Consider the following 53659-nt stretch of genomic DNA (forward strand, 5'->3'; position numbering starts at 1 on the left):
CCCAAGAGATCTTGGACTTTCTCAATCTTCCCAGGGGACACTAGGAACATTACCATGTACCCAAAGTACTCCAGAAATACCATCTTCTACCCATGGGACTACAGAAATTTCACCACCTTCCCAAGATTCTCTAGGACTTCCACTTCTTTCTGTGCAGACTCTGAAACTTTGCCCACTTTCTCCAGAGACAATAGAAACTATGTCATCTACCAAAGAGGTTTGTAAAATTTCAGAATCAATGTCAGGCACTCTAGAATCTTTTCTATCTGTGCTAGGGGCTCTGAGACTTTTGAAATGTAACCAAGGTGCTCTCGGTCCTTCAGTATCAGATCAAGGAAATCTAGGACCATTGGCATCTGTCCATGATACTCTGGAAAACCCCAAAGCAGCCCAAGGGCCTCTAGAACCTATGCCATCTACCCAAGAATCTGTGGGACCTTGCTTTTCAACACAGTTTCTGGGACTGTTCATTTGTTTACCTGGGGAGTTCATTCCTATTCTTTCTCATGAAGACTGCCCAAGGCATTCCCCTTATCCAAAAATAAGCCCCAGACTTTCCAATTCTACCAATAGTGTAATGAGACATGTCCCATTTTCTGAAGGGGATATCAGATATTCTCTTTCAGAACTTGATGGGTTAAGATCTATCCTTTCTGCCAAAGGCAGGTTCACATCTACAGTGTATGCTCCAAAGGACTTAAGTCCTACATCCACTCCTCAGAGGAGGGTTCCACTGCCATCATCAGAATTGAGTTTCAGATCTAGTTCCCTTCCTAAAGATCTCAGATGTTCTACCTCTCCCAAGGTGGCTCCAGGCATTCTAAAGGGAAGGAAACAAAATCGTGACATGTTTCTAAAGAAGCAGGCCTCAAATCTGTCCCATCAGAAGATGAAGGCTTGAAACTTTATCATTCTTACAAAGAGGGGGGAAAAGCTTCCATTTCTGGCCAAGAGGGTAGAAAGCTTCAAACTCAGCCCAAAGAGAGCCTCACCATGTCTCCTTCTGCCAAGGGAGATTGCAGATCCTCATAATCTCGTGAGTAGGACTGCAGAAGTGCTCCAGCTCCCCAAGGCTGATTTCATTCAAATCTACAAAAACCAATTTGGAAAAGGCCCCCTCTGACAAAGAAGATGTCCATACTTCCCATTTAGAACCCAAGGGCTGTAAACAATCCTCTTTGTCAAAAAGTCAGCTCAGAAATTCTTCTTCTGCCAAAAGGAACCAGAAACCAAAGCCTACTCCACAAGAGAACATAGACGCTTTCATCTGTACAGAAGGGAGCTTGGGAACTACTCCCTCTCATGAAGAGAATCTCAGACATTCCACCTCTCCCCATGGGACTTCCAGCCATACTACTTCTACTACTACCAGGACAAAATCCAGAGGTGCCCCTTATACTCAAGAAGTCATCAAAACTTCCCCTGCAGCCCAAGAAAACTTCAACTCATCTACAGATGGTGACAGTCACAATGGGAGTGTCACACCTTCCTCATCACCCAAAAGTGATGATGTCAGATACCCTGTTTCTACCAAGGAAGGTTTGGACATGCTCTTTCTGTGCAAGAGGGACAGAAACGTTCCACTAGTGCCAGAGAGGGGCTCTGGGCTTTGTGTCCTGTCCAATGGGGACTCATATATTCACCAGTTCCTAAAGAGAGTGCTACATCATTCCCTGTTGTCCCAGGGAACTTCAGACATACCCTATCTCAACTAGGGGACCTGAGATCTTCCCTCTCTTACCAAGGGGCAGGCACAGCCTTCCAATATGAATATGGAGCCCCCGTATGTGACCCTTCTGTCCTAGGAGGCCACAGATATTTACATTCAATCTCACACAGTCTTCAAAGAATCCCACTACCAAAACAGAGCTGGAGTTCTAGCCTCTAGCCCCAAGCAAGTATCAGACCTTCTCAATGGGACCAAAGGGACCTCAGGATTTCTGATGGTCACCATGTTCAAGGCAGTCTTAGAATGTTTCAATCTGAAAGAGAGAGCCTCAGGCATGCCCCATCTAACAAGGTGAGCCTCAAACGTGCTCCTTATGACCAAAGGGAATTCAAAGATGTGTCCCCTAAACAAGAGTGGGTAAGAACTTCAACTTTTGCCCTAGGAAGCCCCAGACATCCTGCTTCTGCCCATGGAGGCTTCAGACCTTACATGCCTGCCAAATTGAAGTTCTAAAGATGTTCATCTCAATAAGGGAAAGTGGGCCATACTCTCTCTTACCATGACATCTTCAGATCTACTCATCCACTCGCTGGCCTCATATTTTTTCACTCTGTGCCCCATGTGAACAATGGAAGTTTAGAATGTTTCCTTGTCATCAATCATCTGTCAAACCTTTGACTTCAATTCCTGGCTATGTTAGATGCACATCAAGGCATCAGATAGGCATGTCTGACTATAAACAAGGCAGGTGTTTCCCTTCTGATTAAGAAAAGATCACAGTTTCTATCCAGAACATGCTATACAATCTATTAGCCATTGAGACTAGCATGTGCTCCTTCTGACTAATGTGGTCCTAGACTGACTTCATCTGACCCAGCGGGAGACAGATCAACTCTCTCTGCCTAAGAGGCTCTGAGTGTTTCTTATTCTAATCATCTGACTTCATGACCTCTGTGCAAAAATAAAAGGACCTGATGCCTGAAGTCCCAGAGCTTAAGAGTGTGCAGCAGCACCCTAAACCTAGGATATATGCCTTTAACTTGGTCAGCAGAAATAAAGAAGCCATGCCCTTCATGTTCAGAAGTAGGTAGCTGAATTGGTCAGGAGACCTAGCTGGGAACTGCCTCCTAGCATGTTGGAGATTGATCACACTGCTGCCTGCCCTGCATGACATGGATGTCTAGATTCCCATGAAGATTGGATAAGGAAATGTTAAGGCCTTCCCCAATCCCCAAATTGACTCTTGATGCGCCCCTGCTCCCCATCAGACTCTGACATTTCTACTTTCCCCAACATAACATGAGACTTTCTGCCTCTGAAGAATGGTGTCCTCAAAATTCTGTTAGTCTGTGGGTGCCTCAAATGTTCTCACTCTGTCCAAGTGTTCTCCAAATTGTGTTTCTGACAAAGGGGCCTCAGACTTCTTACTTCTTTATAACCAGAAGCAATTAGTGAATGTCTGAGGCCCCTGCATCCTTAAAGGGAAGGTGTGACAATGTCCCCTGAATACTGGGGAATGATTGAAGCTTTTGATGTTGAGGGGGTAGATCCAAATCCCCTTGAGTTACTGGTGAATGTTGTGAGTTATCTTCATTCTAGACAGATAAGGTTGAGGCAACCTGGGCCATTGTGGAAGATCTGAGAACCCTTGGTTCTGAAGGACAGTTCAGAAGCCCTCTCCGTCCATAGAGCAGTTTGGAAGAACTGCGGTTCTGAAGTGCTAGGTCTGAAGCCTTGAGAATTAGTGGAGTGCATTTGGCTTCCTGGTTCATACTTTTCCCAATGTCTGAAGTGGAGTTCAAATTGTTTCATGGGCTCACAGTGTGGTCAGGCACATCTCTCAATCATGAAGCGAAATGCACTCCACTAATTCTGAAACAGGCTTCACAGCAACCACTGCAGAACCATGGGTCTTCAAACTGCAGTATGTACTGAGGGGGCTTCTGATTTGTCCTTCAGAACCAGGGGAATCCCAGATCTTCCCCAACAGCTCAGGTGGCCTCAATCTTATCTGTCTAAAAACAAGGTAACTCACAACTTTCACTAATAACTCAAGGTTTTGGATCTACCTCCTCAACATTAAAAGCTTCAGCCATTCCCCAGTGTTCAGAGGACATTGACACATTGTTTCTTTGAGAAACAGGCGACCTCAGACATTCACTAATTGACAAATGGGCCTCATACTTACCACTTCAGAACAAGAGTGTCACACACATTTTTAATGCCTGAAGTGTGCCTTAGATATATAACTTGAGAAGCAGGTGGCCCCAGACCTCTTCAATGTCTCAAGAAGGCCACAAATACAACCCCTATAAAAATCAATGCACCACAGAATTTCTGCAAAGTCTCAATGGGGCTTCAGAACTATTCTTCCAGAACCAGGATAATTCATGCCCTCAGCTAATAACTCCATCATGTTGTAGCTGGAGAATTTCTCTCCAGCTCCTGCCAAGTCTCGCCAGTCCCGGAGCCCACTTATAAAATAAACACACATGCCAGGCAGTGGTGGTGCACACCTTTAATCCAAGCACTCGGGAGGCAGAGTCAGGCGGATCTCTGTGAGTTCGAGGCCAGCCTGGGCTACCAAGTGAATTCCAGGAAAGGCACAAAGCTACACAAGAGAAACCCTGTCTCAAAAAACCAAAAAATAAATAAATAAATAATAAATAAATAAATAAATAAATAAATAAATAAATAAAATAAAATAAAATAAACACACACACTCTTACATTATTTAAACTACTTGGCCATTAGCTCAGGCCTATCATTGTCTAGCTCTTACTCTTATATTTAGCCCATTTCTATTAATCTATACTTTGCCACGTGACTTGTGGCTTACCGGTATCTTACATCTTCCTTGTCCTAGCCGTGGCTCCAGGCAGTCTCCCCCTCTGTCTTTCTGTTCCCTCAATTCTCCTCTCTGTTAGTCCCACCTATACTTCCTGTCTGGCTACTGGCCAATCAGTATTTATTTATACAGAGTGATATCCACAGCACATGTCTTAGATATTCCCCCTCAGATGAAACCATCCACTAATTCAGGATCTTACAGGTCACTGGAATATCTTCTGAAGAAGGCCTTAGACTTATTTCCTCCAACCATAGTAGCCCCCGACTACGGTGGTATTTTATTTGTACTGAAATGTGATTTTAATTGTATGTTAATAAATAAAGTTGCCCAGGAGGTCAGAGCTATTAGAGCCATAGCAAGAGCGTGGTGGTGGTGGTGGTGGTGGTGCACAACTTTAATTCCAGCACTTGGTAGGCAGAGCTTGGTAAATCTCTGTGTGTTCAAGGATACAGCCAACATTGGAGACACATGCCTTTAATCTTAATACCATAAAAGAACTGGAGGGCTGTACATACAGGCAGTGATGAGGCAGTCGTGTGTTTGGGTTTACAACCAATGAGAAGGCAGAAAAAAAAGTCTATATAAAGATGAGCAGACAGGAAGTAGCTCTCTTTTAGAGAGGTCTCTTGGCTGAAGAGACTAGCTGCAGGCTAAGGCTTCTTAGCTCTGATCTCTTGGCTTTCTTCTTTGCATTGGTTCTGTGTTTCTTATTTAATAAGATGGTTGGTTACATCTACACCTGACTTTCAAGATATGCAAAAGCAGGGCTGCTGTAACACCCTTCTTTGAACAAGAAAATTGTAGTCTTTTTCTGTCTGTACTGGAGGGGTCTGAGACATACCCCTTTGATGAAGAAAGCTACAGAGCTGGCCCTGTGACTGAAGAGTGTGTCTCAAATATTCACAGTGCTGACAGGTACTTGAGACTGAGACCCTAAAACCAAGAAAACACAGGAGCTTCTCCTTGTGTTTATGGCTGACTCTGGTCTATCAAACAACTAAGAGAGACTAAAACTTCTCTCTCAGACCTGAGTGGCTAGGAAATACACATTTGACCACCAAAGAAACCTCATTTAACTCTAGATTGAAGTCACACTGCAGAAGAATAAATACCTGACCTTGAATCCAAGGACATGTTTTTTCAAGCTGTTCACCAGAAAAAGTGACTGTACTCCATATCCATACCTGTGTAGCTTATCATGTGTTTAAGTAGGGAAACAGACCCAGGGACTGTGACCCACTTGTCAGAAGAACCCTCTGATTGCTGTCAATCCTCAATGAGCCCTGAGATATATAGATTTTCTAGAGTTCACTGAAGATTTGGAAACTAACTAGGGAGTGTCTGGGCCTTCCTTCTCTAGAGAAGGTAAGCAGTGTTGTTCCCCTCTGCCCAACAAGGTCTGGGACTGGTCTCCTTTCCCAAACCTTATTATATTTTGATCTGATAACTTAGGCCTAAAAATTCCCCCTTTGACCCTAATGGCCCTCAGAACATTCCCCTCTGAGCAAGGGCACATGTGATATTTTACCTCTGACCAAGGGGCATTGGTCACTCTGGTTAAAGTTGACAGAAGAAGAGCAAGGAAATCTGGAACCCATGTCACTTCCTTGAGTAAAATCACCTGTCATGGTGTGGAATCATCAGTTCCACCCAATTCTGGTTAGCTGGACACAATTCTTAGGGTCAACCACACTGGGGTTCCTACCCAAGCTGCTAATGTATCCTGGTACTGAAGTTGGTCTCTTGCAGATTCAGTTCCAGATATGGACATCCTAAATGGTGAAGGAGAGTTAGAAGGTGAGGCAATGTTAGCACCTTATGAGGTATGGTAGGCAATTTAAGTTTTGTTCAGAGTTGTATGGGATTTTCATACTCTGACTACATCTCCCCTGTCACATGAGCCTCAGAAACACCTCTATCCCCTAGGGTACTCATCTTTCTCCCTTTAATTAAGGACCCATCTGATCTTCCTCCTGAAACAAAGGGAGACCCACTTTTTCTAGTTTGTTCAAAGGAAACCTAGGCATTCATTTTGTGTGAGGGGGCACATATTTCCTGATATTATGGAGTCGGCCTCAGCAATTCTTGATAAATGGGTCCCAAATTAGTCTTTCAGTCCAAGGTAAACTGAAGGCCCAATACTGATACAGTGGAGAACCTCTGACATGACACCTTTTCAAGGAAGTTGGTTACATTCTTCTTTCCTTGAACAAGAGGACTTTAGACATCACTTCATTTCAAGGGGATGATACAAACTCATATGATTAAGTGAATACAGGCTGGGCCAGTGACATGGAAACTCTCTCAGATGTTCATCTTTTTCTGAAATACACTTCAAATCAACACTCCCTGACAATGGCTTCTTCAGAGAAACCACTTCTATCCACAGAAAACTCAGGTGTATTTCCTCTAACTGAGGTCTCAGTCTATCCCTACTGACATGGGTGGTCAGGCATTCCCAAATGACCAAAGGGATGTCAGATCACTCTGAACTGATACTCTGGGACATGACTGTAAAAATCTGATTCCCAATTAAACATCTTCTACTTTTAAGATTCTCACCAGAATTGGAGCTGTCCCATCTTTTTTGCCCATGCCTGTACTGTAGTTGAAAGGCTGTGGTGGACACAGAGCCAGGGGTTACTGACCAACCTGTAAGAAAAAAATGCTCTGATTGCTGGCAAGCAAGGCTCAGAGTCCAGAACACATGAGTATTCTGTAGTGTGAGGACATTTGGACCTGATAAGAAATTGCCTGCACCTTCACCCAACTCCCAAGGGAACCTGGGAGCTTCATCTTCTGCATGAAGTATTCTAGGACCTTTCTGCTCATTCCTACTAACCTTACCAATCTAAAACTTTCTTCTGTTCATGAATAGGGTCTGACATCTCCCCACATATGGACAAAGGGGTCTCACATTGAACTGATCAGGCATAGGTCTATGAGAGACTCTCTATAAACAAGGGGCACCAGTCCACTTAGTTTGGAGGTCCCATAGAACAAGTTTAGCAATGACAGCAAAGGAACCCATGCCTTTATTCCAGTCAGTAGAAATGGAATGACTTCAAAATCTCTGCCTAGATCTGGACGGCTGAACACAAACTAGAGGAACCACCCTAGCCAGGGACAGTCATTCAGGCCTTTGGAAGAAGACATGAGTTGTTGTGGCCTTGTCTCTTCCAGAATGAACACAAACTATGAAGATACAAAACTCTGAATAAGAGCTGGAAGCTCATGATCAATGCTGGCAACTTTATTCACTGTGTAAGGTACCAGGGATATTCACCTTCAACAGAAGTGTGTATGGTACCTTCACTTTCTGCCCAACAGAGATTCTGTCTTCCTTTTTCAATGGGCCTCAGAAGATTGCTCCTCAGAGGATTGCTCTCTTACATAGGGCTCAGAGCTTCCACTTTTCCAATTATTATTATTATTATTATTATTATTATTATTATTATTATTATTATTAGCTTATGCTTTCTCAATATATGGAATAGGATGCCAGGACTCTCTTAAGAATAAGGTTAGTCTAAACCCCATTTTCCTAATGGGGCCTAAAACATTTATTTTGGGTTACACGGTCCTTATATATTTCCATTCCTACCAAGTGGCTCTGAGCCTTCTTTTCTCATTAAAGGGGTGTCAGACCAAGATTGCACTATACCACTCTGCACAAACAAGAGGCAGAACTTCCTGATCTTCCCAATAGGTTGTGGGCCAATTATATACCTCCATCCAGCAAGAGGATTTCAAACATCCAGTTTCTGTAAAAGGAGATCTGGGAAATCAAACTCAATTGAAAGGGCTCTCAAAACTGTCCCCTGTATCCAAGGGATGTCTCAGACCTCTACCCTCTGCTCTTTGGCGTTTCAGGTCAATCCTTATGTCTAATGAACCATCAGAGCTTCCCTTCTTTCCATGATGATGTCACACATTCCCTTATTAACTAAGATTGCTGTAGAGCTGACCCCTCTGATGGAGATAGACATACAAACACATGTGTGACCAATGAGACCTCACAACTTTCTGCTTTTAGATCATAGGCAGCAGATAGAAAGATGAAATCTGTTTTCAAGCCATCTGCCTCAAAAATTCGTTATCAAAAATGCACTATTCCTGTCTTTTATTCACATATATGATCAGCTTAACACAACCTTGAGGAACTATCAGTGTTTGCATAACCACTTATCCTGTTGGATAACTGTTATGAGATTTACCTTAGACTTTCAAAGATTTCACACATGTTATATATGTTTGTATTTGGGAAAAGTAGTTGGAAACTAGTGAAGTGAAGCCAGGATTTTTTTCCACTACTCAGAACAGCCTGGGACCTTCCCCTTCTGACCATGGGTGAGCTGCATATTCCTATTCTATCAAATATGGCTGAGGGCTTCCTCCCTGTGAACAAAGATGTTCAGGATTTCTCCTTTGCAGAAGGTGGTCTCATGACTTCCCATTCCCTAGAAGAGGTTCTCAGAACTCCACTGTTCCCACAGGACCTCATACACTCCTTGTTTATTAAAGTTGTCATGAGATCTACCCTGCGTCATACTGAGCCTCCATCCTTCCCCCCATCCCCATTAACAATGTGGTCTTAGACCTTAGCCACCAGTTCAAGGGGGATAGGAACCACTGTCTTTGACCCAAGGAAACTTATGCATTCCTTTTATTCCCAAGGAGGCATTAAACATGCTCTTTTGAATAATACTGCATCATAGCTTGTATTATTATTTTACAAATCCTCAAGCATCCCCGTAAGTCTCTTAAGTACCTCCAACATATACTACTACAAATAAGAGATTTAAACCTTTCACTTTTGACCTTGGTGCCTAGGGAAATGCATTGCTCCACGCTGGTTTGAGGGTCCAGTTCCTAAGTGTATATTTAGAGACTGGATCCTATGCTATGCTCTTCAATCCATCACTAGAAATCAAGTGGCTCCATCATTGCTGCTGAGATATGGACTATGAAGACAAACTGAAAGAAGAGGCAACCAAGCCAGGGACAGCCATCCAGGCTCTTTGAAGAAGGTGCTGGTTGCTGCCTGAACTCTCTGAGACTCAACAGAAGATTTGGAAATTCTAAAGTAGAGCTGGAAGCTGAAGTACAGTGATGGGACCTTCCTTCATCGAATAAGTTATCAGGGACATTCACCTTCAACAGAACTGTGCATGGGTTTTCCCCTCTCTCTCCAAGCATTTTCCAGTTCATACCTTTGCCCAACCAGGTGTCAAAGTTTTCTCTCTCTGACAAGGGGTCCAGTGCTTCCTCTCTTCTCAAGTTACCTCATTCCTTTTACTTAGTTGAAGAGAATGTCAAACCTCCTTCCTAGGACAAAGCCTACTGTAGAGCTTCCCCCATTTGCCCAAGGTGGTCTCACGTACTCATTTTGTGGAAAAGAGCCTCAAACTTTCAGTTTTTTTGCAAGTAGGCCTAAGTCATTTCCCTCTGACTAAAGAGGGCTCAGACCAAGTATTTCTTACATCACTCCCTCTGTACAAGTGAGAATAAGATCTGCCCACATGCAGTTCAGTGTAGTACAAAAGAGGACTGTGATTATCTCCTTTCAACCACAAAGACTACAGAGATCCCATTTTTGCCTATGAGTGTCTGGCCTAAGCACAATGATGAATGAGACCTCAGAATTGACTCCCATGGCCAAGGGGCTCTCATTCCTTCACTCTATACTCAGTGGAGCTTCAGATCTAGCCACTGACCTTTGGAAGCCCTAGACAATTCCCTGCCTTCAAAATACACCCTACATGCGACCGTTGAACTCATATTAACTTAGTGCCAATCCCTGTAACCAAGATTGCTAGTCAAACATATTTGTCACCAATGGGACCTCACAAGATTCTAGGTTTAGATCAGAGGGCAAAATATATAAAGCTGAAATTAATAGTCATTCCATCTGTCCAGAAGATGGTTGTTAGAAATGCAGTATTCCCATCTTTCATTGATGGATAAGCACAGATCAATGCAACCTCAAGGAAGCATCAAAGTCCAGACAATCATGCATCCTGTTGGACGAGAGTTGTAATTGCTTCTTGTACTCTTCCCAACAGTCAATGTATTATATGGATCATGGAATCTGGGAAGAACAGTTGGAAGCACATGATGCAGAACCACACCATTGTCCCACCACCCAAGGTGAACTAGTCCTTTCCATTCTGCACAATGGAGTGATTGGATCTTGCTATTTGGTTAAACATGGCCAAATATTTTCTGTCTAAGCAAGAAAATTCAGAATAACCTCAGAAGTTTCCCCTCTAAATATGGACTCCTCAAACTGTCCTTATTCTCAAGGCATCACACATCATACCCTTTTGATGAAGGGTTATCAGAACTTTCCTTTGGACAAAGTGGTTGTCAGGCCTTTCTGCTATTACAAGTAATACTTCAGAACTTCCCTCTCTGTCCAAGGAAAGTCATAACAATGGTTGTCTTTTATTATAGCAATTTCTAAATTTCCATTTTGCTTCATGGGACCAGGATCAAAGGGTCCTCAGAGCATCACCCAAGTGCATATGTGCCTCCAAATTATCCTTGTAATGGAGGGCCTTAGATCTTTTCCCTCTAACCATGGCCACTAGGGAAATACATGTGTGACCCAAGGGAATTCACTTTGCTCTGCTTTGAGTTGACATAGCCTGAAACTTAGGTCATCTGTCCTTCATTCTAGTCACTGAAGTGAAGAGGTTTCATCTTTCATGTACACACAAATGTAATTGATGATAAGAGGACTTAGAGACTGAGGTTGCCAATCATGACCAATAAATAATGCTCAGATTGCTACCAGGCCTTCCAAAGTGTACCTGAAGATGTGAATCTTCTAAAATGTGATGGAGTCCTTCCTCCATTGCACAAGGTAGGCTGGGACACTCCCTACTCCCACCATGGTTTGTGACTTTGCTACTCTACCAACATCTGCTAATCTTCCACTCCTAAACACCACCAATTTCTGCACATTAGACATCAAATGTACACTCTGTAACCAAGAGGGCCTGATATCTAACCTGCATGCCTGAGGGGGCCAGAGAGCACATCTACAATCCCAAGGCCCCAAGGCTTTCCACTTCCAGGGAAAAAAGGCCCTCAAAATTTTCTCTCTCTGACCAAGGATTCAATCATTCCCTCTGAGAAGAAGAAGGGCTTAAACCTTCCACTTCTACTTAAATGTCTCACCTCTAACACCTCATCTGAAAGGGACATTAGAACTAGTCCTTTTGTTTCAGTGGCCCCAAAGTTCTCACCCTCTTTCCAAGAAGTCTGAAAATGTCTTTCTTTCATAGAGGGGATTCATATCCTCTCCCTCCCACAGACACCCCACTTCTACTCATAAAGACTTAGTCTTTCCCCCTGTGTCTAGGGGGAAAAGAAATTTCCTCCCAATCTGCAAATTGGCTTGAGAATGTCCTCATTTTCCAATGGAGGATTCAGGCTCACCACCTCTTGTAAGAGGTCCATAGATCTTGTTCTATTGACTGTGTATGCCTGCTATATTCCCAGCCATCTAGGATTACATCCAGCTTTCTCCCTGCTATGTACAATCTAAGACATGACCACTTTGAACAAAGGAGCCTTGGGCTTATCTCATCTGACCAAAGGCTTCTTAGACTGAGGATAACCATCCAACCTGCTGGAATACAATACAATGATTGTTTCCTGGCATTCCACACAGCCCACAAAAGATACGGACAGTCTAAATACTGAAGAGTTGGAAGCTGACAAGGCAGTTCTGGACATTCATCTGCTCAACAGGGTATTTACATTATGCCCAATGGGAAATGTTCTTTCCTATTTCATTGACGTAGCCAGAGATTTTACTCCTTTGAAAAATAGCAATAGACCTTCACCTTTGCACAAAATGTCTCAGAAGTTCCACTTATGACTAGGGTGCACCTACATTTCCCTTTATTCCCATGGAGTCTGCCATGCTGCTTCTTTGATGGAGGACATAATAGTCCTTCTATTTCTGTCCAAAGTGCCAATGTCCTTCTCCACTCTTACATACAGATATTTAGACATTCCCTTCAATAAAGAGTGCCTCAGTTTTGGCTTCTTTGTCGAAAACCATATGTTCATAAATGTGTGGATTAATATCAGGGTCTTTAATTCAATTCCATTGGTCCACATGTCAGTTTTTATGCCAGTACCAAGTTGTTTTTATTACTATAGCTCTATAGTAGAGCTTGAGGTCAGGGATCATGATGCCTCCAGGATTCTTTTAGCTATTCTAGTTGTTTTTGTTTTTCCATATAAAGTTAAGTATTGTTCTTTCCAAGTCTGTGAAGAACTGTGTTGGGGGCACCCAGGTAGAGGGATCGGGGTCTGTCCCTGGTGCATGGGTAGGCTTCCGGGAATCCGGTGCCTGTGGTGTGATGCCTTGCACAGCCTTGGTGCAGGGAGAAGGGGCTTAGACCTGCCTAGGCTCAGTGTATGAGGCTCTGATGACTCCCCATGGGAGACCTTGATTTGGGAGATGTGAGGATGCGGGGTGACTTGGGAGAGAGGGCTTGAGGGAAGGTGGAGGGAGGAGGGGGGATCTGTGGGTGGTATGTGGAGTGAGTAGAAAATTTCTTAATAAAGAAAAATGAAAAAATGATCTGCTTGAAATCAAGGAAATCCCACATATTCTCCATCTGCCCAGTGGATTTCATACCTACAACTTCTAAGTTACATTGCCTGGAAAGTACTGTTCTGACCAAAGTGACCTCAGAGCACTCTGGACTGAGGTCCCAGAACACAAAAGCAGCAAGATGATGGTAACTCAGACTACTGTCTTCATTCTGGTCCTTAGAGAAGTTCTGTCCTACATGCAGAGGAATGTGTGGATGGACATAAACTAGACGAAGACACAGAGTCAGAAACTACTGCCATGCAGCCTCTTGGAAGACTTCTAAGAGTGCTGACATTCCTGACATGGACATTGAGAAGATGTGTAATCTAGAGTGTGATTTCAAGTTTGGTGCTGATGAAGGAGTGAGTGCGTAGAACTTCTTATAATTCTCAAGGTATCAATCAACCAGAGAGGATAGGCAGGGCTGGCAGGCAGAAAGAATAAATAGAAGGAGAAATCTAGAAGAGAGAAAGAAGTAGCCATAGAAGGAGGAGGATTCCAGGGGCCAGCCACCCAGCTACACAGCAAGCCATGGAGTATGAGGAAGATTTACAGAAGTAAGAGAACAGGAAAAACCCAGAGACAAAAGTAGATGGGATAATTTAAGAAAAGCTGACAAGAAACAAGACAAGCTAAGATTGGGCATTCATAATTAAGGATATACTTCTGTGTGTGATTTATTTGGGAGTTGGATGATAATCCCTCTCAAAAGAGCAAAAACAAACAACAGAAGAGTTTCCAGAAATAAGTACCTGAAAATAGCCAGAAACAAAGGAAATCGCAGTTACTAATCAAATGGACATTGAACAAGAAATTCAGTGTTTTGTATATGTTTCTGTAGTTTGAATATCCAGTCTTTATGCCTTTTTTTAGTTAAACTGTTCTTTTTTAAATTTATTTTTATTAATTAATTTTTCCAGCCTGATTAGTTTCACCTCCTTCCCTCCTCTCCTCCCAGTCACTCACCCCAACCTTCCCTCTTTCCCCCATCCACTCCTCCTTTATCTTCAGAAAAGGGCAGGCCTCCCAAATTGTGGCACAAAACTATGCTCAGTGTGAGTATAAGAAGTAAGGACACCATGATTTAGTGTTTATAATTACATCTATCTGTCTCTGCCATCTATCATGTATGTATGTGTGTATGTATATGTGTGTATATGTGTATGCTTCTAATCTATCTATCTATCTATCTGTCTGTCTGTCTGTCTGTCTGTCTGTCCGTCCATCCTTCCATGTGTCCACGTGTCTGTTCGTCTATCTATCTATCTATCTATCTATCTATCTATCTATCTATCTATCTATCTATCTATCTATCTTCTAGTGTGTTGGTGCAGTGTGCATGTGCCATGACATACATGGAAGTGAGAAGTACATGTTGTATAGTCTTGTTATTCTTCTACCATGTGAATCTTGGGGTTCTAACACAGTTTATCTGGAACAGCTGCAATTACCACTGAGCCAAATCACCAATCCTAATGCTGTGTTTAAAAGGTTACTTAAAGGATTATTTAAACTCTTATTGTCAAGTGTACATGACATCAGCACTATTGCCCCTGTTACTCATTGAATGGAATGCTTAAATTCATATTAAGAAATTTGATCCAGAATGGGGTGTAGGGCTTAATTGGAAGGGAGAGAGTTATGAAGACTCACTTTCAGGAGTGAATTATCACTCTCATCAATGGAGTGGGTTCTGTTGCAGTGCAGTCCCCTCTGGATTTCTGTCTCACTCTTTTGCCTTTGTGGTTTCTGCAACAGCTTTTTTCCAGGATACTGGCTTCTAGCTCTGGTTTTGAATAATTTCATGAAGTTTGTTTCCAGATAGTTTTACAGCTGTTAACAATACATACTGGCCACTCTCACCCTCTAGCTCCTTAAGACACCCTATCCACCCAGCCTTGCCATGATCTTATAACACATTCATGATTATCATTGTTTTGGGACTCACTGAAATTAAGCAGGGTTTTCTGTGTGACCACAGGTTTACAGATATCTGTCAGAGTCTAGTGGGCTCAGCAATGGGCACACAACTGAAGATAGTGGTTCCTCTTACCCAGAATCCACCAGAATCCAGTATTTCAGAGGTAAAATGTGGGGTCCCAGGAGCCACTCTGCCATGGTTAAGTTAATATTGGTGCTGCTTTTCTATGATGTCAGTGCAGTCAATGGAGTTGTGAGTAAATTCAATACTTATATTGAAACTATAAAATGGTTTTTTCATAGCAGTTCACCATATCTTCTGTCCCTTACATGCATCTGGCCCCTTATTCCATAATATTCCCTGAGATTAGAAGGGTGTTGTAAATTCCTTGTTCAGAAATAAGCCCAATATCTTAGCTTTTCCTCTACAACTTGGGCAGCATTTTCTGATTAAGAAAGCCTTTCTGATTAACATCAGCCCTTTGTGGTGAAAGCTGGGAGCAGCTTTCCTTTCTGGGTACAAGTGTGGATATGTATGAGACAATTTGCTTTAGGGTGGAACTGGCTTAAGCCTTCATGGACTGGATGAGCTTTGGGGCATTGAGACCAAGTGGAACAATAATGACGTAGACGCTCTGAACAGAACCAGAGGAGAGAGGTTTGGCAGGTGGAGCTCTAGGTGGGGTGGAAAACTCTTGGATGGTAGAAAGAACAGATCTGGACAGGGTCTCAGAAGGGATCACTGGGGTAAAGATACTGTGTGCAGCTATCATGAGGAAGAATCAGAGGTATGATTTGATAGCCAAGGTCTTGGCAGGAGAAGGGTAAGTTAACTCTACAGGGTTGAGGGACCACTGGATGCTGTGCAGAATCCCTCTTGTGGAGCAGAGTCCAAATGATCCAAATCTCTGTGTGGCTTGGGCTGTCATGAGGGCATAGGGAACTCAGTGCTCATGATAGGGGCATTTTATGCTATGGAAATTTTTGATTTTGCACACCATAGTCAGGGAGTTTTCACTCTTATTAAGGGGAATGAGACCCAAACCTTTGCCCACATACCTCATGGTTTCACCTTGTGACAGAGAGGCCTCAAGGCTTTTAATTTTTACTAAGGGGCCTCTAATGTTTCCTCTTTGAAGAAAATGTGTTATATTTTCTTTCTTGGCCTCAGCAATCTCTGAACTGGCCTTTCTACTCAGGATGTGCTCAGAAAATCCTCTTACTTGACATGGCCTTCTTACATCCCCCATCTTCCTAAAAGGCCATCAGACACCCCCCACTTCTGACTGGAAAGTGAAGCTCCTCTGCTTACCTGTGCATAAGGGTTAGGTCTGAGTCATCCTTGGTATGAGGAAGAAGAGAGATGAGTAACCCCCAACACACTGGGGCCTCAAATCTTTCTTTCTGGCCCAAAGAAACTAAAACTTCCTTTAGTGTGAAGGGATGTCAATGACTTTACCCTTTAAAAAAGTTGGACACAGCCTGGGTTCTCTGTCCAGTGAGCTTTGTATAAGCCATGAATCCATGGCCCTATAAACTGTCCTTTGTCCCTAACGCTCTCTGATGAAGGAGTCTATTGAAGTAGACTTCTTTTCAGAAGTAGACCAAACATCTTGTATCTCTGATAAAGGTGGGCTTTAGAGCCAATGGAACCTCAAGATTTCCCATGTTACTAAAGAGTGATGCAGAAATTCCACCTCTGTACAATACAGCCTCTGTAATTATCTCTGTGGATATAAAGGCCCCATGGATCCTCCCAGGCCATGAAGGTCCTCAGGCATTTTGCTTCTGTCCTAGGAAGCTTCTTTTTTGCTAAAGGAATTTTGTAAATAACTCTGATGGCCAGGAATCCACAGATATTTCCCAGCTATATATAAAGTTTCATATACAATCCATATAGACAAGGATGTCTAAAATTTTCTTCCTGTGACCACAGAGACGTAGAATCTTCTCTTCTGACAAACAAATCTTGAGCCACACTAGTTAGAGGTCTTTGGTGCCAAGTTTACTTTCTATGAATAATGAGAAATATAATCACATTATGCAGTGTTCAAGAGTCTCCTTATCTCTGATGAATCCATTCCATGACCCACAGCAGGTGACTGACACCCCATGGCTCTGAGCCCTATTAGACATCATTCTCCAATACTTGCATCCTGATGATAAACTTTAACTAGTTATGTTGGTGCAATGGATGATTATCAGACAGTATCAATCAATAGAACAATTATATTGTAAAAAAAAAAAAACAGCTAGGATCTCCCACTCTCTTTCCCTCGACCCTCGTCCTTCATTGCTCCCACTCATGTCCAGGCTCAAGAAAAGAGAGGGAGAACAAGGAATAGGAGACCATGGTAAATGAAGACCATATGAGAAAAGGAAGAAACAAAGAGCTAAAAAGGCCCACAGAAATCCACAAAGATACCCCCACAAAAGACTGCTGGCAATGGTCAAGAGACAGCCGGGACTGACCTAATCTGGTGATGGGATGGCCAAACACCCTAATAGTTGTGCCATAAACCCCATCCAAGGACTGAGGAATCTGGATGCAGACATCCATGGCTAGGCCCCGGGTGGAGTGCTGGGAGTCTAACTAGTGAGAAAGAGGAGGGTTTATATGAGCGAGAATTGTTGAAACCAAGGTTGGATAAAGCACAGGGACAAATAACCAAATGAATGGAAACACATGAACTATGAACCAAAGGCTGAGGGGCCCCCAACTGGATCAGGCCCTCTGAATAGGTGAGACAGTCGATTGGCTTGATCTGTTTGGGAGGCATCTAGGCAGTGGAACCAGGTCCTGGGCTCATTGCATGAGTTAGCTGTTTGAAACCTGGGACTTATGCAGGGACGCTTGGCTCAACTTGGGAGGAGGGGACTGGACCTGCTTGGACTGAGTCTATCAGGTTGATCCCAGTCCTCGGGGGAGACCTTGATCTGGAGGAGGTGGGAATGGGGGGTTGGCTGGGGGGAAGAGGAGGGGGGCAAGAAGGGAAAGAACAAGGGAATCTGTTGCTATTATGTAGAACTGAATAGTATTGTAAAATAAAAAAATAAAATAAAAACAAAAGAAAACAAAAAAAATTAAAAAAATAAAAAATAAAAACAGATCTATGTCATATATCAAGTATTTCAAATGAATTGAAACATGAAATATTTTTTCCACGGCCCATAGGAACACATCCAACACTAGAGAGGCCAATCCCCAGAGGCCCTCAGGTATCCCAACTCAGTAATAGGAGATACTAGTGGCAATATAGAACTGCTCACACAGACAGGAAGGCCAGGAAGTATGCACAGGACAGGGCCTCGGAGTTAAATTAGAAAGTAGGACATGACAGAAATAAAAACAGGGCCTGTTGCTGGGATACAGCATACCAGAGGGGTTAAGCAAGAACTCTCCAAAGTCATGTGGCTGGTTGAAGGACTGAAGGGAGGATCCCTGACCTGTCCATTCCTTTCCTGGTTCAGAGCGGGGCTCACTCTTCTTTATTTCTACACAAGACACCAGTATACACACAAAAAGAGAGAGGGAGAGGGGAAAGATAGAGGGAGAGACAGAGAGAGAGCAGTTGTGGTTCAGATGAACTAGGTGGCAGCCTCTGATTTTCCTGCCTAAGACATGATTATCACTTGATGGCTTGAAAGCTCAGGCCATGGAGTGCTGAGCAGAGAAAGGACACAGTGAGCTGTGACTAAGTGGGCAGTGCAGGGGTCAGTGTATCCTGTCCTGTGAGCCAGAAAGGCCTCATGGGAGAGCCAAAGTGGGCACAGCTGGCTCACCGATTGTCAGGTGTCCCTAACAATGCTGACCACGGGTGTGTGGAAGATGACTCAAATCTAGGAAAGCTTCCCCGTTTATTATTCTTTCTGTATGTGATGTCTTACGCATGTATAAGCTCATCAAAGAATTCATTCTGTCAATTGTGTTTCTTATTTTCTTTAAGAAATTTTTATTCATTTTACACACCAACCACAGATCCCCGTCTCATCTCTCCTCACGCTTCAGCCAGCATTTCCCCCCTGGACCTACCTCCCTATCCCCACCTCCAAAAAGGTAAGACTCCCATGGGGAGTCAGCAGAGCCTGGTACATTCAGTTGAGGAAGGTCCAAGACCCTCCCCTCTGTACCAAGGCTGTGCAAGGTGTCCCATCATAGGTAATGAGCTCCAAAATGGCGCACAGGCACCAGGTATAGATACTGATCCCACAATTATTTTTCTTTTTAGAGCTGATAAATTGCTTCTAAAATTGCTAATTTGATTATCTTATCATTCTTAAGGTATACTTAATATTGTGTTGGGTTTTAGTTAAGCAGTGATTCAGTTTTTTTTAAACTTGTACTCATCAACAAAACAGACTTATTTATTTATGTTTCCCTTCACAGCTGTAACTTGCTTTATGAAACAAACGTTTTGGACCACTTTCCTTTTATGCTTTCCATATTTCTGTAACTACTCTTACATTCTGCAGATTAGCCTCTCTCTAGGGGATGGGACAATGGGATGAGAAGGCTTTGGCTACAGATGTTTCTGCCTGTGAATGTTGTGACTGTGAATGCAATTGTGTGTGGACGTGTTCATGCTGACCAAGAAATCCCTCAGGAAAATCTGTGTGCAGATCGGTTTCCCATATAATAACTATGATGAGCAGAGTCCCATGGGAAAATGGTGTAGAAACTCCACAATCACAAGCCTTAACCTAAACTAGTGGGTCTCAACTTGTGGGTTGTAGCCCTTTTTACTTTTGGGGTCTACAAAAATTTACTAAGACCATTGGAAAACAAAGATATTGTATTATGACTCATAACAGTAGCAAAATTACAATTAGGAAGTAACAATGAAAATGGTTGGTGTCACCACAGCATGGGCAACTACATTAAAAGTCCACAGCATTAGGAAGGTTGAGAAACACTGACCTAAAGCATTGAGCATGTAACTAAACAAGAAAGAGCCACAAGATTTCATTAATGCATTTCAATCCTGGAGAGTTCCTCACAGAAGATAACTTATAAGATTGGGCTCGTGTATCAGTGCTGTTCTATAACAAAAGCTCCTTAGGGTACAGGTTTCCTATCATTGCAGGAATATGTAAGATTGTGCTACTAGATAGCAGCTGGCTAGCAGTAGACATCCTAAAGAGTCAGCAGAGTGGAGTCCCTTCCCCAGGTCCAAGATGGGGACAGGAGAGTCAAGAGGACCAAGGGTAAAGGCAGAGACCGGTGCTGGTTTCCAGACTCACATAGATAACAGATTGGAACATTGCAGACCTTGGTGTTTACCTGTGTTACCTACTCCCATAGTGCACCCCACAGCTCCTCTGGGTTACACAGCAAGCATCCATCTTTTAGGGTGCTGAGTCACCCATCAGAGAGGAATATCCCTCTGCATCACTCTCTGCTGAGTCCTGGAAGCAAACTGCCAGAAATAAAAGAATACATCCAGTGTCTTGTGAGCTCCATCTCCTAACAATTACCTCAGCCATTGTCCAGACTCTGCCATGATCCAATTAAAAACAAAAACCATGAAATGACAGAGCTCAGAGGTCTTTTAAATTTTGTGAATATAACCTACTCTGGGGAGTTTCTCTAACTTTTCCTCAGTACTGCCCTGTCCTGCAATGATTCTTTGAATCCAGAATTGCTTACTCCTCCTGTCTTTCACCTTCACAGCTGTGAGACAGTTTTGGAGCCAATGTCCAGGGTTCATTTTTGATGCAGTCACCCTAGGACCTTGGTCAAGCACAGCTAGGTGGAGAAAGGTCTCCACCATCAGAATGAGCTTGTGAATACCAGCGGAATTCAGCCCTGTTGGGAGCACAGTCTCTCAGGAGGATCTTGTCCTGGCCTACCCACATATTTGCCATCATACAAGGCTCTTCAAGGCACCACAACCAAGATTGGGGCGTTTTGTTTGAAGGACATTTGCATAATTTAATAAAATTATTTACCTGGGCTCAAGGGCTTGCTGAGTTTGAGAAGGTCTTTGTGTTACTCCCTGTGACTGAATTTAAGCAGTCCATCCTTACCCAAAACTAGAGGTGTCAGCTAAGGAGAAAACCAGAGGCACAGGTTCCGCACCCCCACGACCACACTCGCTGCGTTTTTTAAAGTACTCCCTGCTCTTTTAAGCCCTAACGTGCTTCAGGCTAGGCACCTCAGAGGACAAGCCCACAGCCACTGAGCCTGTACAAGCCAGAATGTGTGATTGGATACATTGTAATTAGGCTGAGTCTCCAGAAGGCAAGCCTTCCGGGGCAAGCGTCAGAGCTGTATCTGGCGCCAGACAGCGAGGACGTGGCTTTTAAGCTTTGGAACTCGGGTCTGATCGAAAGATTCCCAGGAAGGAGACTCACCAGGGCTCTGCCACAGTTTCAACAGGATGCTGAGTCCAGGTGCTGATGATCACCAGGAACAACAATATGGTCAGTAAAATGATTAAGACTGGACTTGGGTGAAGTCCGGGAAGCAAATTTGGTGGAAAGGCCAGTGGCCATGCACCTCGGTTACCCCAATCTGCCTCTGACCCCTCACCAGGCTTTCCAATGATCCATGGGCCACAATGCTCAGATCTTTATCTTTGTGTTTTTTTCTCTCTTGCAGGTGGGAATGCAGTGGTCCTGAAGGCTGGAGAGGAAGGAGGAAAGAAAGGGCTTTTACAGAGCGAGCTTGCTCAGGGTGAGCTTGATCAGGGCGAACTTGCTCTGAGCGAACTTGCCCCAAGCAAGCCTGCTCAAAAAGAGCTTGCTCAGTCCAGTCTTGCTCAGGAAGCCACAGGAGTGGTAGAGGAGGGAGAAAACGAAGAAGAAGAAATGGAAGGAGCACATGCTGGCCATGGTAGTTCTGGCCCCATGGATAAGGGGATCCCAGCGGAAGGTGGCCATGGCAGCAGTGTTCAACAGCAGCCTCAGCAAGAGGCGGCAATGCCTGAGGGCATCAATCATCTCCAGGCTGGAGACAGGGTGCCTTTACGGAGACGCACCAGATTCACCAGGTCTCAGCTGCAGGACTTGGAGCGTCTTTTCAAAGAGAATCGCTACCCCAGCTTGAGAGCAAGGTAAGCAGAACGCCCTGCTAGGTGCCTGGTTTTCAGGCAGCGCGTCCAGGCTGCCTTTTGGTGCTCCCTGAACCCCTCATTTCCTCTAGAAACAAAGCCACCATGTCTGGACCCTCCAGCAGAAATTGGATTCTAGTGTAGGGGGATGGGCCCGCGTCCAACTGGAAAGAATGTGCTTTGTTGCCTGTTTAAGTGGCGCGTGAGTGAGAAATTTAGACAATGCTTGTTCTAAATAAGTCTCTGTAAGTATGAGAAAGAAGCCTGAGGTGTGGCTGAGAAAATGCAGGAAGGATTCCACCTCAGATTAAAATTTGGCTAACACTTCTCATCGTGAAAGCTCTCTTAATAAAGTTTTACATTTTAAGTACATCAACAAGGTACCTGTGTTTGGGGGATTACCCTTAATTTTGGTCCCTGAAAGAAACTTGTTACTAAAGTAAGTATCAAAGTAGATGTGAGGAATAGTGTCTGTGTGTGTGTGTGTGTGTGTGTGTGTGTGTGTACACATGTGTGTACACACAAGTGTGGATACAAACATTTAAAAGGAAACAGGACATGTTCTTATACAGGTTATTTCTACCACAAAACTAATTGTTGGAATCTTTTCACTTCAGGAAGGATCTTGCAAGATGGATGGGTGTGCCAGAAGAAGATGTGCTGGTCAGTATTCTAAAAATAATAATAGTCTGGGAGGGCTCCACATCTTATGATGTTGTTGTCTAGATGATAATTTAGCAAAAGTGTGGGACCCGGAAGTTGTATCCTAAGGATGCCAGACAAGTCCACACCCAGGCTAGTCTCAAGATGACGAAAGGCCTCCATTTTCTCAGGTAGGAAATGCAAACCTGGACACCAGAAAACATAACATGCCAAGGTGCTTTGTCTGTACCTTGGTGAACATAGTGTGTTCTCCATGACCTTCTGAAGACTGTGCAGCCGCATGCCTCACTTAAGTGAAGAGACCATGTTCTTGTCCACTTTCAATTCTTTCACTCTGCGTGTCTCAGAAAACCTTTTCCCAGACTTCTTGTTTTAGTCTGTAAATGTCACATTCCTGGCTTAGTTCTGAACCAATACTGGGACCAGGAACCTCAAATGGCGCATAGACCTTTTACCTGTCTTTTGTTGCTTATGAATGTGAACTCTGCTCAGCATTACAATCAGCCCTGTCTTTTCCAGACCGCATGCCCACAAGGGAAAAGGCCTATAGATAGTATGCTTGGAGACTAGGAAGGAAGCATAGATCAGGAAGAAGTGCCCTTTGTCTCATAAAATGTGCATTCTGGATACTCACAAAAGGCTATCACCATGGAGCCTTTCACAGACAACTATGGGCCTTGAGATAGTTCTCCCGGGATCCAAGAGAACTTTTTTTGATACTTTTCAACACACATCAAGGACCAGGAACAACTCACGAGCTAGACCTGCATCCTTTCCTGGAAGAATGCATTAAAATATCAGTGGACATAAGAGGCAATATTCTGGGTCTGTCCCATATCTGAAGGAATGGGTGTGGGGGTACATGAATTCAGGGGCTTCATGGGGGTGTTTTGACTGTTTCAATGAGAATGAAACCTGTTGCTTCCAGCATTCTGAACAATCAGTAAACATTTGTGGTAGGTCTTCAGTCTTTCTTGGGGTTAGTTCGATAAATAAACAGTTCTGGGCAATCAGAAACGTGGTGCTTTGCCAGGGGAGTAGCTCTGTCCTGGAGCACATACCTAGCACACACTGGCCCAGGGATGGAATCCATATATGTTCTAAAATGTGAGTAAAATTGAGCCAGTATACATGGTTACAGCATGTGTTCTTCAGTGGTGGTACAGTTCAGTGTACTAAAGCAACCCTTTCTTCTGCTTCTAGGAATGGTTTAGGAACAGGAGAGCCATTTTCAGGAGAAGCAATAGACTGGTGGTGCTGATTGATGCACCACCTGGTCGCCAGATCAATGATCCCTGAAGATTTTGGAGTAGTGCATGAGTACCACCTCTGTTGTGAGCCAGATGACCTGGAACCTGGCCCTGCCCCCAATTTCTTGGCCACTCATGCTGGCCATGACATCCCTTTCTTCCCTGCAGTTATCTCAGCAATAAAGAGGTGGATTCTAAGTATGTTGGTTCCATTGTTTTTGAAGTTACTAAAATGTGGGTGTAAGTATTTGAACCATAGTAGGCTATTCCAGAAATGGCATTTATGGCAGGAAGAGACACTGGCACGCTGTGGTCACTGTGATGTGTGAAGTGATGATGATTTCCAGGTGCTATGCTGCTTCATGCTGACCCCACATTATTTTCCCCACACTCATCATGGCCTTGTCCAATCACTCCATCTCTGTGGAACAATTATTTATAATGTCAGGTTGGGCAAGTCCCCAGCACTGGACATTGTGTTTCTAGTCATGGCTGTTCACTTCCACACTCCAGTAAGTCCTGCCATAGAACCAGCTGGAAATTTTGACAATGGGAGGAAGGGGTACATGATGTGTGGATTGCACCCTCTCTGTGGACATCCAGGACACTAGGAGCCACACTGGCCAGAGTCCTGATGCTGAGGGGGAGAGGAAAATCCATCCATCCAGATCACAGGGAGGTTTCTGCCTCATTTCTTCCATTCCAGCTCAGGGAGCATATGGTCTCACCCTCGCCTGCACATAGATCTTGACTAATATGTCTTCTCTCTGCATTTTGTCACCTGCCTTGGAGAACCCTAGTACTCAAGGTTTTGGGGACCTTTGCTTCATTGCAGCTATAATTTGTCAACAAGCTAGAGTCCCTAGCAATGTTCTTAAACAGTCAGTCTGTGCATAGAGTAATACTGCTTCTTTGCATATGTGAAGCTGCAGGTCCAAATAAACAAAGTCCATCTTAGTGAGATGGAAAGCTATGGCCTAGGTGTACAGACCCAAACTTACTCCATGGTGTTGTCTCAATACCAGGCTCTCCTACCCTTGCAATCCATAGTCTATTTTCAGTCTCTGGGAATGTGAGTACTCCAGGGACCTTGCCTGCTGCAGGTACTTGCTAGTTTGCATTTGATTCTCTATGATGTCTCCCAGCACGCTGATTTGAGAGCCTGTGCTGTAGTAACAGGTATCAGAATTTCACTAGGGCTGCCTCTATGGCCCTGAACCTGAGGTCTCCCCTTTTCAGGTCTAGCAAATAATATTTCAGTACAGATAATCAGTTTCCATGGCTTTAAGAATCTTCCACCAGTCATCCTCATGGTCCCTATGCCTGTGAGCAAGGGGTATGACAGAGATGTCCCATTAGACCTGAGTGCTCCACCTTCTCTTGTGTGCTGGTGCACATGGACCAACTGTGGGTCTCTGTACTAACCATCACCTACTGCAAAGAAATTCCACCCTGAGCTCTCCACGAGATATGATGTACATGGTGATGTGCAAGCTGACAGATGCAACAGCCATGGATCCCCTGTTTGTCTTTGGTCAGGAAGAGCAGGAAGGGACTCTAGAAGGAGGAATGAAGTCTGAGCACAGCCCCTGGACCCAGTCTGTGTAGACCCCATGGAGCTCAGTGCATATTCTATAGTCCCAGGGGTTTTGGAATAGTCTGAAAACTATTCTCGGTCTTGTAAGGGTGGAGTGAAAGCAGTGGTTTCCAGGGGCCTCAGATTGTCTTCAGGGAGCCTGAGTTCCTGGCTGCTTCTGGCTTCCACTGTTTCTCTGTATGAAGAAGAGTTCCTACACCAGTGAGGCCCCCTCCTCCTTCCTGACCATCCCCAGTCCTCCACACACACAAACTGCTGCAGCTGCCACTACCACCACAAACCCTGCTCCTAACTGACTTCTGGATGGTATTTTCCAATCAGCTTTTTCTTGGGATAATCCCCAAGGGCTCATGGTGGGGATCACACATGGAGAAGCAGAGAGAGAGAGAGAGAGAGAGAGAGAGAGAGAGAGAGAGAGAGAGAGAGAGAGAGAGAGAGAGAGAGAGAGAGAGAGATGGGTTCACTGGGGCCCTGGAGGCATCAGGAGGAAGGGTCCTGAGGCTCCACATTGGATGTTCCAGCAAGAGATGACTTTCTTGTGTTCCACTCGGGCACTTGCCACCAATCTTCCAGATACAGAGTGTTATCTCCTGACCTGCTCCAGTACCTGGCTGCCACATCCAGTGACTTCATTCTTTCACTGGGGCTGATGCTCCGTGAACTGAACCTGAGGATGGTATCCTGTGCCTCAGCTGACTGTGGATTCTCATCCTGTGCTCCTTTGTTATGTGGAACTGAGATGTGCTTCTGACAGTCTTCCTGGGGACACAGGAGGAATCAGGAACAAACATCTACTAAGGCTGGTTGTAGCTATCCAGTCTTTTACTTCCTGATTCTTAACCATCTCCTCCATATTATGAAAGGTTTCACCTCCATTTGGAATGTCTTATGTCTTCAGGAGCTTTCCTCCAAAGGGAATGTCTTATCTTGGAGGAAACTGCTACACAAATGTGTATCCAGCTGCAGGGTTAGATCCTGTTGAGGCATCCTCTAGGTGACCACATACCTGGCTCAGGTTCTGACTGGCCTTCCTATCAATTAGATGAGGCTTTGCTTTTCTGTAGGTTACGTTGCTGTGCAAGGGACAAGTTAGAGTGTGTCTGTGAGAGGGCACCTTCATAAAACATGGACAGAGACTGTCAGGAGACCTGGTAAATATGTGTGAAAAGGCATCTGTGTTTCTATTGGCTGACTACATATGACATGACTATGTCTAAGGGAAAGAGCTTTCATTGACAATTTAAGAGAAAAGACTTTCTGATGTTCATTGAGGAAATTTTGTAAACATTGCTTCACTCAGATATGCCAAATCTAAACACAACTTCCTCCTGAAATCACAGGGCTTGGTTTCTATGACTTCCCTTGGGTATTTGAACTTACTAATATCGGAGCCACCACTTCAGGGTCTCTGCTCACTGAAGCTCCAAATTGTTGTTGGTTTTTGACCTCAGGGTCTCAGTACATAGCAACTGTCAATCATCCCAGGAAGCGAGGAAGGAAGGATTCTGATTGGTTAAGATAGCCTGGATGTCAGGTCCTTAGGTCCAGAAGAGAAAGAAGTCTTCCTGGTGGAGTAGTTCCAGAACTATAGGGGGCTACCCCTCAGAATGTGAAGAGGCTCAGAGGAAGGCAAACCTCAAGCGACTTTGACAGCATTCCTGTCATGGATCATGGAAACATCAACCACCTGCCTCTTGAGGGACCTGACCAGGAAAAATGGAAAGGTCAGTGCATGCTAGGAGTGGTGGGTTGGCCATGTCCATAGGGGATGCTGTCCCTCAGAGGTGACTGGAGAGGCCTGGGGCACTGAGGGCTTCACCTGCTGTGATCTCATTGCGACTTTGCACCACGCCGGGCCCTTCGCCTATTCTTTCTGTTTCCCACTTTCAGGTGCTGAGACACCCATTCTCTCACCATATGAAGAGGGAAAAACGAGGAAGACAGTGGAAGGGACCACCCTGGGTCGGGAGCCCCAACAGCAGAATGGAGAGGAGGAGAACAGAAAAACAGGGAAGAGTGGAGAAGGTCCCTCTGCTGCTGTACCTTCAGGCCTCATGGATGACCTACAGGGTACCAGTCCCAAGAGCCAGGAGAACGAGTGTCCATCTCAGAAGTCAGTTCCTGAGAGCAAAGGGGGCACCGAGGCTGTGCAGCTTTGTGATCTGTGTACAGCATATGTCACATCTGGTGCCCCGAGTACAGTGTGTGTCAGTAACAGTGCCTGGTGTACAGCCTATGCCTGTTCCTGTGCCCCAGGTACAACCTGTGCCTGTTCCTGTGCCCCAGGTACAGCCTGTGCCTGTTACTGTACCCCAGGTACAGCCTGTGCCAGTTAATGTGAGCATGTACAGACTGTATCAATCACTGAGTCGCAGATACAGCCAAAGCCTGTTTCTGTCCCTCATTTATAGTCTATGCCAGGTTCTATGTCCAATGTACAGCATATGCCAGTTAAGGTATCTAGCACACCACCTATGGCAGTTCCTATTGCACACCTTATGCCATTCCAGGTGGGTTGTGTACAGCCATATCAATTACAGTACCCAGTGTGCAGTCTATGTCAAGTACAGTGTCCCCCAATGAGCAACCTGTGCCATTACAGGAACCCATGTCCACCCTGAGTCAGTTCTGACGCCCAGTGCACAGTCCAATCCAGTTACCATGCCAAAAATGCAGCCTGTGCTAGCACGGGGGTCCTGCTGCTGCCTCTGTGACAGGGCTACAGCTGCAGGAGTTGGAACACCTTTTCCAGAGAAATCACGATCCAGTGCTGAAGAAGGCTAAACACTTTGTGTGGCTTCAAGTCCTTTCATAGGGAACAAGCTGGTACAGAGAGGCCTCTGGCTCCTGGCAGCTGTCCTTCTTGTCTTCATTTACTGAAATGTTCAGATCACATTTTGAAGTTTTATTTTCTCTTGGAATGAGTGTGTGTGGGGAATAGAAGAGCTGTGTCTCACATTGGGAGGTCAGAGGACAGCTGGAAGGACTTGGTTCTCTCCTTGTAGGATGTGGGTCCTGGTCTCAAAATCATCTCCTCAGGCTGGCTGGCAAGCATGTTCTTCTGCTGGCCATTTTGTCTGCCTCCATTTTGCCCTCCAGAACTAAAGCCACCCACACATTCCAGCCTGCAAGACACCTGCCTTGCTGTCCCAGGGTTCCACACAGGAGTGGAGCTCCTCTCATGTACTATTTAGGTGAAACAAGTAGAAATGTTTGTCCAGTGCCTGTTGATCTAAGTAAGGTCCTGTTACACCAGGCCTAGGAAGCCTGAATTATGGTTGGAGTAATACAGGGTACCACTCTGCCTTTGTTTAAAATGTTGATACATTTGTACATCGTGTATATTTTGGCTTTGCGTTTACTAACTATTAACACATGGGCACAGTTCTCTTAATCATTCTTTTTGGCATTTTCTGAAAATTTCTGTGCCCTACTCAAAAAAAAGTTGTTCTAACAGATAAGCTTCAGTGTTGGGCATTGTGGCTTCTGCATATAATCCCAGCACTGAGAAGGCCAAGCCTAGATGACAGTAGTTAGTCCCTGGAAGGCCTGAACTACAGAGAAATCTTCTCAACATAGAGAAAATGAACTATGTTTATCAAACCAGGTGTGTCTGTAGTCCCACTACTTGGAGAAGGAATCTAGGTCACACTTTCAAGGTCATTCTCATTTATGTGATTAAAGCCAGGCCAATCCCCAAGAGACCCACTTTGCCGGTGGTTTAGGTCTGTTTTTTTTTCTTTTCTTTTCTTTTCTTCTGATTTTCTTATGCAGGGTCTCACTCTGTAGCCCAGAATGACCTCTAACTTTCAGGAAAGCTCTTGTTTAAGTCTCCCTCATGCTGGCAATCCAGGACTGTGGATGATAATGAGCAGAACAATAATGAGAGTTTCTATAACATTCATTTTCTGTCTGATGTGATTTTACCATTTCATTCCTGACCTGGAAGGTGGCTCAGCATGTAAAGGGTCATGCTAAACTGAGACCCAAAGAGCCAAGTCCTGGAAGCCATGCTCTGATTCCTTATGTACACTGTGATCTAAGATGCAGACAGACACACACACACACACACAGACACACACACACACACACACACACACACACACACACACACACACACACAGAGAGAGAGAGAGAGAGAGAGACACTCATTACATGAAGCAAATGTAACAAGCCATTTTCCTGATGATCAACCTTTTGGACATCCTTATGTGCTAACGGAACTTAGAAATTCTCAGGTAATTTCCAAGAATCCATCCTTTTTTATTTCTATTTGCCTTTCCACCATGGCCAAGGCCCTCACAATGTGTGCATTTGTTTTTATAGTTCTTCATTTGTATTAAGTAATGTTTTGAGGCAGTTTTATGCTCCACACACCCAGCGGTTGGAGCATCTGTTTGAGGTATTTGCTGTCTCTATTGGTGTTTGTAAATTGCTAATTAGCTATGTGCTTAGGGTTTGACTATGGATAGCACCTTTCTGACTATTAAAATCACCTTTAGAAACTGGCTGTCCAAGAGGGTAGGGGACTGAGACAAGTATTTAAATAAATACAGAGTCCTTTGCATGCTTTATTTCATCTGTGGTGTCAAACACTGAACCTCTGTCGTTTTTACTCTCAGAAAACAGCTGGCAAGATGGATGGGCATGCCTGAAGCCAAAATGCAAGTGAGTAACCCACAAGAGAATATTTGACAATCTAGCCATTGGAGAACTTGCTTCAGGTCTTGGATATGTCTGTCCTGCCATTGAAGTTGTGGTGTTCTTTTGACCTCACCATGCCTCACATTACTTTAAAGTGTGTGTGTGTGTGTGTGTGTGTGTGTGTGTGTGTGTGTGTGTGATATTTGTGATTACCTATGGAAGCCAGAATAGGATATGGGATGCCCCATAGCTGCAGTTACAAATGATTGTGAGCCACCAGACATGGGAGCTGGGAACTGAACTCAGGTCCTCAGCATCAGGAAATGCTCTTAATCCTTGAGCAATCTCTGTGGCCACCTCAGAGTAATTTTCAGGTTTTGTGGTCTTTGTGGGGAGAAAATAAAGCCAGAAGCCACACTAGGCAGAAGGGGCACATTTCAAATGGAACCCAACTTTCTAATGGAACATGGATTAGTACAAAGTCATTTTCATTCCTTACACGCATATGTATTACACATACAGTATCCTGTCCATAAACTATGAGTATAGGTGCTGTAACTTACAAAATATGTACACATGATATATGTTAAGAGTTGTATTTCTCAGGTTTCAAACCTGGGACACATGGCTAAGGTGTGTATTTAACATATAAAAATGGACCTGGCCACCAGGTTCTCCCTGCACCCAAGGTCTGTCCCTACCTGTTACAGGGCCATCATGGCTGGCATGCCCCACCCTCATCCTAAACTTGCCCAGCCTGGGGGCCTGGCTGCCCTTCCCAGCTGTTGTTCCCTGTAAAATGAAACCATTTTGGTCAACAGGCCTCTCATCTACTCTCTTTGGGTCTCCTGGATGCTGCACCTGTTTCCCAACTCTCCCCTCTCCATTACCTTCCCAACTATCCCCATGGGACACCTGAGTGTGGTCATGTCCAGTCTAGACTCTCCCAGATGTCCCTGCCTCTGTCTATGCACATATAATATATATATATATATATATATATATATATATATATGAAATCTTCTCCATCATAACTATGCTCTCCCACATATCTATAAGGAACCTTCTGATTCATACCTATGCTGTCCCATATATCTATAAGAAATCATGGTTAGCCAGGCGGAAAGTAGTCTTGAATGCACTGGCATAGGAGATCACTTCCTAAATATAACACCAGTAGCGCAGACACTGAGACAAACAATCAATCAATGGGACCTCTTGAAACTGAGAAGCTTTTGTAGAGCAAAGGATACGGTCAACAAGGCAAAGCGACGGCTTAGAGAATGGGAGAAGTTCTTCACCAACCCCACATCTGACAGAGGACTAACATCCAGAATATATAATGAACTCAAGAAATTAGACATCAAAATGCCCAACAGTCCAATTAAGAAATGGCCTATAGAACTAAACAGAGAATTCTCAGCAGAGGAAACTCAAATGGCTGAAAGACATTTAAGGAATTGCTCAACATCCCTAATCATCAGGGAAATGCAAATCAAAACAACTCTGAGACATGACATTACGCCTGTCAGAATGGCTAAGATCAAAAACACTGAAGACACCTTATGCTGGAGAGGATGTGGAACTAGGGGAACTCTCCTCCACTGCTGGTGGGAATGCAAGCTTGTACAACCACTTTGGAAATCAACATGGCAATTTCTTAGAAAATTGGGAATCAATGTCCCCCAAGATCCAGCTATACCACTCTTGGGCATATACCCAAGGAATGCTCAATCATACCACAAGAGCACTTGCTCACCTGTGTTCATATCAGCACTATTTGTAATAGCCAAAAACTGGAAATAACCTAGATGCCCTTCAACTGAAGAATGGATAAATAAAATGTGGTACATATACACAATGGAATACTACTCAGCAGAGAAAAACAATGACATCATGAGGTTTTCAGGCAAATGGATGGATCTAGAAAAAATCATCCTAAGTGAGGTAACCCAGATTCAGAAATACAAACATGGTATGTACTCATTCATAAGAGGATACTAGATGTGGAACAAGGATTACTGGACTGCTACTCACATCACCAGGGATGCTACCTTTTAAACAGGAACCCAAGAAAGACATGGGGATCGCCCAATGACGGAGAAATGGATGAGATCTACATGAACAGCCTGGACATGAGTGGGGGTAATGAAGGGCGAGGGTCGAGGGAAAGAGAGCTTGGGGGAGCAGGAGATCCCAGCTGGATCAAGAACAGAGAGGGAGAACAAGGAATAGGAGACCATGGTAAATGAAGACCACATGAGAATAGGAAGAAGCAAAGTGCTAGAGAGGCCCATAGAAATCCACAAAGATACCCCCACAAAAGACTGCTGGCAATGGTTGAACTGACAGAACTGACCTACTCTGGTGATGGGATGGCCAAACACCCTAATCGTTGTGCTAGAAACCCCATCCAACGACTGAGGATTTGGATACAGAGATCCACAGCTAGGCCCTGAGTGGAGCTCTAGGAGTCCAATTAGCGAGAAAGAGGGGGCTTTATATTAGCAAGAATTGTTGAAACCAAAGTTGGATAAAGCACAGGGACAAATAGCCAAACGAATGAAAACACGTGAAATATGAACTAAAGGCTGAGGAGCCCCCAACTAGATCAGGCCCTCTGAATAGGTGAGACAGTTGACTGGCTTGATCTGTTTGGGAGGCATCCAGGCAGTGGGACCAGATCCTGTGCTCATTGCATGAGTTGGTTGTTTGAAACCTGGGGCTATGCAGGGTCTCTAGGCTTGGTCTGGGAGGAGGGGACTGGACCTGCCTGGACTGAGTCTACCAGGTTGATCTCAGTCCTCGGGAGAGGCTTTGCCCTGGAGGAGGTGGGAATGGGGGTTGTTTGGGGTGAACGGAGTGGGGTGGGACGGGGGAGAACAAGGGAATCCATGGCTGATTTGTAGAACTGAATTGTATTGTAAAATGAAAAAAAAATCTTCTCCATCACACCTATGCTCTCCCATATACCTATAAGGAACCTTCTCCATCATACCTATGCTCTCCCATATATCTATATAAAACCTTCTCCATCATACCTATGCTCTCCCATATATCTATAAGAACCTTCTCCATCATAACTATGCTCTCCCACATATCTATAAGAACCTTCTCCATCATACCTATGCTCTCCCACATATCTATAAGAACCTTCTCCATCATACCTATGCTCTCCCACATATCTATAAGAAACCTTGTCCTTCATACCTTCGACCAATCATGTTGCTTTCCTCCTTATTTCTTTTTTCATTCTTCTGTTGCTGAAACCCAGGGCGGGACATGTTCCTTTCCTCCTTATTTCTATTTTCATTCTTCTGGTGATGAAACCCTGAACCAGTCATGTTCCTTTCCTTTTTTATTTATATATTTTTTCATTTATCTGGTGCTGAAACCCGGGAATGGCATAAATGGGCTCCCTTCTGGGGAACTCGGCCATTCCTAGACTAGCAGCTAACCTGACTCTCCTAAGGTATGTGGGGATCATTTGTTTCTGCCGGCTTCTGCCACCCACAACACTTGATTCCAAACTCTTGAGTCTTATTCCTCAGCTGCTGCCTCCCTCTATCTGCTTTCTACCTACTTCTCCTATCTCTCTGCTCTTCGGCCTGCTAAGCCCTCCATGTGGGCACCTCCACACTCTAGACATGTTCCTCTGACCCTCAGCCTGCTGCTCCTCTGGCCTGCTACACCCACATGGACATCTCCCTTTTCTCCTGCTCTCTCCTCTGTCCTTATCTACTGAAGAAGTGTCACCTCAAGCTGCCTGCTTTGTTTACTGTTACCACAAAAGCCACACCTGTGTGCCAAGAAGTTCCTCTCACCCCCACTCTGCTCCAATCACAAGGACAAGGGGTTCCTTTCCTCTGTGATTTGGAACATTTTTCTCTCTGACAATTTTCCCACTCTACTTGGGATGCCCTGGATGAAAATTCTTGTCACTAAGACATATTGTCTACCTCAACTACTCGCATTTCTGGGCCCTGGCCTGCTATAGCCATCTGGATCTCTCTACTCCTGGCTCCCTTTGACCCTGTATCCCCCCTCCCTCCTCCTCTCCTCATATGGCTCAGTCTGGTCACATCCATTCTGGAACCTCCCAGATATCCCTGCCTCTTGTTCTGCTCTCCCATAAATCTATTACAGACTCTTTCCTCCACCATACCTTGGTGAAAGTCATGTTCCTAATTCTTTATGTCCTTTTTACATTCAGCATTTATATCGATATATATGTACGAGTATATTCAAGTCCTTTAATGCTGGTATCCTTTGGGTAGGTTTTCTCTGTGGAGTAGTCCTGGGGTTATGACCAATAAAGGATTCAAATTAGTGTAGCTATGGGTTCCATGATCCTAAAATGTTTGAAATACTGAAAAGTAAGCATAGATTCTATGCTTACAGGAGTAATTTAGGTGTGTGGATAGTGGACAGGCAGAACCCGGCACTGATAATGTTGATGTAAGCTTGGTTAAACAGAGACTGAAGGGAATGGGAAAGCGTAGAGTCCAAATGCCTGGTCCCTCTGCTGTTTTGAAGCATCTGGCGAGGCCACACAGATAAGGACACCCAGCTTTATAATTATTTGAAGCACGCTGGTGCATCTGCCTGAAAATCCTGCTCACTTCCTCCAGAGTGAATTACTGTAGGGAGGGGGGGCGGAAGGGCATGCAGCATTTGGACATTTGTCTAGGGACTGTTCTGCCGTACTGGGGTGGAAACCAGGGCCTCCCACATTCTAGGCAAGCAGTGGACTCTGTTCCAGCCCCTCAGCCTCACACAGCACTAGAGTAGGGAGACAGCAGGTTCCTCTGTGCAATCTAAATTATAGAGAGCAGCTAATGTCACAGGATGTCTTTTCTGATTATATCCTGATTACCCTACTGAACAAATCCCTCTTCCCTCTCATTGCAGAGATGGTTCAGGAAGAGGAGAGAACAGATCTGGTGAGGGAAGAATCTGCCAGGACTTAGCAGTGCTCCTCCTAGGACATGCTCCACCTCAATCTGAATGTTGTGGAGGAGCCCCAGTGTGCCTGCCTTGACCAGGATCCACTTGCAGATTCATTTTTCTCTTTCACCCACATGTTGTTACATCTTTGTTGCCTAAGAAACTGTGTTTGAAATAAATAAATTCTCAATTTCTTCATGTCTTCCACATTGGTATGGCATGCATGACAGTTACATCCTTCCTCCAGCAAGGCCACACAGCTAATTGCCCTAGCTTCTGTAGGCATACCTCACCCAGGGTTGTTTGAAAAATACTTTGTGCTACTGACCTCAAACTCCAGATGATCCCGGAAAGCATTTTCACCTAGACAGAGGGGAAGGAGTTTCCCTGGAGGCCTAGAAGAAAGACTTTTGTGACTGGTGATTTAGGCAGTCTGGAATGCAAAGCTGGGATTGGTCTGAAAACAGGCTTCAGTGACTGTAATTGGTGCTCAGATACAAGGCTCCCTTCACACATATCTGATATTAGCCCAAATATTCCTTTTTTAGATAATGTAGCATACTGCTTAGGCTATTAGTGTATCTACAGGCAGACCCATTTCTGTGCTGTTTCCTGTGGTGTTGCAACCTTGAACCCAGTAAAAACCCTTTTTCCTTGTCTGCTCACAAATTGTTGGGAAGCAGGACCCCAGATAGCTGACAGTACACAGGGCTTCTAGATGACACCAGAGGGCTCTGTGACTCACAGGCAGAACCCACCTCTAGTTCCTTCTTTTTTCCTGGGACAACTTCCTTGAAGCAAATTTCATAATCATATCGAGGACCATGACATTTGTAGGAGGCAGATGTCAGTGAACGTATTTACTTCTAGCAGATGATGAAGTTGAGGCCTGAAAGATATCTGGGGTTACACAACATATAACTCTAAGCACTCCTTTCTCTCAGAAGGCATCATGACACACCTCTGTGAGTTTCTTGTGTGGATTCGGTCCTGGGATCCACCCATTTGTTTTTTTGAGACATTGCTCTTTTCTTCTCCACTCTCATAGGTGATCTTACATTCTTCTGGACCCTTGGTCTCAGGATTGCATGCTCAGTGGAACTGAGTGACATACTTGTAGGTGTGGATGAAATGAAGTAGGCTTCATTCCACAGGAGATAAGGATTGGGGTGTTGGAGAATGATTTCTGAGCTTCTGAGTCATATGTTATTTCCTCTTTATTTTAATGATCCTTGCTGTTACACTCATCACTCAGGTACCAATGGTTACACATAGAACTAAATTATGTTACTGCCATAGACAGAAATATAGTGTGGAGAAGAATGATTATAGTCTGCCAGGTCGGCTACTTTGCATCACAGTTCTCATCTCCCCTCTCCTATGTCATTAGGAACTACAAAGCTGCTTCCCCACTGCCAGGCCCAAAGGAAACTCCAATTCCCCAACTCTGAAAGGCAGCCCAAATATCCAGAAGTTAGTGCAGCCTGAGCTATAGGAAGATTTCTGACATTTTGATAAAAGCCAGAGTTCTTCAGAAACTTGTGAAGCTGGTTTCCATCTGCCAAAATAGTCACTTCCCTTACCTCTGGCAGAAGGTACGGGTTAAAGGTATGGACTACTTGTGGCGCCTATCAGCTTATCAAAGTTCATGCTGGCCTCCAGGCTCCCTCAATATCACAAGTACCTGTTACACAGTTCAAAGTCCATGCTAACATCCTAGTCCTTCTCACATCCCCCTTTATTTTCTAAACTCCCTCCATCTGCTGGAGTTTTCTTCTTCCAACTGCTTGTTCCCCTTTTAACCCCATTATTCTTGCTATGTTTTCTCTCTGTTCGGCTCTTGCTTCTCTCACTAGGTTTTCTCTATTCTCTGTCCCTTGCTCATCTCCTCTGTCTCACAAATAGCCCTGGCCATCCATGTCTAGATGCCTCTGGATGCTCTCTCTCTCTCTCTCTCTCTCTCTCTCTCTCTCTCTCTCTCTCTCTCTCTCTCTCTCTCTCTCTCTTCTCTCTCCTATCTACAATAAAATCTTTACCTTAATGTACCATGGAGCAGTCATTTCATCAGTTTATATCCCTACATGCCCCTTTCCCACAGCTTGAATGTACCTACTGAAATAGGCAAAGGCCACATAGCTCAGATGGGTAGACTATAGTGTAGGGAGGAACAATTCTGACAGACATGCATGGATGAAGCCTGAATAACAGAAGGCAACTAAAGCATGAGTCAGAGATGATTGTTCCACAGGTAGGATTCCTCTCATAGTACAGGATCAGGGGTAAACACGGCACCCAGGGTCCCAGAGACTGCAGAGCTAGAGTCGCCTGGATCCACCTCATCCTTTACCATGGCCAGCCTGCTTTCTCAATCTAGGGTTTAAAGCAGGCCTCCACTTGTGTCCGCCGACATAGGAGTCTATGGCCTTCAGGGATTCAGACTGGCTGTCTAGTTCATTCACACAGGGCATTAGTGTAGCAGGGCTGGATTAATAAGCCTGGCAGAAAACAGCATGTGAACACCTGTGCTGCACGTTCCCAGTTCCACTGCCTGGTAGGCAGAGTGTGGCATTTGCCCTTTCTGAAAGCCCTGGATGGCCTTGTTATGAAAACCACAGAACTCCATTTTGCTAAGAACTTGATTGTGGGGTCTGGGCCTCTGGAGTTTGAAGGAAGCAACGGACAGTAATTTATCATTGAGAAGAGTGAGGTCTATGGATTTATTACATGTGCGTGCATGTGTGCATGTGTGTGTGTGTGTGTGTGTGTGTGTGTGTGTGTGTACAGATGGATTCATATGGAAGTCAAAGGACAACTTGCAGGTGTTTGTTCTTCCCTTATACCATGTGGTTTCAGAGATCAAACTCAAATAACCAGCCTTAGCAACAAGCACCTCTACCCACTGTGCCATCTAGGAACTCTGGATCTACAGATTTTAAATTGTCCTTCTACATACCTGGCAGACTAGTTATCTGCTACAACTATTGATCTGTCAGACCAATGACTCGTTTAAGTGAGAAATCAATGAATCATTTAACTGAAAACTCAGAATATTTGGTTGGGAAGACTTGTTTCCACATTCTCACAGGTATTTCTTGTCTGCAGTTCTGTAGAGTTCAGTGTTACTGAGGCAAACTAAGTTGTCCATAGTGCTAGATATTTACACCATAGGAGATAAGAATTAGGTGGAAAATGACTTCTTGGCTTTTGAGTCACTTTGTCTTGATCTTAGTGGCCCTTACTAGATTCACCAGCCAGGTACCAAAAGGTTATCCATAGCATTAAGCTTTGCTGCCACTGTAGATAGGGATGTACTGTAGAGAAAAGTGGTTATCCAATCCATCAGGCCAGCTACTTTCCTTCAAAATCCTCATCTCCACTTTCCTTCAGTTCCTAATGACAGAGGTACTACAAAGCTGCTTCCCTACATGCTCCTATCCCACAGTCATGCCATTTGCCACTTGTTTTAACCAGGATGGTCTGTGTGAAGATGGATTTGGAACTATTCACTGGAACCTGGAGGATTCATCAATTGTTATACAACTGAAGGCAATGACAGTCCCTCCCCCAGAATTTGTCAGTTGCCAATAGTTCAGCAAAGAGGGTTAGGGCCTCATGATCACCTCTTCAATTCACTATTGGCTATTGACAGGCCTGTTTTGTGCAGGCCCAGTACAGGCTACTGAGGTGCTAAGAGATTATGTTTGCAATGGTTATGCCATGCCCTGAAGAAACAACCACAGAGATTATATTTATAGAAGTAATTAACTGTATATACTAGAGACAGAGAATTTGCAGTTGACAATATTGTGCTCTGGTTTTAGATCTTCTGCTGAAAAACCTATACCTGATGAGAAGCAGCTACAAGATGCTGTGAGGCCATGCAAAATGTTACACAGATCCAGAATTGGACCAAGAGCAGTTTATTAGGGATTTGCTGATAGAAGTGTGGCCAAAGGTGGCAGCAATACCTGGGTGTCCTTGACTTGGCTCATAGGGTAAAGCTTTATATAAGTGCCTGGACAAGAGTAAATTTCATACCTTATTCTAGGAAGAAGGACACAGCCAGATAGTGGCAAGTTCTTTACTTTGATGCCTTCTGCCTTGTACACTTGTGGGGCCTTTGTACCTAGTGTTCACAAACATACATTAGGAAAGTAAAAACTCCATCAGAGATATGTTATGCAGGGATGGAGGGCAGAGAGCAGAATACATATTGGAGGAGGACTTACAGTGATGACTATCAGGACAGAATAAAAGCATGTTATAGTTGTTGATTTTGTTTGTTTGTTTGTTTGGTTGGTTGGTTGGTTGGTTTGGTCTGGTTTTTCGAGACAGGGTTTCTCTGTGTAACAATCCTGGCTGTCCTGGAAATTGCTCTGTAGACCAGGCTGGCCTCGAACTCACAGAGATCTGCCTGCCTCTGCCTCCCAAGTGCTGGGATTCAAGGTGTGTGCCACCACTGCCTGGCAGGTTGTTAGGTTTTAAGATGCTTTCAAGGACGTTCTTCTGTTCTCAAGAATAAAGATGGCTTAAAATTGACTTCACTGACAAAAGTCGAATGACCATGGCTTGAATTTTGCTGACCTTATTTCGATAGCTGACACAATTCTCTAGGAAATATGTTAGAACTGGTTGTTAAATGTTTCATACAAATACTCTGATTTTGGATTAAGCTTTTGAAACAGAAATATCTGAAAGTAGTAGCCCAGTGCTCATACCCAGGAACTCTGAACTGCCCATAGATATTGACGGTCCCCCTGGGAAGAGGCATACTCTTTCCCAGTTTTGCCACAATACCCACTCTGCTTACTTCAATCACTTTGTTACCTTCCTGGACATGGAAGTTTTGAATGCTGATCACTGTGCTTTTTAATGATACGGAGTGTCTGCCATATCAAGGCAAAGAGAATCAGACTGAAGCTCCTACACCTCTCTATTAGTTTCTACTCTTCCTCAAGAACTCCAGTAAATATTTAGTTATTTTCTAAACATGGAAAAGGCAATATAAACCCAACTTAAGATTTGGTGGGACAAATGTTCCCAAGACCTGCAGGAGGTATTGGTCAGGTTCATATATCTTTCACTCTGGTGTCTAAAGGGAAGACATGTTCTGCATTTGTATGTGTAGATGAATGAAATAGGTATCATTTATTTCAAACTTTCATGTTAGTATATGATTCTTTATACTGCTTAGCCTGGATATTATTAATTCTAGATGAAGTCTTCTTTGAGGCATGGTTTCCACTCAACAGTAAGTTGAAGGAGATCACAGAACCAAGTTTCAAATGACTATTACAAACAATGCTGATATGAACATACCTGAGCAAGTGCCCTTGTGGTATGATTGAGCATTCCTTGGGTATATGCCCAAGAGTGGTATAGCTGGGCTAAGAAAGCGCCATATTGATTTTCAAAGTGGTTGTACAAGCTTGCATTCCCACCAGCAGTGGAGGAGAGTTCCCCTAGCTCCACATACTCTTCAGCATAAGATGTCTTCAGTGTTTTTGATCTTAGCCATTCTGACAGGCATAAGGTGGTATCTCAGAGTTGTTTTGATTTGCATTTCCCTGATGATTAAGGATGTTGAGCAATTCCTTAGATGTCTTTCAGCCATTGGAGCTTCCTCAGCAGCTTTGAAGATGAAAGAGATTAATCTGAGCATGTCTTACAGTTTTCACTTTTCTAAGAACCTATTTACACAAGCCTCTTGCCAGGCCACACTTATCCTGTTTGAGTCATTAAAATTTCTTGTTAAAATAGTTGTTCTGCTGGCCAAGGAACATTCTGTACATGCTGATGCCCACGGCTTATAAGCTCCAGCAGTCTTGAATCTATAAGTTGGTCCTAGTTCAAGAAAAGTGAGAAGTGGGTCCAGGAGTAGAGAATAAGGTCGGGGCACAACTTCTGCTCTCTGAGACTGGGTACCTCATTGAGCCAGGTGTTTAATCCACAGTCATTTTAGGGATTTTGAATACATAAGAAAATGCTGATTGTCCCGATTGCCTAAAACCCTCTTCCATCTTTGACTGTAAAAGAGGAAAAGAATCCTGCACCACTGTCTGCTGTGGGATGTCTTTCCATATGCTGTGAATATATGCTGTTCCCATTGGTGAGTAAATAAAGCTGCATTGGCCTATGGCAGGGCAGGATGGAGCCAGGCGGGAAAACCAAGAGAGATAATGAGAGGAAAAAAGAGAGTAAGGAGAGATGCCAGCCTCTGCCCAAGGAGCAGCAAGATGCCAGCAGACTGGTAAGGCCACGGTCACATGGCAACTTATAGATTAATAGAAATGGGTTAAGTTATAAGAGCTAGCTAGCAAGAAGCTTGAGCCATAAGCCATACAGTTTGTAACTAATATAAGACTCCGAGTGATTCTTTAATAAGCAGCTATAGGACTGGGTGGCCGGTGGGACCAGAGAAACTTCTGCTACAATTGTCCTGGCTAGTTTTATGCCAACTTGACAGAAGCTAGATTCATTTTGAAAAATGGAAACTCAACTAAGAAAGTCTCCCCACCAAATTGCCCTGTGGTCAAGTGATTAATGATTGATGTGAGAGGGCCCAGTTAACTGTAGACAGTTCTGCCCCTGAGATGGTAATCCTGGGTGCTACATGAGCAAGGCTGAGTAAGCCATGATGAGCAAGCCAGTAAGTAGCACTCTTGCATGACCTCTGTATTAGCTCCTTCCCCCAGATTCCTGCACTGTTCATTTTTCTGCCCTGACTTCCTTCACTGATGGATTGTGATGTAGAACTGTAAGCTGAGATAAACCCATTTGTCCTCAAGTTTCTTTTGGTCATAGTGTTTTATCATAGCAATAGAAACCTTAACTAAGACAACCACCATTGCCAGTCAGCTTCCTGCTGTTGCCAGGGCCTCTGCTCCTAAGATATGGGCAATGTTTTACCTCGGGCTTCAGGAAACTCCCAGAGGGGCCTCAGGCAGGCCCCCACAGTAAATCCAGTTCAAACCTTTCCTGCAGTTGTAGAGGAAACCCCTACTCAGAGCAATTAAATAACCAAATGCCTGTTGGAATAAATCATGCTGGTCAGGATGATGAAGCAGAGAAAATAGAAAATTCAGGAAAAAACATAAGAAAAATTTTTGGCAAACTTCTATTAATGAACAAAGACCAAAATTAACAAAAATAAATGGTGTTTTGTTGTCTGGTCTTGTAGACACAAGTGCAAACATTACCATAATTGCACCAGAATTTTGGCATCCAACTTGGACTCCTCAGGAGGTAAATGTTCAACTATTAAGAATTGGGACATTATCTTGAGTGAAACAGAGTGCAAAAAGGGCTCAAATATAGGTCCAGAAGGACAGAGAGGAAAATTAAAACCATAAATGGCTAACATAGCTATGAATCTATGGGGTCGAGACTTGTTGCAACAATGGAATACTCCATTAACATCCCTCCAATCTCAGAAAAAAACATAAACTAGCACATGTTTCTGAGAGAAATATTAGAAGACATTATTCTGAGTGGTCACTAGCCATCCATATTATACAAGAACAGGGCACAAAAACTGATGATCTCCCAAAGACACCAATAGCTCTACCTTTAAAATCATTAACAGATAACCCTGTATGAGTTCAGCAATGGCCTTTAACAACAGAGAAACCCCATAGAAGAGCTGGTAGAAGAACAGTTAAATGTTCAGCATATTGAAGAATCAACCAGCCCTTGGAATTCTCCTGTATTTGTAATTAAAAAGAAATCTGGTAAATGGAGAATGGTAACAGACCTTAGAGCAATTAACAAAGTAATTCAGCCAGTGGGCTCTCTACAATCTGGAATTCCTTTGCCTACTCTGTTACCAAAAGGATAGCCTCTCATAGTAATTGATCTAAAAGACTTTCTTTTCAATACCCTTACAAGAAAAAGACAGAATTCACAGTACCTACTTATAATAATTCTCAACTGGTTAAAAGATTTCAATGGAGGGTCCTCCCACAGGGAATGTTGAATAGCCCAGTTCTGTGCCACTATTTTGTACAACAGCCATTGGAAGTAATACGTAAAAAATTTCCTAAATGTATAATTTATTATTATATGGATGATATTTTACTAGCTGACTCAAATACAGATACTTTGAAAGAATGTTTGAAGAAGTAAAGAAAATTTTGCCTTGCTGGGGATTACAAATTGCTCCTGAAATGATACAAAGAGGAGATTCTACTAATTATTAGGACATAAAATAGAGCTACAAAAATTAGACCCCAAAATGTACAAATGAGGAGAGATTGACTACAGACACTTAATGACTTTCAAAGATTATTTGGAGACATTGCTCATCTACGAACTATTGTTGGGGTAAAAAATGATGAACTGAATAATTTGTTCAAAATCTTAGAAGGTGAAAAGGAATTAAATAGTCCAAGGGGATTATCACCTGAAGCTGGGAAAGATTTGGACTTGGTAGAAAAGAAAGTACATGAAGGGCACGTGGATCGTATTGATCCAAAGCTGGATTGCATTTTGGTTATTTTAACTTCTAGGCATTCTCCTACAGGAATATTAATGCAGAGGGAAGATATTATATTGGAATGGATATTTTTACCAAATAAACCAAATAAAAAATTAAAAACTTATGTGGAAAAAATCTGACTTGATTTGGAAAGGAAAATTGAGACTTCATCAATTAGCAGGAATAGACCCAGCAGAAATTGTTGTACCTTTAACTAAGGAGGACATTGAAAAATTATGGACAGAAAGTGAACCTTGGCAAAGAGCTTGCAGTAATTTTTTGGAAAAAATTAACAACAAATATCCCAAAAGTGATAAAATCGATCTTATAAAGAGATGTGATTGGATCTTGCCTCGAATTGTATGGGAAAAACCCATATCTGGAGTTCGTACTCAAACAAGGACTTGAAACAAGCCCTGAACTTTCCTATTATCCAGAGACTGGACAAACGATACAGGACTTGATGATTAACCCCAAAATTTTCTTTTCAAGATTCCCTAAAGATATCTTCACCCCTAGAAAGCAAAAAGAAAAAGAGAATATAGATATGAGATAGATCATCGAATCTACTCTGAGAAAAAAAGATAAAGAAATAATAGGATAAATAGGTAGATCACTGAATCTACACCGAAGAAAAAGGGGAAGATATAAAAATGACAAAAGGTAGACTACTGAATGTATTATGAAAAGAAAAAAGAGAGAATATGGATATGATATGATAAAAAGGGAGATTATGGAATCTACTTTTAAAAAGGAACTACTTGTTTTAAATAAGTAATGAAAATTTTTATCAGATGTTACTGGACTGGACATTGTTACTATATATAATGGAGTTTTTATCTGAATCTGTCAAATGTTAATGGACTAGACATCATTAATGTAATTTTTGTCTGTATATATTGTATATACTTATTAGACAGTTTTTCTTGTATTAGTTATAAGCTTTTTTAATTTTAGACAAAAAGAGAGGAAATGTGGTGGTATTGTGTTCCCCAAGATATTGTGTACTCTAATAAATTTATACAGATGCCAACAAACAAGGAAAGGCAGGTTACAAATCAGAAAATTCAAGTAAAGTGGTTCAAAGTCCTTATAATTCAGTTCAAAAATCAGAATTGTATGCTATTCTGTTGGTATTAATGGATTTTTCAGAACCTCTCAACATAATAACTGACTCTCAGTATGCTGAAAGAGTGATATTGCATATTTAGACTGCAGAATTTATCCATGATGCATCAGAATTAACTTCACTATTTGTTCAATTACAACATACAATCAGGAAAAGGAGTCATCCTTTATATATAACTCACATTCGATCCCATACTGGTCTGCCAGGCCCTCTAGCACAAGGCAATGATGAGATTGATAAATTATTGATAGGAAATGTGATGGAGGCCTCAGAATTTCATAAAAAAGAACCATCGTGTCAATAGTAAAGGTTTAAAAAAGAATTTTTCCATTACCTGGCAACAAGCCAAAGAAATAGTAAAGAAATGTCCTACTTGTCCCTTCTACAATCAAATGCCATTACGAGCAGGATGTAACCCAAAGGGTACTCAGAGGATTGAAATCTGGCAGATGGACGTGTTTCACTTTGCAGAATTTGGAAAATTGAAATATGTACACCATACCATTGATACTTATTCAGGATTTCAATGGGCAACTGCTTTGAGTTCTGAAAAAGCTGATTCTGTAATCACTCATTTGCTAGAAGTTATGGCCATCATGGGTATACCTGCACAAATAAAAACTGACAATGCTCTATCATATGTCTTTGTTAAAATGAAACAGTTTTTTTCCTTATTAAAATATAAAGCATATTACAGGTATTCCACATAATCCTACAGGTCAAGCAGTTATAGAAAGATCAAACAGAACTCTAAAGGATATTCTCAATAAACAGAAAGGGGTAACAAAAACACCCCAGAAATAGACTGCATAATGCTCTATTAACTTTGAATTTTCTCAATGCCAACGAGAAAAGAACAACAGCTGCAGAGAGACATTGGATCATAGAGAAAACCACAGAATTAAATCAGCCTATATACTTTTAGGATGTGCTGACCTCAGAATGGAAACCAGGATATGTGTTAAGTTGGGGACAAGGTTTTGCTTTTGTTTCTACAGGAGAAGATAAGCTGTGGGTACCATCAAAATTGATAAAGATTCGATTTGAAAAGGAGAGACCTCTTACTCACTAATTAGACTCCCAGTGCTCCACCAGGGGACCAGCCGTGGGTGTCTGCCTTCAGATTCCTCAGTCCTTGGATGGGGTTTATGGCACCACTATTTGGGTGTCTGGCCATCCCATCACCAGAGTAGGTCAGTTCCTGCCGTCTCGCGACCATTGCCAGCAGTCTTTTGAGGGGGTATCTTTGTGGATCTTCGTGGGCCTCCCTAGCTCTCTGCTTCCTCCCCTTCTCACCTTCTCATGTGGTCTTCATTTACCATGGTCTCCTATTCCTTGTTCTCCCTCTCTTTTCTTGATCCAGCTAGGATCTCCCACTCTTTCCCTTGACTGTCGCCCTTCATTGTTCCCACTCATGACCAGGCTATTCATGTAGATCTTGTCCATTTCTCCGTGTCTTTTTTTGGGGTCCCGTTTTCCAGGTAGCCTCACTGGTGATGTGAGTAGCAGTCTAGTCATCCTTGTTCCACATCTAGCATCTATATGAGCGAGAATTGTTGAAGCCAAGGTTGGATAAAGCACCGGGACAAATAACCAAATGAATGGAAGCACAGGATCTATGAACCAAAGGCTGAGGGGCCCCCAACTGGATCAGGCCACCTGAACGGGTGAGACAGTCATTTGGCTTGATCTGTTTGGGAGGCAGCTGTGCATTGGTGCCAGGTCCTGGGCTCGTTGCATGAGTTGGCTGTTTGAATCCTGGGACTTATGCAGGGACACTTGGCTCAGTCTGGGAGGGGGGAATGGACCTGCCTGGACTGAGTCTACCAGGTCAACCCCGGTCCTCGGGGGAGACCTTGATCTGGAGGAAGTGGGAATGGGGGGTGGGCCGGGGGGAGGGGTGGGCGAGAGGGGGAGAACAGGGGATTCTGTGGCTATTATGTTGAACTGAATGGTGTTATAAAATAATAATAATAATAATAATAATAATAATAAAAAAAAGAAAAGAAAAGGAGAGACCTCTTAATTAGAGGAGGTGTTAGTTCATTAACCGGCATGAACATCCAATTTAAACTAAGTTATACTAGTAATACATGCCTTTTCATTTAATCAGATAATAACTTGCCAAAAAGGAACATCCCCAAAATTAGTCTTGTGGAACGGTTTTTGTTTTTGTCTTTTAGGAGAATGAAGGTCAAGGCATCTGAAGAACACTGGACAAATGAGACAACTGAATAAGAGGGACAAATCGTCTATCCCAGGAAACAGTGAAATGGTGTATGGGTATATCATTTATAAAATTTTATGTCTTCCTAAATATTTGTTTCTGCTCTTCTCTAAAGAAATTTAACACTATTGATCTTCTAATAGTCCCAATTCAATTAAAATTTAAAGCTGAATTATTTGGAATTGGAGAATGGCTCTCTCCTTCTTTAAACTTAAGCATGTTGTTAAAAGGAAAATGCAAACTCCCTGTATCATGACAGAATAAAAGAGCCATCTTCTGCTATGGGACAGCCAAATTAATTAAGGGACTATTTTATTACTAATCTCAACTCTTTGATTCTATTCTGATTCTTTAAACTTTTCTTAAAGTATGAATTTTATATCAAAATTTACGAGATTAATATATATATATATATATATATATATATATATATATACATTTTAAACTTTGTTAAGATATGAATAGTCATATAGAGTACTAACTAATTCTAGAAAGAAAAAAGCTCCAATTATGCTACATATATATGTCGTTGTGTTCGAGTCTCTTATCAGTTTTCCGCAGGAAATCACAGCCATGCCTAACATCAACTGAAGTCTCCAGGAAGAAGATGGGGCCCCACAACAACAACAATTCCTTGTGGACAATAATAACATCATTAAGCTGACAAATATCATCTACAGATCAGCTTTGGACTAAAAAGTGCTCAGAGCAATCAATTTTGAGAGGGCTAGCTGAGATGATCTAGTCTCAAAGACTACTTGAATAAGGACTTGAGATAAACTCTGAACTTTGGCATTATACACAGACTGGATAATGAAGGATATAGTTACCTTTCCTAGAATTTTAAAATTAACCTAAAATTTTTCTTTTCAGGATAAAGATACCTTTGCCCATACCCAGCAGGAAGTATTTTTAAGAATATGACTCCCACATTCCCAAAGAGGTGGTGTGGGGTGGGTGGTTTTTTGGTCTTTTAATGGGTTTTGGATCTGGGATAATTCTCTTGGTTTATGGGGTTGGTTACAATTTGTTATCAGGGGTAAGGAAAAGGGTTAAGCATAGAAGATTAGATTTAAGTTCTAGTTTAAAAAAAAGAAAAAGACATTTACTAGTTTTAAATACTTTACATTGGATTGGATTGTTTTATATTTTATACAAATTATATATATTGAAATAGATATTGGTAGAAAATGCTATATGTATGTTTGTAATTGTACTTATACTGTTAATTTAACAATGTAATGCAATTTTCTGATCCTTGAATGTTATTATTACCAACTATTAGGATATAAAGAAATTAAAGTTTGTAGTTAGACATTATAATAGAACTTTTAGTCATATTAGGTATGTTTTTAAAATTGAGCAGATATATTTTAGATAGACAGGTCATCTTCAAACCCTTCAGAGATATACAGAATATGACATTTAAAATGTTTTAATAACTTAGAAAATTTTTCTTTTTGTTATGACTATGAGACATGTCAGCTCCTGGCAGTACCAATCTACTTCAGAGAAAATATGGGCATTGAAGAAACTGCATATGGAGTTAACATTCTTTGTGGCAAAAGTTAGCCACTGGACAACAAAGTATCCTTGACAGGACAGAAGGTAGATTAGGAGGTAGAGCCATGCTGCGGGACAGGCTTTGAGGGTTTATATCAGTGGTTCTCAACATGTGAGTCACAACCCCTTCAGGAGTCAAAAGATCCTTTCACAGGAGTTGCCTAAGAGCATCAGAAAATACAAATATTTACATTATTATTTATAACAGTAGCAAAATTACAGTTACAAAACAGCAACGAAAATAATTTTATGGTTGGGGGTCACCAGAACATGAGGAACTATATTTAAGGGTCACAGCGTTAGGGAGGTAGAGAACCACTGGTTTGTAGCTTCCCCAACATCTTGCTCTCTCCCTTTTCACTTCCAGTGTGGATGAAATGTGATCTCTCTGCTGCCATGCCTTGCCTTTATGGACTCTGCTCCTCTGTAACGATAAGCTAAACAAACCTTTCCCTCCCACAGATTGATTTTGATAATGGTATTTATCATAGTAACAGAAAAGTAACTAACGCGTTCTGAATTCCAGACAGGCCTTGAATTTGTGGTATACCTCAATTTGTGATTTTCCTCCAAAATGCTAAGATCATAGGTGGTCACCACTCTGTCTTAAGCAAATGATTCTGAGCACTTCTGTGCGTGTGGAAATCTTGATTCGACTCTCCTTAAGAATATGTTGGTATGTAAAATGAATAAAAATTTATTAAAAAAAAGAATATAGGTTAAAATGTCACAGTGGTATCCAGGGCTCGCATACTTTTTCCTCTCCAGGCTCGACAAGCCACAATCTAGGTCCCCATAACAAGCATCCATTGCCTTAATCACATTTGTCATTATTACAAGAGACTTCTAGCATAAACAATTCCTGTGACATCCTTGTGTTAAACAATCTACTTTAGTAATCCAACCTGATAATGTACAATTACTTTGTACTGAAGTTGGGGGCCATGATGTTGTGAGTCTGTGCTTGGCTAGCATGTGTGAAGTCCTGGTTCTGATCTCCAGCGCCTCAAAGACAGGGCATGGGGATGCAAACTTGTAATTCTAGCTCTGGGCAGGTGGAAGCAGGAGGATCAGAGATTCAAGGTCATCCTTGGCTACACAGCAAATTGAAGGCCAGCCTGGGGTATATCAGACCCTGTCTCAGAAAATGAAACACAGATATCATACTGAAGTCTGGTGGTTTCCTTTTTACGAGCTAAGAGATTTGTTTTATTTCAGTAACAGTTAATTGGCATATTAATATATCTATGTCAAAGAGATACTGAATATTTTAGATCAATTGTCACATTCACACAGTTAATAGAGATGTGAGAGGAATGAAAACATTGGAAGACAGCCCTGTATTATTTAGTAAAATGAAAGGCAAATATTTCAACAATTATTACTCTGGGGACATTTTAACCACTTCAATTCTTCAGCACTTTCTTTAAAACACTCAGCCTACACTGTGGTTTACACCAGGCAAAGAAAAACAGAGAAAATCTGCTTCCATGTCATTGTGGGAAACACAGGCACTTTAGCAAACTAAAGCAAGAAAAAGAACCTAGGGACTGGAGAGATGGCTCAGAGGTTTAGAGCACTGGCTGCTCTTTCAGAGGTCCTGAGTTCAATTTGCAGCAACCACGTAGGAGCTCACAACTGTCTATAATGGGATCTAGTGTCCTCTTCTGGTGTGCAGGCATGCATGCAGACAAAGCACCCATATTCATAAAACACACAAATAAATATTTTTTTGAAAAGAACCTAGTAGATGCACTCAACTCTTAAAGATGGAGTACAAAGTTAAGTACTAAAACCTGGTGAACAATGTATCTAAACTGATGTCAATGTAAACTTGAATTCCTAGTGGGTACACTTCAAAATTGTTTCTCCTTGATTTGAAGAACATTCCAAAATTTGCCACAGAAATCATTAAACAACTTTGACCATATGAAAATTCTATTAATGACTTGCACTAAGACCTGCAGCTGTCCAGAGCTGGATCTGCCTAGGGACAGGCTCACCTTTCACCCCGGAAGAAACCACAGCACTAGCAAACTCCCAGTAGAAACAAATACCAAGGGCTTTTAATTAGACAGAAGTGAACATTACTTTAGAACTGTGCTTTAACCACTCTTTACATATTTAAGAATATTCCGTGGAGGCAGAGGCAGGCAGATATCTGTGAGTTCAAAACCAGCCTGGTCCACAAAACAAGTTCCAGGACAGCCAGGACGTTTGTTACACTTAGAAACTCTATCTAGAAAAACTGAGAGAGAGAGAGAGAGAGAGAGAGAGAGAGAGAGAGAGAGAGAGAGAGAGAGAGAGAAAAAGAGAGAGACAGAGAGAGAGACAGAGAGACAGAGAGAGACAGAGAGACAGAGACAGAGAGAGAATATTCCTTTATCTATTATCCTTCTACTTGTTTGAAGTCACAATTTCCCCCAAACAATATTATCAACTTAACACTGCCAAAACAAAAAACAAAAACTGTAGCTCATTATAGGGGCCAAAAGATGTGTTATTGTAGGATCATGTTATAAAAGGTAACTAGAGAAAGCAGGCAATTAATTACAATCCTGGGACCCACATTATCAAAGCACTGCTTTAATATAAAATCATACTAATAGGCAACCATAGAATTACATACTCAGAAAGCATTTGTAGAAAAGCAAAGGAAAAATAAAGATTTTATACTGACAGATTCTAGTAGCTCCTTTAGGCAACAGGGGAATACCCATGCCTATAATGTCAAACAGAGACACCAGCATGGACCCAGGGAACCCAGCATGCACCCTAGGACCCTGAATTGTAACAGAAGCATGTGGTACTTTCGGGGCTGGCAAGAGACAGTTCATTTTTTTCTGATGGCTGCCGAGACTGAAGCCACTGGGGCTACTGATAGCTTCTGTTGTTATGGATCATGAAATGGGACCTGACATACTTAATATGCTTGTCTAATTTATAGCCTTGATAGAAAAAAATCTATGCCATGCCACAGGCATGTTTCTGCTCAGGATTAGTGTAATCTGACACTGGCCAATGACTCCCCTTTTCATCATCTGGCTATAAGAATTGATCAGTAAGAAATGATCTCTCTAACATGTGATCATGTCTACTAGGGCTGAGGAGGCAGTTCAGTTGGTAAAGTGTTTGTCTTGCAAGAATGGGAAGACACGGGAAAATGAGTTCAATCCCCAGAAGCCATGCTTAAAAGCCAAAAGTGAAGCCATGTCCTTGTCATCACAGAGCTAGGGAGGTGGCATTAGGCTGCTTCCTGTATGTTAGTGGCCAGCCAGTCTAGCTTACTTGGTGATTTCCAATTCAGTGAAAGACTTTGCCTCGAAAGACCAAGTGGAAGGCACTTGAGGAACAACATCTAAAGCTGTTCTCTAATATCTACTACACATACACACATTCAGACAGACACAACTTCTAGTCAGTGTACTCTTCTACATGAACATGTATGTGGGCACATACACACACACACACATACACACACACACACACACACACACACACACACACACACACACACACACAAGGTTTACTGAATGACTTTATGTGAATGTTCCCATCCTTACTAGTTAGTCAGGAAACTTTTTTAGCTTTCTTTTTATTTATTCTTTGTGTCTTTCATATCTTGTATCTTGAGCCCATTCATTTTTTGTTCCTATGTATTTGTCCTATGTCCTTGCATCCCCTATCCCAATAAAATTTACGAGAAAAAAAGAAAAATAAAGGAGAAAAATCTACTCACGGAAGTGTGCCACAATGAGTCTTGCAGTAAACCCTTTTGTCCATTTATCTTTACTTGGAAGAGTTCATTGCAAATAGTCATCGGTCTGGTTTGAGGCCTCTGGTTTCTGCTACACTATCAATGCCTGGCCCTCACTGGACTCCTCTTGGTCATACTGTTGTTGCCTTGTGTCGTGGAGATCCTTCAGCTTTTGATCTGCAGGACTGGCCCCTTCACGTATTCCAGTAGATCACAGATGGTGCAGTTATTGGGGTGGGCCAAACCATAGCCCTGGTTCTGGGCCTGGTCATCCCACCAGCTCTCCCCTGTCTCCACCACCAGTGTCAGCTCTCCTGCATTGCCTTGGTGAGTATACCATTTGCAGCAATGAGCAAGGGGCCAGTTCTCCTGCTTTCATTTCCTCAAGGTCAGTTCTTCCACACCTATACCTTCAAGGTCAGCTCTACTATGTTGTCCAGGCACGGCATAGTGGCTACTCTCCCGAGTGCTGCAGCTGGTGATGAGCAGGGCCAGCTCTCCCACTCTTATGACCTCAGGGCCAAGCTCTTCCACCTGCCGCAGGCATTGATGGGTGTGTGTGTGTGTGGGGAATCTCTCTCCTGCCCATGCTGCCACATGACAGGTGAGTAATAAGGACAGTTCTCCCATGCTTGCAACTTTGGGGCTGGCTCTCCCACACCTCCGCCAACCGGATTGAGTCTATTGTGCTGCCCAGCCAAGGTACAGGGTCTGCTTTCCTGAGTGCATTTGGTGGCAGCTAGGGGCAGCTTTCCTGTCCTTATGACTTCAAGGTCAGCTCTTCCACCTGCCTCAGGTGTTGATTGGTGTGTTGGGGGAAGGGTATCTCTCCTCAACCCATGCCACCAAATGACAGATGGGTAATAGGGACAGATGTCTCATACTCACAATGTCGGGGCTGGCTCACACACACCTCCACCAATGGGGTTGACTCTGTTGTGCTTCCCAAGTAGGTACAAAGCCTTCTCTCCTGAGTTTTGGAGCTGGTGGCAAGGGCAGGGATGGGGCAGTTATGCCTTGCTGACATCAGGGCCAGCTCTCACACCTGCCTCAGGTGTTGACTGGGAAGGAGGAAATCTCATCCCCATCCATGTTACCATATGGTAGATAAGCGCCAGAGCCAGCTCTTCCATGCTCACATTCCCAGGCCAGCTCACTTGTGCCTTCATCAACAGGGTCAGTTCTGCTGAGCTGCCAGATGAGGCACAGGGCTCACTGTCCCAAGTATTGCAGCTGGTAAAGGGGTCACCTCCCTCATCAGCTGGATGCAGTAGGGGCTAGGTGGAGGGCATCT

At 43.1% G+C, this 53659-nt stretch overlaps 1 protein-coding gene across 1 annotated transcript; it reads left to right on the forward strand.

Annotated features, from left to right (window-relative positions):
• Window positions 1–21324: 21324 nt before the first annotated feature.
• On the forward strand, window positions 21325–24226 carry LOC121826282 (uncharacterized). Its single transcript, XM_042270130.2, has 4 exons — window positions 21325–21483; window positions 21662–22115; window positions 22730–22775; window positions 23979–24226. Exons 1-4 carry the CDS (start codon window positions 21441–21443, stop codon window positions 24072–24074), a joined length of 639 nt encoding a protein of 212 aa, XP_042126064.1. The 5' UTR covers window positions 21325–21440; the 3' UTR covers window positions 24075–24226.
• The last annotated feature ends 29433 nt before the right edge of the window (window positions 24227–53659 follow it).

Source organism: Peromyscus maniculatus, chromosome X, assembly GCF_049852395.1.
Source record: "Peromyscus maniculatus bairdii isolate BWxNUB_F1_BW_parent chromosome X, HU_Pman_BW_mat_3.1, whole genome shotgun sequence".
NCBI classification, from domain to species: Eukaryota; Metazoa; Chordata; class Mammalia; order Rodentia; family Cricetidae; genus Peromyscus; species Peromyscus maniculatus.

What these genes read in the sequence shown, in the direction of transcription:
- LOC121826282 (XM_042270130.2), top strand. Translation starts at nt 21,441, where the DNA reads ATGCTGAGTCCAGGTGCTGATGATCACCAGGAACAACAATATG. An exon ending in TACCCCAGCTTGAGAGCAAG is followed by an intron (nt 22,116 to 22,729) that starts GTAAGCAGAACG and finishes TTTTCACTTCAG; the next exon opens with GAAGGATCTTGCAAGATGGA. An exon ending in TGCCAGAAGAAGATGTGCTG is followed by an intron (nt 22,776 to 23,978) that starts GTCAGTATTCTA and finishes TTCTGCTTCTAG; the next exon opens with GAATGGTTTAGGAACAGGAG.